At 38.8% G+C, this 72,089-nt stretch overlaps 2 protein-coding genes across 2 annotated transcripts in view; one reads left to right on the top strand and one right to left on the bottom strand.

Annotated features, from left to right (window-relative positions):
* Positions 1 to 23,357: 23,357 nt before the first annotated feature.
* Positions 23,358 to 49,292, top strand: gfra1b (gdnf family receptor alpha 1b). Its single transcript, XM_005928151.3, has 10 exons — positions 23,358 to 24,009; positions 24,436 to 24,744; positions 25,363 to 25,446; positions 36,971 to 37,149; positions 37,911 to 38,083; positions 39,251 to 39,360; positions 40,757 to 40,891; positions 41,791 to 41,987; positions 46,359 to 46,406; positions 47,122 to 49,292. Exons 1-10 carry the CDS (start codon positions 23,970 to 23,972, stop codon positions 47,272 to 47,274), a joined length of 1,428 nt encoding a protein of 475 aa, XP_005928213.1. The 5' UTR covers positions 23,358 to 23,969; the 3' UTR covers positions 47,275 to 49,292.
* A 13,759-nt stretch (positions 49,293 to 63,051) lies between these two features.
* atrnl1b (attractin-like 1b) overlaps positions 63,052 to 72,089 on the bottom strand; it is a 70,622-nt gene continuing 61,584 nt past the window's right edge. The window contains exons 28-29 of the mRNA XM_005928152.3: positions 66,515 to 66,629; positions 63,052 to 65,159 (exon numbers count right to left, since the gene is read on the bottom strand). Coding sequence (XP_005928214.1) covers positions 65,035 to 65,159; positions 66,515 to 66,629 — 240 coding nt within the window. The 3' untranslated portion in view covers positions 63,052 to 65,034. The remainder of the gene's footprint in view (positions 65,160 to 66,514; positions 66,630 to 72,089) is intronic.

Raw genomic sequence — 72,089 nt, 5'->3', positions numbered from 1 at the left:
TCAAAGTCATCATTCCTGAGACTTCGGTGTGAGGAAAGGAGGAGGGTCCAAAAAACAAAGTCTTTATTTATTTATTTATCTATTGCATTGGCTGCAAACAGCAATACAAAACTAATTTAAAAAAAAATACTAAAAACATCAATATATTATCATAAAACATGAACTGATATCAAATTTGAACATAGTGTACTGCAAGCCTACATTGAATTCTGGTTTTATATTTATTCTTCACTTGGTCTCATCAGGGCTGCAGCTGAAATAATAAAAACTAAAACTGTCTTTAAACATTAATTTAATGGAATACTTGATTATAATCCATCAGATTCTCCCATGTCTTAATGATAAGAGTTGTGCAGTTGAAAAGTCTGTTAACTCAAGCAGTCAACATTTTTGCCAGTTTTTGTTCCTGGCTTCAGATATGCTAGATTTTTATAAATATAGCCGATCTCGTCCAGTCTTACTGACCAACACGTTTAAATCGCACATGCAAACTTTTCATACTAAACCACTATTTTTCCTCTCTAACACACATACTCACACACATACCTCTGCTGTGTCTGCAGCAGTTGTGTTGCTTTCAGTCTATATTATGTGAGACCTGACACAAGACCTGAGAGATGCATCTGACCCTTTGGCTGATCCATCTGTTCACTGAAGCCTCATCAGAAATGGTCTCAGTGGGGGGGTGGGTGGCTGTAAAGAAGCCACTGTTAAGGAATGGAAACAGGGAGAAAAGGCTGAGGTATGCCAAAATAGTCAAGAATTGGACTGAAAATTAGTGGTAACAGGTTTTTTAGAGTGATAATTCCAAGTTTGAGGTTTTTGGCTCAAATTGTCAGCAATATGTACAGATGAGGTCAGGATGGAGGTCTAACACTGAGTGCTTTTGGCCACTGTGCTTCCACTGTAATAAATCTGGGCTGTATTTTAGCCGGTGGTATGAGTGATCTTGTCAAAATTAATAAAATTATCAAGGCAGAAATGTGCTGGCAGATTTTTATCCACCATGCAATACCATCTGAAAATCATCTGACTGGCTTAATTTTTAGCATGGTAATGATCCCAAACACACTGCCAAAGAAGTAAAAGGATACCTGGATGCAAAAGCACATATCAGTCATTGATTTGCCTCCCCAGAGCCTGGACCTGAAAAGTATTATAGCAGTGTGGAGTCAACTTGATAGAGAACAGAACAAAAAGTAGGAAACATCCAAAGATGCCATTTAAATGTTGTTAAAAAGCCCAGAGAAATGTGAAGGCCACTTAAAGAAATTACAAGAAAGCTTTTCTAAGAGAGCTGCAAAAAAGAGTAAAGGTGCTCATACCAAATATTGACTTTCAAGCAAATTACAAACTTTGTTGAGTTTTTGCTTCATGTTCATTCTAAACCCTACATATATGTTTGCACAAATTGCTGCACCTGTTTCCCATTTTCTTCATCATAAGCTATAAAGAATTAAGGGGTGGTTTAAGAGTTTTGTATATAATAATATAAAAGACATGTTACAGTCCACTATATTGTAACGGTGGTTGTGAACCTGTGTAAACTGGTCTGATTAGGCAAAAGGACGCAGTAAAATCGAAAAATTATCGCTGCTGAACTTTTAGCTAATTTCTAAACCCTAAGCCACTGCAGCCACCGCATTGCTCCCGCTCCAGAAAGGAACCCCGCTGTTAGAGATATAATAGAGGATGACATATTGAGACACATTTTATCAGCACCCTCACTTAGGGTTTTCTGGTATGAATACAGCACTGAGGAGATTCTGCAAAGAAGGCAAGAAAGATCTGCGTCTCTGAGTCAAGCAGCTTCCCTGAGGAAAAATTTTACCGGGGCAGATGGAGAGACGGTGATTGGTGAAGCATGCGCAGATACAGCACAAAGATAGAATAGAATAGAATAGAATAGAATAGAATAGAATAGAATAGAATAGAATAGAATAGAATAATCCTTTAATTGTCCCACAAGGGGAAATTTGGTTGTAACAGCAGCCAAAAAGACACATATACAAACAAACAGTACACAGGACACGGAACAGAAACATACACAATTTTTCTTACATATTTACATTAAGGACAATGGTTACTATAAACAGAGTACTGTACAGTTATTAAATTAAATAAAAATAACTACAGGTAAGAGGCAAACCAGGTTGTAGTGCGAATCGGTTATTTAACTTATTGCAGTTACAGCGCAGATGTAAACATCTACGTTTGTTGGGAGCAGTTCTGATTGTACAGTCTGTCAGCTGCAGGGAGGAAGGACCTGCGGAAACGCTCCTTCATGCATCTAGGATGGAGCAGTCTGTCACTGAAGGAGCTCTGCAGTTCAGCAACATTTACATGCATGGGGTGGGAGACTCTGTCCATCAGAGATGTTATTTTGGCCAGAGTCCTTCTGTCTCCCACCACCTGCACTGGGTCCAGGGTGCATCCCAGATGCTCATGGAGATTGAAATTAGAGGATAAACCTAAGGAAATCAGACTATGTTTGCGCGAATCTGTGACTCATGCTAGAGAAATGGTCAACAGGCCAATCAGATAAAGTGTACAAGAGAAATGAAAAGGGCTCTTACCTTGATTCTCTCTTATACAACCCAACGCACAACTTTACCGTGGCTTTGATAGCACAATACATATCCATCCATTTGAGTTATGAAGAATGGCAAAGATAAACAATTCATCAACATCCCTTCGTGGCTCATTTGTTTTGTCCCCATATTTGTTGCTCTCAAAGCGCTGAAAGTTGTCAGTGTTTTTCTGAAACTGTGGTATTTGCTTTGAAATAAAGAGAAACATCACTGACAGATACGCCTGCGAAGGCAAATTGCTTCAAAATTAACCAAATGTGCCATCCAAAATGAACAGGTGTGTGGAAACCACTGAGCTTTGTTTGGCAATGATCTTTGTTTAATTTAATTAGCATAATTTAAATATAATGCCAATGCTGTGAAGCAGCTTAATATCTACTCGTTATAAGAGCCAGTGTTTTGTTGTTGTTTTTTAAGTCCTACATTTTCGGTCAGAGATGAATGTGTGTTTAATGATGGAGTGGAGTGTATGCAAATAGTCCACATGCCACCTTTTAACAATATTGTATCTGGTCTATTGCAATCTAAACAAGTAGCCAGTGTCATCTGCTGAACTGGCAGCCTCTCCTATCTCCGGCATCATTTATCTGTCTCTTGATTTATGTAGCCACTACATGGCTGCACTTTGGTTCTTATCTCTGATCAAAAGCACAGCGCAGATGTCGTACTGGATGAACGTCTCCAGCTGTTCAAAACACCGCAAGCGACTCTTCGAGATACTTTGAAAAGAGATCACGCGCTCCGCTCTCGCACACACAGAATGGCTCATCTGACATTCAAATCCAAAATTATATTTTACTTTATTCCATTAGTCAGTCTTGTGTTGAAATTCTGTCGCTGCTGCTTTCGCCGATGCCGAAACAATAGAGATTATTCTAATCGAATTAATCAGGTGTGCATTTCTCGGGGATCACATAATATGTGTGAGGTGATTTTGTGTTGTCAGACTCACCGACTGGAATTTTAAACTGAGTGAACTTGATAGAAGGATTTGAATCATCAAGTATTATTCATTTTTTAAAAAGTACAAATTAAAGAACTATTCTCTAGTGACTCTAAAAGGTCATAACTTTTTAACCCTTTAAGCACCTTTTATGTTATAATTCCTATGCTGCCACTGAACCAACACACATCACATGTTTGTAGTAAATATCAAAGTAGCTACTAATTTTCAGAAAAGTTTAGCTTTGAAAAAAATTATGCCTTTGCACAAACTACTGAAAGTGTCTGGCCAAAATTCAGAGAACACACACTACTAGCTCTCAGTAATGTTTCTTTATCTTTAGAAAATAAATAAATTAAAAGTCTAATAATGAATAACCTAAATTAACTTTAAAAAAAAAAAAAAGATAACATTGAGCAGCACAACTTTTCTCGCCCCTCTTTTTTTTGGGGGACTTACTTATGCAACTCTTCGGATCCTTGTTTTGGCCAGCAATTAAAACCAAATTTGCAAATTTTCCCTTTGATGCAGAAGGAACATTATTAGTCCTGCCAAAGTTAACTGGAGTATGAACAAGGCTAAGTTCTTCGCATGCTGTTATTCCGTCCTTTAGGAATCCTTGTGAGAAATGTGCAGAAGCAGGGAAATCCTCTTTCAGTCTGATAGAGTCAGCAACTGTCTCTTCTTACAAACAGGAGCGTGAGATAGGATCACTTTTCCTTCAGCCAGTACCAAACTACTCTAATCTACAATGTGGTATCTACGTGAAGGTGGAAGTAGTTTGAAGTCAGTACCCGTGCTTTACACGTCTGCTCTTTGCGTCTGACACATCAGCACGTACAGCTCTTCTACAGCACTTGTCAATCATCTTGATGAGCCATCCATCTTGAGATGGTTTGTTGCCTGAGGCGTCTTCTGTAAAGCCAACATAGGCATATTCATTGACAATGTGCAAGACAAGCAAAAAGCTTTGCTGTGGTTCATGTGGTCCATTCGATGCAAATCTGTGACGTGATTCTCTTTATTTTAGCATCAGGGCAATGTTTACTCATTAGTCTTGAACTAATATGAATATTTTGCTTGTCCATTTTCTGCTTTGGCCTTTGTTTGTGCCACCGAGCACTCAAATTTGTCACCCAGACACTTGAAAGGCCCTTTTTGCAGAAGCCCCACTTGGTGATAATCAGTATTAAACGTACACCAGCAGATTTAACACCATTCTTAATAAAGCATGTTGGGTTTTGCTTTTTCGCAAGCAGCGATAGCAGCTGAATTGATATTTAATAAACCTCTCCAATGCAGAAGAATACAAATCAGTCAGTAGGAAGATCTGCATACTTTGTAGATTAAAAAGGCAAAACACACTCTCTTTGTGCTGTTCCAATAAAATAACATTTTAAAAAAGCAGAAAATGAAAGAAAAGCAGAAATAAAGAAATAAATAATTAACACCACCTTCCCTTCCTCTTCTGTTATCACTGTCTGTGGTGTGCAACTATTGACACCTTGATGGATCGGTCTGGTTATTTAGGACAAACGTATTATTGGAGATGTGTTAATTGCGATATAATTACAGAGGATTAGATAGATCAGCTTTTATTTGCCTGATTTATGTGCAGTTGTTTTTTTTAACAGTCCTTTCCTTTTATTTTAGTGTTAGAGAGTGTTTTTGCTGTCATTTACAGTTGCCCTAATTCCTCTCTTTTGTTTCACCATGTGTGCAGTGAAGATAATGTTACTCAAGTTGATGGCAATAGAAGCAAGCGCAATAAAAGCTACCGATGGCAGAACAGGGAAGCTAGTCCTGGACAGAGAACTAGCAGACTAACAGCTGTAAAGTTGGATGTAAAACCAAATGAAAACGTTCAACTAATTCAAAAACGTTAAAAAATGTTCCTCCTCCCGAGCCCTGCAATCTTGTAGTAATCAAACCACTTTAAACTCAGTTTTCTACCTCATTGCAAAACAAAAGGACGGCATAAAAAAGGTATATGCAGTCATTCGCTCATCCAGAGGCAAAAATAGACCGAATATCAGGGAACATGCAGCAGAAATACAGAACATATATAACACATAAAACATGAATCTGTTTCTATGACACAAGAGTAGAAAGAGATTAAAACAAAAACCTTTAATTGTTATACATTTAAATATGAGGCAGTCTTTGAAGTATCTCAGCAATATTGGATTCAGACAGAAGAGAGCCTTTAAAAGATGAGATTAAAGCCAGAGAGACGATATTTGAAAGTTGAGTGATGAATCTTATGTTGCCCTAAGCATTTACACCATGTAATCAGAGATCAGAAAATGTATTATGGAACTTAAACTTTAAAATGCCTTCGACTATTGTATCGTAGCAGCGTGATTGATGAGCAATGTATTACTTTTGAAAAGAAATTGGTCCAGCAGATTGCGTTTCATGTCTGTGTAGAGATAGTTTATGACTGACACCTTGTCACAATCTAGGTACCTTGATGACAATCAAACCACATGCGATAAATAGTGTTGTGCAAAAGTCTTGAGCCAACCCTCATTTCTTTATACTTTGCTGGGAAATAGGTTGAGCAATTTACAAAAAAACATAGGAAGGAAATACAGCATATAAGGATAAATTATATTGAGTTTAAAAGTCAATATTTGGCATGACCGCCTTTATTCTTCAATACAGCCTGAAGTCTCTTGGGGAAACGTTTTTAAGAAATGTTGTTTGACACTTTTTTCTTTATTGCATAGGGGAGCAGTGAGGATAGGAAAGTGGGAAGAGAGAAAAGAGGAGGACAGAAAGCAAAGGGCCGCGGGTCTAGGTATGCTTTTACTGCCATGACAGTGTGTGTGGACTCATTGTCAGGGGAAAAAATGAAGCCAGTCAGAAGCTTTCTAGATGTATTGTTGCACAATGGGTCGAAATCTGAATGCATTTTTTTGTTCATAATTCCATCGATTTTCACAAGATCACCCAAATACCAGCAGCTGAAATGCAGTCCCAAAACATGACCGAGCCTCCATTTTTTTATGACATAGTCTGATTCCTGGGGTGGCTAAAAACTTTTAAACAAAATATGTATCAGGCCAAATTATTACATTAAATTGAAGCCACCCTCCAAAGTCAAAAACTACCCAAAATGGAGAGAATGAACAAATTAGGCTCAAGTGCAGATGAAATATGGGATAAAAAAAATACAACTCTATGAGGTTTTTGTGTACCAGTTAAAATGTGTACTACTGTTATACTTACAGGGCATTAAATGGAAATTTTACCAAACATGTCCTGTCAAGATCACTCAGGGAGAGATGGTGCCCTTGTAGCTGTAGCCTGAAATGATGATAAAAGTTACTTTAGTATATTTAGCCTGACCCCTACACTGCCTGCTTTTAAATCAGCCTCAAACTCAAAACGAGCAGTACGTCTCCTTTCTTGATGCCATGACCGAACTCTTTTTATTTCATGTTAATGCATCCGTCTATTAAACTACTGGTTTTAAAGCAGTGTAAATGTGCTTTAAATACAAAGCTGTTTTTGCCTAATTCAATTTAAGTGTACGATAAAGACGAGCAGTGTCATGAAAAATATCGTCTGCTTTGAAACCTGTCCTAGATTTGAGTTATCTTGAATTATGCAGATGCCCGTACAGCCTTATCCAAATACATACAAGTAGAACATATTCTGTGACACAACTGTTTAATAAAAGATAGTGTTTTGAAAACACCAGATATCTCACAGAGTATATATGTCAGCTGTAATGTATAATGCGCATCATGCCTGAAGAAAAGAGCTTGTGGACAAGTGTGGTGACATGACAATGTAAAATTTATCGCTCAAAATATAATGCACATCTGTCATATTTTCAAGATACTGAGAGGAGATTTACAGCTGTACAACAGCATTACATGCAAATAGTATTCATGAAAGCCAGCTCCATTTTACCTTTAGCCTTCACTATGGCAATGGAGCTTATCATAGGGCATCAAAGTGTCTGGTTAGGTAGGCTGCAGGAAAGGGTGTACTCCAGCTCTGTTTCAACCACCGGTAGCAGGACAATATATACGTATTAATAATTACAGTACTGAGCACAAAATGGCTTTTGTAGAAACATAATGATGTCTATAATACAGAAATCCATCCATGTTCGGGTCACAGAGGCAGCAGAGTAAGCAGAGCCGCCTAGACCTTCCTCTCCCCAGCCACCTACTGTCACAGTCTGCAGGAGGCAGACTGAATGGAGAATGAGTGGAGGACTCAGCTGCGGACACTGACGAGGATGCCTGAAACACCTCACCTAAGAGGCATCCAGGAGGCAGGTTATGGTCAGGTAAAGAAATTGATTTCCAGAATACTTAATAAACACAGTGATTAAGTGTGTTAAAATTCATAAATAGACTCATAAATACTTAAACATGCTCAGATCTCAATGACAACAGCAGACGGTGAATTTCCCCCCCAAAAAAATAATAGTTGCCAGATAATTTTAGGCAGTCATGCACTCATATGCAGCTGTGTGGCAGGCAAGGTGGGACCCAAACGCAGGAATCTGAGACAAGGGAAGTTACTGGGAACAATAGAGCATGGAAACACAGAGCAAACGGGGATGACACGACAACAAGCAGAGGGAGACTAAGGACTAAAATACACACAGGATGACGAGAGGCAACAGGTGGGAACACAGGTGGAACCAATACAGACTAACAAGACAATTGAAGCAAAACTGAACACACTGTACACAGGATGAGAGACTGTCTACATAAAACAGGAAGTACAACAAACACGGAGACAAAGACTAAGCCACACAGGCTTGACACAGGGATCAAGGCGAAGCAGACATGGGAACATGACTGACTGGGAAGACAGAAAGGGAACACCGAACACAGAAACAGGAGAAAAAACTGAAAAATCCCAACGAACTGAAGGCTAACCGAAACATAATAATACATGAAGTAAAAATAACCAGAAACCTAAGAATCACACGGAATATTTAAAAATTAACATCAAAATGTCCAGAAACTTAGAAACACTGGGTCAGATTACCATGACATATGCAAAGCATGCACAGCTGCCGCTTTAAACCATCGAGATCTGAACAGTTTGCGGGATGGTCTTAAAAATGAAAAGGGCAGGTAGAGCTTTCTGCCAAATTAGTCACTAAAGGAAAAGGAAATCCATCCTGACATTTAAGGTCTCAGAGAACTTTACATAGGATTTTTTATTATTAAAAAAACAATATTATAACATAATATTCATCTAATAGGAACACCATAATTATACAGTCACATTGTGTTTAATGACGTGTGCATAAAGCTGGTATGAATCCTGCTATTAAGATCAATGAACGTCAATATATCTCTATGGGTGTTGGCATTTTGTGTATGTACACCACAACAGTGGATTTTAGTTAAAATAATCAAGATGTGACTGAAGTGCCGATGTTCAGCTTTAATTCAAGGAGTTCAAAATAAATAAAGAGCATTAATCCATCATTTTCAGAGGCCCGGAAGTAATTGAACAAGTGACTGGCGAGCAGCTTCAAGCTAAGGTAAGGTTTTCATGCTATTTTAGGGCAGATGAAATAGGCATCGTATCTAAGGTTCATTCAAAGTGTTTAATTTGTATTTTGTAGCTTTTCACTTTCATTTTTAAAGATATGCCCCAAAGACATGCTGAATTATTCAGAGAAACTGCAAAAACTTTAGGAATGGCCAAATTAAAAATCTGGTACATTTAAAAAAAAAAAAATAATAATGAATTCGCTGGCAGCTTGGCAACATCGAAAAACCTAAAGTCAACTAAAGTGACAGTGAGAGTGACAGAATTATCTTCATGGTTAAGGAAAGCAGCCTCACAACATCATTTTGAAAGTGGCAGGAGTATCACTGTCAAGGTCAGGAGAGGCCTTCAAAAATGAATGCAAATGCAGAGGGTTTATAACTAGGTGCAAACCACTGGTTACACTCAAAAACAGAAAGGCAACATAAGACACTGCCTGAAAACGTCTAAACCAAGATTAGCCTGTACCTCAAAAGCGGGAAAAGAAAGTGCTGGAGGAGAGAAACAGCTCATGATCTGAATCCTACCACATTATCTATCAAACATGGGGAGGTAGTTTTATGGCATGAGCATGTAGGGATGCCAGTGGAACCAGCCTGGCGGTGTTTATTGATGATGTGACTCCTAAAAGACGTAGCAGGATGAATTGTGAAGTGTACAGGGCTCTACTCTCTGCTCAGATTCAGCCAAATGCTGAAAAATGGATCAGGCTGCACTTCACAGTGCAAACGGATAATGACCCAAAATGTAAAGGCAGCCCAAGCGTTTTCTCAAAGCAAAGAAATGGGATATTCTTCAATGGCCAAGTCAGTCACCTAATCTCAACCCAACAGAGCATGCTTTCAGTTATTAAATTCAAAACTGAAGGCAGAAAGTCCCACAAACAAGCAACTGAGGATGGCTACAGTAAAGACCTGGCAGCATCTATAGGGTGGAAACACAACGCTTGGTTGTGTCTTTGAATCGTCACATTTAAAATTGTGTTATTTAATCTAGTAGTAGTACAAAAACTATTTTCTTAACACTTACATCACATATTTTGACAATATAACCTGTCCTGAACTTGTGTTCTGATGTTACATGGAGCGCTCATTATCCATTGGTTTTGGCACAGACTGTCATGTGACCATTGCAATTGTGCCATGACCTTTTTTTTCTTTAATCTCACAGTGATGTAGTTTGGATTAGTCATTTAAATGTCTTTAAGTGTTAAAACAATGTCAAATAATTCTACAGCACTGTCAAGAATAATTTCCTTGACCTCAGCTACAGTTGTAACAGTTGTACTATCCATTAACATGGCATTTAGCGTTATTATACTGTCAAATTCATTCATAATGAACAATTAATGAACAATAATTTAACTTTTAGAATGTAAGAGTTGAGGCTGTATTTTTCACGGCTACAGACCCAGATTTAGCGTAAGGCAACCCCACTGTAGGATGATGTCTGCAGATTTCTTTCTCTTTTTTTACTTTTTCTTGATAAAGCCATGGTGACATGCTTCACGTGCACACACCACAACTGGAAGCATTACAAAATGCGTTGCGCTATCCCTCTTTCAAAGAAAGGAAAGAAAACAACTCAGGAGACATCCAGTTCAGCCAGGTGCAACGATCCATCAAAGTGATCCAGAGGCAATGTTTTTCCAAAATTGCTTCAGAACAGTAATAGAGCATGAACTTCGGCTCCACTTCAGTCCTCCGTCCTAATTTTCTCTCTCTCTCCCTTTCTTTTTTTTGGTCTTACTTTCTCTCCATCAGTCCCTGTTGATAAATCTTTGAAATCTGATAATCCTGGTTTTGCACTCGTATTAAACACATTTTAACATAAAATGACAAATAAAAAACTTTAAAAAGCAACTGGGGCAAACCGAACTCAGCCAATCCCAAATGAGAATGTAGGAAAAGCTGTATATGAAACTGGTAAAATTGTGGCTTGTTTGTTTTTCTTTTAATGATCCATATAAAAGTGCTTGAGAAATAAGAACAGAATGTGAAAATTATTCTGTAGGATGAGAATACAAGAGTCAACAATCCTGTCTCCCGATTCAGAAAGCCCTCGGAAAACAGCCACTGCTGGCACACCTCAGTCAAAGAACCAACAGGAATTCTGCTAGACTGTTTGTTTCATTACATTTCTCCTTTGCAGCTGCTGATCCAGCTTCAGTCCACAGTATAGTTGTGATCAAAATTAGCTTCTGTGACATTTCCTGGCGGACGTGATGACATTTTATTTTGTGATGAAAGCCATGTGCTAATGAAAATGCACTCTAGTCATTGGAATTTATCAGATGGGTCGCTAGTGAAATGGATCAACTACTTTTCTGCACAAGCAACAGCTTGAAGTCACATATGTGCCGTTTTGATGCACCTGCCAAAATTTTGATCTTAATAAATTCATGTAAAACATTCTGCTAATGTGCTGCAGTCTAAAATCATAGTTAGTTTCATCCCACCTATGGATGACTAGTCAAATGAAATTTTCCCCTTTTAAACCGCCTCTTATAGCTCACGGTTTCTCCTGCTCTTTATACTTGCTGAAGCTGCACTGTTGAAAACACTACATAAGCATATAGTAGAGGAGCAAGTCTAGCTCAGCTGGCAAGAGCGTAGCATTATAACCCATTATGGTTCAGAGTTCACCTGCCTTTAATGTGTTAGGAAATTAAATACCCCATTAACATCTATTGTGGAATCCCAAAAAAAGTGCAATACGCAATTGTACCCAATTAATGTTCATTGTGAATAAGGTTACTGAACAATGCCTTCTGTAATAACTCTTTCAGCAACCAATTGCCCGCTATGCAGGGAAGAGAAAAACAACAACAACTCTATTTACAGTAAATGTGTGATTTCAATGTATTCCATCGACTGTACAACGATAAAAAGCCTTATTTAAACTTTAAATACGCCTATACACCTCCACCGTTACTGCTACGCTTTGTTGCAAAATCATTTCTACAATAATCGAATTAACACTACTCATTGAATTTTTTAATATTATTGGAAAGGCCGGGCTTAATTTAGCTCCTGTAGTCAGTTTGGGGGAAGGTCTGTTGTAGGATTTAAATTGACATTCCCACCAGAGCGGCTTGTCTGGGCTGATTTACCTCATTTTAATTGGAAAAGATGTTATTACTTCTCAGTCCAGTCAAGGTCCAGTATTGGTATTGTTCTGACTTTGAGGCCCAAATGAATCATTTCTGTTTAGTGAACTTTTCAAAGAACAAATGTGAAAAAAGCCAAGGTGTTCTTCAGATAGACAATCCTGAGCCGCATCAGTGGTACAGTTGAGCCGTAAAAGAATCTACTGTGCTGTGGAAATTGGATGCTGAAGTAGGTAGGCAGCAAAGCCAACGTAAACTCAATCAGGTGAATCAATGTGTTTGTTCAAATGTGGGTAGAGCTTAAAGCAAGCAGTAAAAGTTTGTCTAAGGTAGAAGTTAGAGCAGTGAGAGGCTGATATAGCATTACTGATACACTACACAGTGATGTGACTGGTATGATAACTGCATAGTTTAGTAGAACGTTAGTATAGTATTGATTATGAAGGGTGCACTTACTGATTTTTCAGTGGGATTCTCGAGCCCTTATTATTGCCTTGGACATATGTGTATAATGATTTTCTCCTGTAGTTTAGTAATGCTATGTTCTATAGGTTTAGCTTGCATAGGCGGTGCGTCACATCAATTTTGGATTGCTATAGTATTTTTGAGACTCGTATCAATACCAATATTTGATCATTTAAAAAAATCAAAATATATGGACATATTTCTCCTTTTTTCAGATGCAAGAAGCATAAAAAAGATTTCCCTAAAATTTGTCATTTACTCATGAGTCCTTAATAATATGATAATGTTGACTCTGCTTGGATGAGCTGCTTGTTGTGTTCGTGGCGCTCTAAACACATGTTGTCCTCTGGTGTATCACCACTCATAAAAGAGTTTAAGGGTGTTTCTCCAGTCTCTTCTTTACATTTTATAAATGTTGATACCAATACATTGCCAAATAGCTAATATCGGTGAATATATCCGCCATTATATGGTCCCAAATATATTTGAATTATATTTGAATAGTTGAATTTATATTACTCTAATGTGTTGTAAATGACACTAAATTGTTGCAAATGTTAGTTAAAGATGATTCACCGGGGCTAGACTCTGTCGACATTATAGTGTGTTATCATGTCAAGGATAATTGGAAGTGTGGGAGGGAATACCAATCACGGATACTGAGGACAGAATGGTGGTTAAAGAAAATAGTGAAAGCCCAGAACAGTAATTGAGCTGCCTGCAGAGATGTGAGAAAATATATGATATGACCATTTTAAATCCAATATAGGTATTAAAATCACATGCAGGTATAAAGATTCACTAGAGAAAACATCTGCCTCCATATCAAATTAATTTTCTACAACTACACTGCATTTTTCAAACATTACATTTACAATAGCGACAGAAAAAAATGCATACCTGATAGAAATCCTTTGATAAAGTAGGCAAGGCTAAAATGAAAGGAAGATGTGACTGTAGTTTCATTCTGTTGTAAGGTTAAACTCACAAAGTGCTGATGGGAAATTCAAATTGTTCCTACATTTAGCTGCAGGCATCCCCAAGAGCAAAATTAGTCCATCCTCAAAAATAATTTCCTCATTGTATCCTTTTTATGCATCAGGTAGCTGTATCATATGAGTATACTGTCATATAGTTGTGCAAACATAATTGTTTGTCTCCAGAAAAAGACCACTTTTATATAACCACCCTGGAAGCTTCCCAAGGAGGAGCAACTAGCAGCAGCTTGTTATAATTGCTCTACAAGAACAGAGCGAGTTTGTAACAAGCCCATCTATGTCTCCCTCTCCTCAAACATAGCTGAGGACGAAACATTCCAGACATCAGAAAGGGAGGTAAAGCAATGTTGGAAGCCCCCGTCCAACGACTTGCATCGTATGTACCGGCTTCACAAGGATGACAGTGCAGGATGAATGTGGGGAGTTAAAACAATAGCAGCATTACTATAACGCAGGAGCAACCTGGAATTGAACCAGCCACAAAAAAAGGTGAATTTGACAAAATTGGTTGGAGCTATTGAGTCTTCCTTTTATAAACACGAAGCAGGGTTGTTGCACTCCTCTCGGACTGTGATGCTGCCCACACACAGTCTGTGTGTATATGTGCACAGTTAAAACGAATCCATAAATACTGAGCTTATGGGAGGAGTGGGGGAGAATTAACTGTTCCACACGACTGGCTCTGACACCTCAGCTGTGACTTTTGTTCAATGTAACCGGAGAGAGAGAGAGAGAGAGAGAGAGAGAGAAATTGTGCTTCCAGAATGAAGCTTCCAAGATCATGGCACGATGGCTGAATCCTCCCAGAACATTTGAGGCGATGAGACAATGGCAGTGTAACACTCAGCACTATTTTAAAGATGATCTTCAGTGTGGCGTTATCACTTCAAGGCTTGCGTCGCTCCTTTGCTGTTGGAGTGGTGTAACAACACTGCCCCCTGCTGATTTTATTGTGCACAACAGCTCATATACAACGGGCACGTCCACACTCGGGTGTACACTCGCCTTCTCTCTTCGGTAAGAAACGGATTAAATGATAGAGTCTATATTGCTGTCAGGTGACACGAGGGGCAGCGCCACACAAGCAGAGCAGTGCCATAAATCTGTTTCCTTATCGTGTTGTCTTTTCTAATTGCCAGCTGGCTTTGTGCACCTCTCTGGGTGTGTATTTATCTGTGTGGTCCCATATGTTGCCTGGTCACAATTTGCAGTAAAAAAAATTTCAAAAGCAGCCATAACAGATGTAGCCATATTGGATATAATCGGTTTGATTTGACAAGTTGCTTAAAGGTACAGATACAGTAATACAGTGCTTCATTCAGTGCAAAAAAGCGAGAAGAAAAATGGAAAGACAGATGAAAATATAATAATTATTGGGATGAAATAAAAGTTTTAAAGTGGAACAATGATGCTAAACCTCACAAATAAGAGGGAAAAACAAACCTGATTTCTTTTCTTTTCTTTTTCAACAATATTCCCCCGGAAAGATGATTTTCCAAGTGGGAAAAACATCAAGGTGTCCAGCATGCATCAAGATTAAAAAAAGAAAAAAAACTCCTCTCAAAAGAGAAGAAAACCAGAGAGGATGCAGGTACAGAGGCAGACAGAAAGGGAAAGTGGATGCTGCTTTTGGGCACTACATTTTTTATATCATCAAAATGTATATGTCTGTATGTTACTAAGGAGATGGACATGAATGGATATGAATGGATATGAATATAGGCTCAAAATAAACGCACGCTGCCCTGAAACTGCCGACTTAGTTATGTGTTTTAGCTCACACTTACAAACTGGCACTATCCCTCCTTGTTTTATCACCGATGTCATATTCTCCCGTTAGTCACAGATTCGTGAGACAAGCCCATTTACGTCCTTATCCTCCATTACCACCACAGCACGAAAACACAGGAGCTAAAATCATCTTTTTTCTGGGTCAGCGAGGAAGCGAGAGATGAGTTTTGGAGCTCTAGGATACGTGTCTCATCTTGTTCAGTCCAATGTTCTGATTTCTGACTGCTGTTCCCATTGTTTTAGCTTAATCAAAGTAACCTTTCAGTGATGCTAATCACAACCAAACTGGTCATGCTCTTGCCACGGGCAAGCTGTGAGTTAAACATGAGGCATTTGAGCTGCTTAATGACCTGCATTTTTTTCTTCCCCCCCATGCGCACCTCTCATATGCAAATTAATGCAGCAAGGTACTCCCAAAATCTAATCAGATCATCAGCTCTCCAGGGGAAACCTGTGGTGAAAGTGTGTTTGTTGGTGTATTTTGAATAGTTCTTGAGTTATCGCGTTTGGAAGAGAACAACGTCTCTACAGACAGAGTGGGAGAACTGTAAGATAGGAGAGGAAATTACAGTGTAACTAACAACACAATAATATCACAATATGTTGTTCATATATCTGCAATACTTGATGCATTAGAATATCTGTGTAATGGAAGATTTTTCTGTCTCAGTACTAATGTAATATGGAAAAAAACAAACAAACAAGAAAAACAACATAGTATTTAATAGAAAATAGATGATTGACAATGTGATTCTGCTGTCCGAGGTAACACAATGTCTTCTTCTTTCTTGATCTTGGGTGATGGACATGAAAAAAATTCGAATTATGGTGTCAACAACCAAGTCGAGCTGCAACAATCCAAACTTTGGCCAAACTCTGAATTTAATAAGAAGCAATGCATGTATTATTTCTCAGCCTGTAAACCTACGTCTGATAAAACATGTAGCCATAGTGTTTCAAATATGGATGCCGCTGCTACAGACTGTAAAAAAAAAGATGGTTCGCACACTCGAGTTCATCCTGTTAACACAATACCTATACAATCACCAAAGTTTTAACTTATTGTAATTTACATATGCTAATTCACAACATACATCATCATCAAGGTTATAAAGCTAAATAGAGTAAGACTCAGCATGTCTCTTTAAGCAAGCAGTTTAAAGCCAGTATCTCATAACATGTGAAAATTTGAATTTTTAAGTATAAAACATCATCATTTCATCCTATTCTAATTGGCATTTGTGTGGAATTATTTTTTAGCATTATTAAGGTAAATTATTTACTTAAAGTCCTATACAAACAGTGTTGGTCAAGTTACTTGAAAAAAGTAATCAGTAACTAATTACCGATTACTTCCCCAAAAAAGTAATCCCGTTACTTTACTGATTACTTATTTTCAAAAGTAATTAATTACTTAGTTACTTAGTTACTTTTTAAAAACACGATTTACAACCTGAATAGGTGATAAAGCGATAGATCTTTCAGCCCAATTCTACTTTTTCTGCATAATCCATCATACAAAATGTAATCAAATGGAAAAGTCTCTTTTTAAAACTTGTTTTATTAGTTTTAACCTTTTAACTTTATGCATCAAGCAAAAATTTAATTACATGTAACATTCTCTGACTGGAAGAAATTTGTTTAACATTTAAACCTATTTTCTGCACATTCCAGCACATAAAATATATATATTTTTTGTGTTTACACTCACTCTTTCAAATAGATGCAAGTAAAACACAGCAGAAAATAAATAACATCAAATACTCAGCGGTCCTGTTGCTCTATTTTCACCTGTAATTTGATGATCTTTTTTTCCTAAATTTTACAGACAAGACAAAAAGCCGTTGCTGTTGCCACTGCGGAGGCATAAAATGAATGAGCACAGACGTAGTGCGTGCTGCAACCGATGTATTGTTAATATGTGAACAGAGGCTAGCTTTATGTTCTGTTCAGTTAAATGTTTAATATGATACAGCTACAGCAAGGGGTTTGACTGTGGACAGTGTACCCGCAGGCAATGCACTGCATGTGTAGTATATTATGTCAGACGAAGGCTTTCAAAGGGTTTTTTCATTTGCATTTATACGTTCTAAAGTGGGAAGAGCAGCATGAAAACATTCAAATGCAAATCAAGGGAACAACATGGTTAGGCCTGTTGTGTGTCTTCTACTAGAACAGATCACATACCTACTGGTGATCCAACTAATCGAGGTCTTTTATGAGACCTCAATATGAGATCAAATTAATATCGGAGTCATGCACACAGTGGATTCATGGTGACTTTTTTCAAACAGCAGACAGTGATTCAGCAGGTCAGAAAAGCTTGTGCATAGCTGTGTTTTCCACTAGATGGTATTGTTGTCTCTCCTTGATTCACTCAGGGCTCCAAAAATAGCCTAGAAATGTAATCCCTGGCTCATAAACAGCTGTTTTATCTCATAAAAACCTATTCTCCAAAAGAAAACACATGCTCCAGCTATTCACAGACACCCAGAGGTCCATTTAGAAGAAGAAATATTATAACCACAAAACAGTTTATAGGCTAGAAGGCTCTATGAATATCAACAAGAAGATTATTTCCTAGCCAATATTGAAAAAAATGAATATAACATTATTAAAAATGATATACTTTGCCATATTAAAAGTACTTAACACACTATGCTCAATTACATAGTGTTTAACTGCAATATTCAATAATGTAACTATGCCTAAAAACAACATAAATCTCGTATTAACTGTGTCGAATATACCTATTTGCATGGGCAACGGCAGCTGCTATTAGCTTAAACTCGTGCAGATTTTCATATAAATTTTAATAATATCCAGACCTCAGAATATTTATGTCAAGTTGTCAAATTACCCATAGAGTTGACATGATTAAAACATCTTACTGCCTCATTTTCATCGTCATTTTCAATGTGTTGAAACAATTTCAGGTAACAGTCTCTGGTCAAAACTAACCCAAATCATACACGGTTCCCATTTCTTCTGTTTTCATGTTCCTGACTAACACCCATGCCAAACAGACACAAGCTGTGTTTTCTGACATATTTTTGCCACAGCAGTGGGCATTTGGAGCATAGTGAGCATGCAGATGGACAGTGAAGAAGCTGATTGTGCAACAGAGCGGTTTAAGAAGTGCATACTCAAGTTGTTGTGTTTCTCTGTGTCAAAAATTCATGTCACAGCTGGAATCAACTGAAACCAGGATGGACTAAACCGGCTGCAGACCACTGACCTGGAGACAGCCTACAACCTGCTTCTAATGGCTAATATTTGAGCCTAGTGAGGATTTAATGCGTTTTGCATTTAGGATTTTTCAAACAAATGTCTGATGTAATAAAAGGTAACCACTAAAGAACCATGTGAAATACTTCAACAGCCAGTGCTCCATCAAACTCTTTGAAAGCATGCATATGTATATGAGTAATTTATTTTTATGATCAACAAAATCACTCTCTTGGGCCTTTAACGAGTCATTAATCTTTATAACATGAAGTGAGTTATGCAGAAACTGGCCTAGGGCCCCTGTAATTGGTTAGTGTTGATCTTGTGATATACATTATATCAATTCCACGCTAATAAATGTCTACCTGCAGGTATTCTCACACTGTGAAATGTTCAGTGTTCTTAGGGGACACATCACAGGAATGATGACCATATGGAGAATATCCTGAAAGTGCGCTTCTGCAAAGTAAAGCACATTCTTCCCGAGTTGTTGAGTCTGTATAAATATTTCACTTGATTAAGTATGAAAAATCATATGCAGATAACAATATTAACTCTGACTATAAAGGGCCCATTTCTAGCTGTCACTGGATCACTGTCACCTCACTACATGTTTTGGGTTAAAACCAACTGCCTGACTGGGTCTTCTCTGTGCATGTTCTCCAAATGCATGGGTTCTTCCTGGGTTCTTCACTTTCCAGCCCAAGTAGAGACAAGCATGTTAGGCTAACTGGTGATTCTAAATTGGTCAGAAGTCTGACTGTGAAGGTGAATGGTTGTCTGACTCCTTAATATACCTAAGTTAGGCTTAACCCAACAGCCCAAAGGATTAACAATGCAAATGATTATTAAATAAGCAAATGTCTTTTGCCAGTTCAGTCAGAAATCCTTTGACTTTTAACATGGGAACAAAGATTTCATTGACACCTGATACATAAACAATACTGCAGAGGGAAATATCTAGTTAATAATTAACACGTCTCAGATTAATGCAGATTATGAGGACAGATATCGACTGACACCATCCAATAATCTGCACTTTACACTTCACAGATGAGGAGAAGTTTTAAAATGAAGTCTATAGAAATTCTGTTGCCACATTGTGAAAGGAGGTCAAAGCAGTGCTTGGCAGTTTCATTAATATGTGTTCATTGCATTTGCATCATATTTGAATGAAATTTAAGCCTAAGCTGGTGATGAAAATGTTCTCTTTCCAAATAAACAGAGTGATGTCAGTACAAAATGAGCATTAAATTAAAATTAAAGTATCTGATTGAGATCAAGAACACTGTCCCAGTGTGTGGTGAAAAGGATAATTGCCTGAAATGTTATCCAAGTTTGAAACACCTTTGCCAAAAACAATTTCTGGAACTGGCTTTAACCACCAAGAGTAACAGTCGTCACATTTAAATGTTTCCATTTCCAAACACTTGCAAGCCGGCTGACTACCAATGCTTTCTTCTGTGCCAGGTGACTAACTGCCAGGCCTCAGCATCAGGGAGTGATAGAGGGGATGAAATTTCTCACCGTGACGTGACTAAAACATTTAAGGAGCATTCAAACTGAATTTAAGAACATGTTTAGGTTGCTTTATCAGCGAATGGGCATAAGTTGGGGCAAATGTATAAAATGTAAATAAAAACAGAATGCAATGATTTGTAAATTTCATAAACAGCATATTTTATTCATAGTAAGCCATATAAAAGATTTCAAATGTTTAAACTGAGGCGTTTAATTTGATGGGCGAAACACATCTCAAAACAGCTGGGACAGGGGCAACCAGGCTGAAACAGCTGGAGCAACATTTCACAACGAATTAGGTTAATTGGCAACAGGTCAATAACATGATTAGATATAAAATGAGCATATTAGAGCGATAACATGCAATAAACTGTAGAACAAATTGTGGAACAATTTCCAAATGTTTGTTAAGTTATCAAGACATCAGGTACAGTGTACTATATAAAAAATTCTGGGTGTATGGAGAAATCATTCTGTGCAAGGGATAAGGCTGAAAATCAGTGCTGGATGCTTATGATCTTTGGGCCCTCGGGCAGCACTGCATTAAAATCAGGCATGATTCTGTCATGGAAATCATTGCAAACACTCAGGAACTCTCCCAGAAATCATTATCCGTGAACAGAGTTCATGTGCCGTCCACAAGCGCAGATTAACAGTCGGACATGCAAATAAGAAGCGATATACTTTTTTTTGTCATGGTCTTCTCTGTGCTGAAGCTCTTTTAAAATGGATGAGACAACGTGGAAAACTGTTCTGGGATCAGATGAGTCAAAATTTGAAATTTGTTTGGGAAAACAAAGACGTAGCATCCTCTGGGCTAAAGAGGAGAGGGACCATGTGACTTGTTATCAGCGCTCAGTTCTAAAGTTTGCATTAGTGCCTGTGGTATTGGCACCTTGCACATCTGGAAAGGCAACATCGATGCTGAAAGGTATTTGCAGGTTTTGCTGCATATTCTCCCATCCAGGTCTTTTTCAGGAAAGCCCTTGCACATTTTAGTAAGACAATTACTTGCTACATGCTTACTGCATCTATTACAACAACATGGCTTCATAGTAGAAGAGTCCGGGTGTGAACTAGCCTGCCTGCAGTTCAGACATTTCCCCAACTGAAAACATTTGGTCCCTCATGAAATGAACGATACAGACAATCTGTCAAGTGGCCAGAGTCCCCAATAAGAAAAGAATGGGACAGCATTCCTCAATTCCCAGACTGCTTTTAAAAGAAGAGGGTAATAAGTACTAAACATGGAACTGTCCCAATTTTATTTATTTATTTAAATCATTGTAAATCATTGCCTTTACACATTTTTCCACAGCATCCAAACTTTGTTGGAATTTGCATTTGAAGTATAGTAATGCTTTTTCAGACACCCTGGCTCAATGTGTGTAGCACCAGTTGACTGATTGACTATGAGCTTGCAAGAAAATTCATCAAAGTGTTTGCCTTCACATGCGTGCTCTTGTTATTTACTTTTTCTGCTTTCGCATTACAAAACAATTACAGTAGATGCACGGAGTGATTGCTACTGTAACAGAGCATTCCTTATTTCAGGAGTGACTGGCTGGCCTTCATTACAAACCATGCAAACATTAGCAGCATCATATGTCCAAAGGGGAAAAAATGTTTATGCTGTAGACACCTTTTTTTAAATGAGTGATAAGTGTCAGATCATTTCTTCTTTAAAGTGTTATTCCAAGCTGGCAGTGTCTTGTTTTTATTGATCAGAAGGGACGAAAAACATGTTGCAAGAAAACAAAAGTTACTGTGAAATATCAAAACTCACGGCTCTCTAAGAGGCAGTGAAATGTCTCTTTGCTGTTCTGCATTTTCTACTAGATAAATAATCCTGTGAAGATGGCATAACTGCACTTCTCTTCTTATTCTTTAGCTAATGTGAACACAATTTACACATTTATTTTAATCAGGAGCAGCAGATCGACCTAATGTAAATTAAAGAGAATAAAGAGGGTAAAAACTAAATGAAGGGTGTTCTGGACTCCAAGTGATTTTTGATAAATGAATGACTTGTTATACAAATATTTTTAAGCTATCAGTATATGACTTTCACTGGGAAAATGCTGATTGCGGTGATAAGCCACCCAGAGCTTGATGCATCTTGCCTTTTGATCAGTGCAGCTTGTAGATTACACCCGCACTTGTATGGCATTTGCTCTGTAAACTCAGACTCTTAGGATTTTTTCCACCCCTTTAGGGTTAATGTTGTATTTCTTCTGATGATAGCAGAGGTGGGCATTCTTCAGGCAAGGCTGCCTAGTTCCAAGATGAGTTCTTCTTTGATTTTCTGTAGAAACGCCTTTAAGCATGGTACGATTTCAGATGTCCTATACACACCATATTTCCTACATAACATTTTAATTCAGTGTTTAATAACTGCCATTTTAGGGGCAGAATTTGTGGGAGAAAAAAAATCTGCAAGATCCCCGAGTGTTCTGCCAAGTAAACTCTTGAGCACAACCATGTTATTTTTTACCCATTCTCGAAATCTGATTGGGGGGATTTTTCAGTGCACAAAAGAAAACTTTGATAGAAAAAGTTTTGTCAGCAGTTATCACGATTTATACAGTAACGGCAATTTCAGATAAAGAAGCAATGTGATTTTCTTTTCTTTTTTCTGCTTAATTCCACTTCCACCCTTGGTGCTGTTTAAGTTGAGGGATTGAAATACTTTGAAACTTTGCTCTTAAGAGTAAAAGAATAAGACTCCTCACTCCCTCAAAACCGAAGAGCATAAACTTGGGGTTTCTAAACATACTGAAGAACTGAGGCAGGGTGGCAATGAAGACTTCCTTCATTGAGATCCAGACGCTTAAAAATCGTCACAATTTAGCCGTTTTTATTTCAATTTTAGAGATTTATGTCAAACCTATTCGGTTTTGGTGTCACGGTTTTGGTGGCCTGCGGGTTACATAAATATATAATAAGCTATTATAAATGTTGATCTTCCTCGAGGTTAATAAGTGAGCTCCATTCAGCTGGAATCGCTCTTACACGTCTTTTACACGTGTAACCTGCTCGCCGCTGGCAAACCATTTGTTGTGACTGCCTTAACAGCTTGATGTAAATGGAGGCTCTTAATGGCTTTATTAAGGTTATTGGGCGCGCAGCTGCATGACGTCACGCCCTCGCACGCTGCATCTCCAGCTTCTGCGTTTTTTTCCATTAGAGTGGAGGACAGTCCAGATCAAACCGCGTTATTTTAGGTTTTACGCTTTAAAGTCCTTTCATCTAAACGGAGTATTTTCCCCCCCTTTTTTTCGTTTAACTGGATGTAAAATAATAAATAAATTAAAAAACAAACACTTTCATTCCATTCCAGGTAGTGATGGACTGCTCAAGATAAAATAATCCATTTTTCAAGTTGGACTGATTGCTTTTAGGGTTTTGTAATGTGATTTCCAGAGGTTCTGTTTGCAAAGTTTTCCTCCTCCAACCTGCAGGACTGCGTCGGACTAAGCACCCCCGCAGACAAACAGGAGTTGACGCGAGCAGGGTGAAGTGGAGATGGCCCATCAGCGCGCTTCTTTGCGTCTCACTCGCTTTTTGTGTCGTCCTAAAGTCCGGCAGGTTCGCACGGTTTGGTTTTAGCCGCCGGACTCCGGTGGAGAGCTGGGATTCCCATTGTTGGATCTACAGGATGCTTCGTCTTTTTCTCTCGCACAATGTGCAACCAGAGGACAAGTGGATCAGTTTGACAAGTTCTCGTGACATTTTCTTTTAATCTCGGAAACACCTCGTTAAAAAAGAACATTTTCTAAAGCGCAATGATTTTAACAACTTTTGTCATTACACTGTCCTTTCTGGGTAAGTGCCACATTCATCTGTTGAATTCCTATAATTTATACATAAACATGCGTTTTGAAACGGCGCGTGCTCCTTTGCAGTTCATATGAATAAATTCAATCAACAGAAGGGTGGTGGTGAACAAGGAGCGTCCTTCGCCAAGCGGCAAAGGAGAAGTTCATTGAACTGATTTGTTCTGCTTGCTGGGACACGGTTGTGAGCCTCCGGGGTTCATAGCTTTTCTGGTGCTCGCTGCATATTTGCGTGTCAACAGTAATGTGTAGCCTATGTGCGTTGTGTAGGAAACAGCACCACAACAACAAAAGTGCTCTCCAATTAAGCAGTGTGTGCTGACAGATGTCTAAACTGTGCGTAATGCAGTGTCAGTAAAGTAGTTTACACGGACTCCACAAATCATTCTCACTCACTCTTGTTTCTTACTCCCAGATTCTGTGTTCACCCTGAAGGGTGACAGCGGCTCAGCATCCCGAGCCGTCCGACTGGACTGCGTAAAGGCCAGTGAACAATGTCTAAAGGAGTACTCCTGCAGCACCAAGTACCGGACAATGAGGCAGTGTGTGGCGGGGAGGGAGAGCAACTTCAGCGCGGTCCACGGTGCCGAGGCGCAGGGCGAGTGCCGCAGCGCTATAGATGCCATGAAGCAAAGCCCCCTTTACAACTGTCGATGCCGAAGAGGCATGAAAAAGGAGAAGAACTGCTTGCGGATATTTTGGAGCATATATCAGAGTTTACAGGGTAATTCATGTGCATTTATAGTAGAGGACTGAGCATTAATAAAGATTACTCAAGTAAAAGCATCACTACATGTTAGTCCTGAACTTATAAATGTACTCATGTAGATTTATACTTAAAGGCACAGAAATATAAAGTATTTAAAGTATGGTGATTACAAAGTAGGCTGAACGCCTCCTGTTGTTCTATGATATTACATACTGCTGGACAGTTACCACTCATGCGTTGGTAAAGGTGGAACAAATTTGCAAGGTTATATACTGCAATAATACTTCAGTTTTTACAAGTTTATCACAAATGTCAAGAACCTGCAGAGTAGAGAGAAATCTGTACCTCAGACCTGTACCTGGGTGAGCTACTTGACTTGAGGTTATGTCTGAACTCATCATCATCAAAGTTTATCAGTCTACATATCTGTTTATGACTTCAAGAAGGGAACATTTTTTGTATCTGTAATATCACAGTGAGACACACGCCAAGATAAACCTTGTTCTCACACTGCATCAAACTGGGATTAATCCCATTTGATCAATATAAATCCAAATTTATGCATCTGATATTATGCTGTTAGAGAAGACAGCATTTACACACAAACACACACGTTTGCTTTTTGCCATGCAGGTAACGATTTGCTGGAATACTCTCCATATGAACCAGTGAATAGCCGCCTCTCGGATATCTTCCGCCTGGCTCCCATCATAGCTGGTAAGAACCTGTTTTTGCATTCCTGAGGTTTCACTTTGGACGTTGTGCAGTGTTAAGTCACGGCCATTATTTCTCAGTTGTTCTTTAAACCCAGCTTAAGTCACCACATCGCTGCCACAAATCTGTCACCATTTGACAACCACTTTTTGCTATTGCTGTCTGGTTTCAGGCTGCAGCTTTCAATGCCTATTATCCATCACAAAAGCTTTTATCTGCCACTGTGACCCACCATACACAAAGCAGAGTAATTTAGTGTATTTCACCCTCAAAGCAATAATGAGGGGTCTGCATGTTATTCCACTGTCACAGTATAACGCGGGGAGTAGCGGTTATCTGCTAGTTTTGAATTAATCATCCTTTTAGCGTAGAGGAGGTTTTGTCTGAGCTGCTGGAGACCGCGAGCGCTGAATGCCTGGTTTGAAAAGCGAGAGAAAGAAAAAACAGGAAGCATTTGCGTGTTGTAAAGGTAAATACCATATGTGTCCTCAAATGTCAAAAGAGTGCAGGTGGACCAGGGAGTGTACACCTAGGCAGGCCCAAAATTAGATCTGCAGAGATCCCATAAACACATTCATAGTGAGACAATTAACCATCTGTGTGCATTCAATGGCACTGATAGAACACGTGTGTGTGTGTGTGTGTGTGTGTGTGTGTGTGTGTGTGTGTGTGTGTGTGTGTGTGTGTCAAGTGCAGAACTCTTTGGCATGCCTCAATATTGGGCTTCTGGCAGGAGGAGGGTGTCTATTGCATTGGCCAGCTACCATTTCATTGCAAAAAAAGAAAAAAGTGGTCATTTGATTCTTTCTCTCTCCATGTCTCTCGCTCTTCCTATGATTGAATCCACTTGGTATATAACAGTGGTGCTGCTTCAGAGACGAGGGCACAACCGTATTTTAACAGTGAGAAAAAGGAAACATTACTTTAATTGACATTTCTCACCTGCGCTGGAATTATGGCAAGATACTAAAGAGATACCTGCAGGTATGGCAATGAGAGGCTGGGAGGAATTGCACAAAGTGACAAAGCGTCCACAATAACCAGTTAAACCAAGTCGGATTTATTAAAAGGCCAAGAAATAAAACAAAATCAGCTTGAAATAGTCCTGCAAAACCATGTGCAAGTTCCACGACCTCCCAAAAATTCCAAGGAACCCTTTTGAATACATGGGAAAAACCTCAACAAAAAAAAACTAAAAAAAAAAAGAAATTCAAAGCTTACTCGTCAATATTAAAATATTATTTTAGGTAATAATTTAGATTACCTAGGCAGTGTGAGCAAGACAAATCAGGAAGCAGCGATGGCTCTGAGGAGCCATTATAACGTAAGCAGCTACAGCTTTTACAAATAAATAAATAAATCATTGAGTAGTCTAGATATCAGGAATCCATTTGCCATAAGTGACCTCATTCCTGCCTGCAACTAAGCCAGGCCTCGGGCAATCAAAAGGGTAAAATGATGCACATGCGAGCCAAAATCCAATGATAGGTACTGTACCCCCTGGAGTCTACTGTTAAGGCATAATACTCCCCATTCTGACTGCTATATCACCCAGATAATAAATATTTGAACAGTAACACTTTTTTCTGCTCTGTGCTTCAGGACATTTAACTAGAAGTAAAGTAAAGTACAGGCGTCTCCAGTAAATGCCATGTCTCATCATGGATTTTTTAACAACAGTATAAGAAGAAGACTGAAAGAAATTGAGCTTTTACTAATAAAAAATAAACGAATTGAATAAATCCCAGAGTTTGGGGGTTTAAAGTGATTGGGCACAAACATACAAACAAAAAAAGTAATTTTATTGGTTATTTTGTTTAAAGGACTGACGTTCACTGTAGCCAGCTTCAGCACTTGTTTGTTATGATGTCTCCTTTCCCTCAGTCAACAAGAACAGCTCAGCGAGACTGATATTGGTTGATCTTCTTGGCTTGAGTTACTCGGTCAGAGTACTCCTCTTCTTCACCCCAGCAGAGCTCTTTGAAATTTCTGTCCAATTTTTTTATGATCACTGATCTATTGAATGATAAAATGATGTCCAATGAGTTTTTATGCTCTCTAAAGCACAGAGAGTTCTCCCAGAAGCCTCTGCTGCCATCCTTTTCCTTTAGTCAGCAGTGAAATCATAAAAAACACCAGTGGATCAGTCAGTCCTTAAAGCATTGTTCCCAGACTAGTTAGAAGTAGTGATATATATATATTTTTGATGACTTTGCAAACACTTTTTATGGTAAACTATTTGATGTTTACCCTAACAAGGTGATTTCTAAACAGCCATTAGATGAAGACTTGTTATATCTTGGCATGGTGTGCATTGTATCCTGAAAAATTAAGAGACAAGTAGGTAAGGATAAAAAGATGCAGCAGGCCTAAGAAGGAAGAAAAACAGATTTGCCAAATTACGCAAGAACTTGATTCAAGGTCAGTAACAACAGGTCTTATTGAATTATTGTTATCAATACATACAGGGAGATACAACGTTGAGTGTCTACAGCCAATTGTAAACATGGTGGAGGCTCTGTCATGGTTTGGGGTTACATCTCAGCTGTGTACTACAATGTAGTACTACAATGTAGTACACAAAGGAGCACTGTATGTCATGGATTGGCCTCCCCAGAGACCTGTTGTCACCGTTATTGAAGCAGTGTGAGATCATGTTGAAAGAGAACAGAACAAAAGGCAGAAAAGCTTTGGGATGTCCTTCAGGAAGCCTGCAGAACTGTTTCTGAAGACGTCATTGCAATTAATCCAGTGTTTGTTGAGACAGGCATGTAGAATATCAAATGAACGAATAACACAGAGGGCATTCATAACGCAAAGTCAAGACAATTACTCTACCTCTTTTGATTTTTGAGTACTGCCTTTGTTACGTCATTATGGCACCAGCGAAAAGATTTTCTTATGTCATACTAATAACATTATCGATTCAATCCGAAAGGCGTGACATCGAGGCCACTAACTGGTAGAATATACCCGCGAGGAGCTACTGAAATGAAATGCTGCGTCATTTATAAATCAATGATGAAGATCAATCAGTGAGAGTGCTTTTTACAGATACTGGTGTGCAGACAAAGGGAACTGTGGGGCTACAGCACTGCCTTTAACACACTGCATTTATGTCTATTACAATCTACGAGGGTACTTCAGGGCATTCAAGGCTGGCAGCGGTGGTATGAGTGCCGAATCCATTCCAAGAGGCTCTTTTCAGTAGCACATAGTGTACATAATATTGAGCAATAACTTAAGCAAATACATTTTCATTTTTAATAAAATGCTTCCTCTTAAAATTCATGTTTGCATGTATTGCTTCTTTGAAATTTGAGATTGGATTGTGTCAGTGCAGTCTTACGCATGCTTTTTGTACTCAATTAAATTCCAGCCGCTCATGTTCATATGAAGCTACTTTATAACCACTACAAATCTGAACAAATGTTCTTCACCCCATCCTTAATTGATATCTTGCAGAAGTTTCCAAAACCTCCTCAAGCCAGATCCTCAAATTTAACACAGAAGCAGTTATTTTCTTTAAGAAAGTCTCCCTACTAGTTACTGGCCCTAGAGCTGATCCCAGTATCTTTCCCCCCTCCTCCCAGTCCATCCGCAGATCTCATCAGTAGTCCCGCTGAGGATATAGCCACTGAAAAAGAGATGAAGCTTGCCATGATGATTTTCCATTGCAGGAATCTCAAGAATAATTCAGTGGGTCTAGATGCCTGAAGCAACAGATTAATCCTCAGTAGTATTTGTCCTTTGCTGCTGGCCTCAGTGTTCCTGTGAACTATCCATATGTGAGCAAACTTCTCCAGCTGAACATCAGTGTGGCTATCAGCAGAAGAAACACTTTAAATTTGCTGACTCTTTCTGCACAAACCTGCTTTTAGCTGTATCAGCAAATCACTGGATGGCACTTCCTCTCCCCTTTGTTTTTTTCTGCCCCCTCTGAAACCGCAAAAAGCTCAGTTTATTCCAACTGAATTCAATTATGAGGTCGGAAATTCACTTATATGTTGAGTAATTACACAGCAAATATCAGATATTCGGTGCCATGAAGTAAAACCAACAAAACTTTATTGCATAGTAAGCACACAATTTAAAATATAAGAGGTTTTAGTTATATGCTACTACATCTAAATATGAAGACTGCACAAATCCACCAATATCTGTAGACTAAAATCCAATGAAGATGTTGAATAACCACCTCCAGCATGGATGTCACTGAACTGGAGATATACTGCATTACTTTCGTATTATTAAATACATGCATTTGTTAGTTTACTGTGAAAGACAGCTAAATAGTTGTGTTTGCTGGACATGCTTCGTAAAACTGAAAAACAGTTTTACGAAAAACAGCCTAATTGCTGTAACTGTGAATTATTGCTAATTATCCCTAATTCATGCAAAACAAAACTATTTGGTCAATGACATTCTTGGCATGATTGATACTATCAATAGGTATGGAAACTACAAAATACACAAAAATGCAAGTTCACAGGCTGTCATTTACAAACTTACTAACCCAATTCCAACATGTCTTGCCACTCTGACACATATGAATGTTACCGGAAGAAGTAAAATGGCCTGAAAAGCAGAAATTCCTCAACATGATGAGTGTACCTTATGGCTTACCGTGATAAGTTGTGCGCAGCAGGCAGAGTGGATATGCAACCATAAGTGATGCAGGCAATTGCTAATGATAGCTTTGAGATGAAAAAATAAAGTACTGTAGGTTGCAGGTGACACATGATAGTGTTTTCTGACAAGCGTGCTGTTATTTTATGTGAGTTTACCACACCCTACGCCCACACACAGGAATATGTACGCATACATGTTGTCACGAATGTGTGCATTACTCCTTTACAGAAAAAAACACTCTAGGCATTCATACATGCAGTTAAACTCTGAAGAACTGCAGTGATTACGGTAACGGGCAAAAATTTAATTAACTTCTATTCCTTTAATCTAATAATTGTTTTACGTTACATTATCTTTTCAGATATGAGAAATTTGCACAGATCAGTTGATCTCAGTGCGATACCTTTTGATGCATGTAATTGGAAAAATTTGCAGTAATGGTGCTATTTAGGTTGTTTTAATTTGCACATTTTTGCTGCAAGCCCTTGTGCAACCCATCCCAACCACTGCTTGTTATTCTGTGTCTGACCTAATCATTGTGATAACAGCTGTCACTGTAGACTTCTTTCTTCATGGTAAAAAGGTGAATTACACAATAAAAAGAAATAATCAATTTCAGATCTAAGCATATGATTAGAAAACTCATGTGGTTCTTAGCATGTTTTAAAATTAAGTAAATACAATGTTAGATGAACAAAAGAGCATGACATATTACACTTTCTATTGATTTACTGATTTCTATTTAACAAAAATATTCAGGTCAAATCCAGGAGTGCAGGTCCTGTGGCCTCAAGAAAGGCCCAAATATTCACCCCTCCAACATTGTGCTTAACATTTTCAGGCATTTGTGCTGATATGCCATTTGTCTTTTGCCAAACGTGCTCCTGTGTTTTATGGCCAAATATCTTGACTTTGGTCTCATCCCTTCAAAGGACATTGTTCCAGAAGTATTGTTGTTGGTCCAGATAAAGTTTTCCAAACCTAAGCTTAAGCTTTGCTTTTTAAAAATTATACAGAAGAAGATTAACCTTTAACTTGCTAATCATTTGTTTTTCTGAGATGTAGCCTTTGGTTGTTTGTGTGTTTTGGAAGATTTCCTGAGCATTGAATGGTCTGACCTTGGAGTGAATTTGCTGAGAACTGCCTTTCTGTTTTTCTCACTGTAGAATCTTGGACTTCAAATTATTTGGAAATTTCCTTAAAACCCTTCCCAGACTGAAGGGCTGCAACAATCGCTTCTCTAAGATCATTGCTGATGTATTTCCTCCATGGCATTGGGTTAGCACACACCTAAAAATGCTCCAGACCTGCAAACTGCCCAAACATGTGCTTTTATAGAGGCGTTCCTTCTTGCTGATGATCAGTTAATCAAGTGCATTTAATTAGCTGCACCTCGTTACTACCTAACTGCTTAATTTCTACGTAATAAGATTTAATGCCGTACTTACTGCACTTAGTTCTTCACCCACTGCTCCATTTTGACTAAATTGTTCTAAAATGAATAATTACATTTAATTTTAAGACTTAGTACTGATAAAATGGTACCAGTCTAAACTCGTCTGGTAAAGACTGGATTTCTAACAATGATAATGTTTTGATAAGTAAAAACTTAGGACTGAAAGACTACTTTTTTTCCATGACAGTATGTACAAGGAAAGTACAAAGTATGCACAAAAAATGCTTTAAAAACAATGTTGTTCTGTAACATTTGTCCACACAGTTCACTGTAATTTTACAGATAAACCTAACCATCAAAAAAAAAAATAGTTGTTGCTCTGGCCAGGCCTTTTTGTACATCTCTTTGAGTAACACACAAAACAAAAACCCTGTAAAGTGAGAGCAAAAACAGAAAGAAAATTACCATTTTTAACTGGCAAACAACAAAACAACAAAATAGAACAAAAGCACAAAGCAGAGGTGCACCTGGGTATCATATCTGACTCACAGCAATCAGAGCTCAGAGCTCAGCCTTTCTTTCTGCAATATCCTGCACTGATAGCGCACCAAGTCCAATCAAAAATACTCTACTTTAAGTAGAAGCTTTCTGGTAAAAGAAAATGCTCCCAACAACCTGAAATTTAAAAGGGTAGTTCAGCTTCCATAGTAACATGTTTGTCACTGGGCACATGCGTTATTATTACAGGAAAATTTGATCATGTGAGTAATGTCCGCAGGCAATCATAATCATCGGGGACTCTGTAGGGAATTTCATTCTCAGCATAACATTTCTGCAGCTACTTAAGCTTACTCTTTAAATCAATGCACGATAAACGAGCTACTAGAGGATTAAATGGAGGAAAGGAATAATGGCTGCGGTAAAAACTAAAGGGGATTTTGCTAATTGCATTGGTGCATTTAATAAATTGGTCTTGGGTCTGGTCAAGTATTAAGACACTGGTGTGGATTTAGTGATGCTGGCAGGAAACCTGACAGAAGGCCAGATGCCATGACGGAGAGGCTCTGACCAATTCAGGGCTTTCTTAAATTACAAAGACGAAACTGAATAGAGAGACGGGTTATAATAAATGAAGTGAATCACTGATACGCTATGAACGATATTAATTTGAATCATTATCTAGATGGCAAAGTTCTTGTTTTTAAGTTTAGGTGACTTTGTGAATTTTGAGTAAAGCGAAGAGAGAGTCAAATCAGGCATTGTGCCAGACTGTTATACAGCCTGAAGACATTTAACACTACTGGCCTTATTTTACTCATAAAATAAGATATCTCATTAAACGAGAGTCAAATAAATAAATAAAGAGTCCTGAAAAGTATTAAAAGATTTATAAGAGAATCTATGATTAACCAAACCTCTCAGAAAATCAGTTATAACAGACAAGCAGCTATAACAATAGCCAAGGAACCATTATGGTAGTTAAAATTCATTTTTCAATTAAACAGCAATCTTTCATAAATTCATAAATTCATAAATGCACTTGGCAGATGGCTAAAAAAGTATTATGTTAAAACATGACAAGATTAGAAATCCTGCTGCACTCTATGGGGAATGTCATAAATGGTAAATGGCCTGTACGATTTGTAAGCGCTTTACTAGTCCCTAAGGACCCCAAAGCGCTTTACAATCCAGTCATCCACCCATTCACACACTGGTGATGGCAAGCTACATTGTAGCCACAGCCACCCTGGGGCGCACTGACAGAGGCGAGGCTGCCGGACACTGGCGCCACCGGGCCCTCTGACCACCACCAGTAGGCAACGGGTGAAGTGTCTTGCCCAAGGACACAACGACCGAGACTGTCCAAGCCGGGGCTCGAACCGGCAACCTTCCGATTACAAGGCGAACTCCCAACTCTTGAGCCACGATAGTATTTTTAACTAAACCTGTTCAGTGAGTTTCACAGTAATCCACACCTTTTTAAGACTTATTGACTTGAGAGCTAACCAGGCTGTTGATGGTTAGCTTAAGGGTCACTTGAATTCTCAGTATTACTCTAATCTGTGTCTTTTGGACAAGAGAGGATTTTTATGTCATACGCAGACAAAAGTGCAATTCTACGATGTTCATATTAATATTCTTGGATTACATTCAGAGGGGGAAAAAGGGAGCAGATCGAGCAATTTCTTTGCCGAACATTGTTATCCAGGACCGCTTCAGTGAAATGGAAGGTTACAGCGAAGGGACAGCTCTACTGTTTCTGAATGGAATGTGTTTAATGGTAGCATCAATCCAGAAAATTTTGTGTGCTTCATTCCATGTGCAGTCTGCATAGAAATGAGAAATTTGTCTGAATCCATAAAGATATGCTAAAGAAAGCGAATGGCAGAGGTGCACAAAGCTTTGAGGATTTTCCTGCCAGGAAACCTGGATGCCCCAAACCCTACATGCAGGATTCTCATTTTTCTTCCCCCTTGGTTTTAGGGTCACTGTTCAGCACCGTAGTACTGCAGAGACATTTAGCATAAAATAGCAGTTAGCATTTATTGAGGAAAAAATAAACGCTCAAGTGTCTCATTAGCCATGTAACACTTATAAAAAACATCATTGTCAACAAGAAAAAGAAAACAAATAATAAACAACTTGGCTGATCCCAACTATCAGATGATTATTGGGGTTTTCTCTGTATTATTATAGGGTGCTTACCTTACAATGTAAATTGCCTTGAGGCACCTTGAACTGAAATTCAGGGGTCCTAGTTTTTTCTGACCTATGTTTACTGTATTTTGTCTTCGGTACTGTATATGCAGTGTACTCTGTATACACAGTAGACAACACTGTAGAAGACCAGGACAAACAGAAATATGTCTGGATGCTGACTTCAGTGAAAAAGCATTTGCTCCTTCCTTTCTGCGGATTAGACAGACAAAAGGCTTTAGATATCACCCTGATACCACCAACACACCTGAATCAAATGATTAGTTCACTACCAGGCCTCTGGAGAACTTCAAGACATGTTGACGAGGTGGTTGGATCAAGGACACATCTAAAACCTGCAGGACACCGGTCCCTGAGGCCTGGAGTTGGACAGCCCTGACCTAGTCCACAGTCCAGACTTTAATCCAATTGGGATGATTTGGCATGACCTCAGACAGCATGTTTACGCTGGAAACCCCTCCAATGTGGCTCAATTCTTCTAAAAGAGTGAGCCAAAATTCCTCCACAGCGATGTGAAGGACTTTTTGACAGTTGTCACAAACGGTTACATGCAGTTCTTTCTATTAGGTTTATAAGGGAATGATTTTTTCTCAGAGGGCTGGGTAGATTTGGATAAGTTTTTTTCTTAATAAATGAATCATCATTTAAGATCTGAATTTTGTATTTACTCCGGTTATCTTTGTCTAATGCTAAAATTAGTTTGATGATTGAAAGCATATAAGTGTGAAAAATATGCAAATAACTAAGAAGGGAAGGGAAAATACTTTCTCACAAATACACATATAGGTTTGTTGGAGAGGTGCAGGTGCTTTCTGATCATTACTCCCCCAAGGCTGGTATAATTATCCTCTTGTCTGAGTTTCATATGTAGGCCTACCCGGCCGACAGTCTTTCAAATGTCTTGCATCATCCCATTAGAGGTCATGGGGTCAGATCCCTCTGTTTGTCATTTACTGCAGTGGTGGTCTTGCTCGGGGGCAGAAACAGTAGAAGGCTGTGTGAGACTCATGATGTTACTCATAACTTTGATAATTCAGTGTTTATTTTACAAAGAAACACAGAAAGAATATACAACTTGAGAGTCAACTAAACAAGCAAATACATACTGGTACACAATAGAGCATTCAAATGGAATTTCCCAATCCCACTGATGCTGTATAACCCAGTGGCAATGTAAAAGTGCCTTAATGTCAACACTAAATTTGTTCAGAAATAGAATCATATTACTGTTTCATGTGATGCTGTTTTAGGACATAATGTTCTCTGAGGGAGGATGTGGGTGAGGTAATTGTTGAACTTTGCTATATCAACATCATTACTCTTTGTGATCGCAAATGACTCTAAAGTATAAATTCAAAATGAGCTTCCTAACTGCTAAAACGCTTTTTTTGTTGTTCATTTTTACCTGCTGTGGGGTATTATGTCAATATGGCTTCAGCGTATGACCTTCTTACTAACACACAACCCGAACAGTTAATTTGCACACGCAGATAACCTCATTTGAACCCAGGTCGTCAAAAGTGATAACTTTTTCAAAACAGTTTTTAAATCCAACTTAGGTCAGCATTTTCCTGCAGGTTAACAGTAATGGAGGTAAAACCGTAACACCCACGACCCAAAAGCTACAAACAGCCACTGAAGGATCACAGCCCACATCTCTAGTCACTTGTCAGATGTAAGTAATGGGTTTTGTAATATGTGATTAACCCAAAGTTCAAGAATGTATTCAGATTTAATCATAGCTCATTCTGTGGTGCATGAAAGAGTGCAGTGAGCTTCAATTCCACCTCAAAAGGCAAAATTACAGAATTCATTCTTCCATGTCGAGGCAGAGGATACAGTCTGTGTTACTGTGCAGAAAGCAGTGGAGCAGGAAAGACTTTAATGACAACAAATGAGAAGTGAGAGGCATTATTTTGGCCGCAGAATGCTTTCTTTCTGTGACGGAAGGCGAGGCACACAGGGATGGAAACGGAGATGACCTGATTTCCATAACTTAAGCCAAGGAATGTGAACCGTGCCTGAGGATGTGCCTGTATTTTTGAGGCAAAATCAGCCTCGGTTACATATGCTATGTATGAGAACACGAGAAACGGTTACAATCACAAAAATCACATAACATCTGCTTTTTTTAATACTCTCAAAGATGGGTTTTTAGCTTTTATCCAGTTGGGAATGATAAACTGTCAAGATGCTCCAACTATTGATTTCTGCTGCTAAAAGTATAAATGGAAGGCCTGATCAGAGAGACCTGAGATGTTCTGATGGAGCTATATGATAAATACATAAAGCACCTCATGCATTAAATGAAGCAAAAAATTGCTCGAATGTTTTGTGCTAAATTGCTAGAAAAGACTTCTCTATCTGAACAGTTGTTCTGATATATTTTGCAGTTTCAAACAATTTAACGGTAAATGATCCAAATGCATTCAAAATAATCAATAATAAATCGTTTTTATTGTTTTCAATTATATAACACTGTAGTTTTACTTTAAAAATAGATGCAAACTAATAAAAACAGGTACTTTTAGAAGAAAGGGGGCTTTATGACAAAGTGAAAATAATGTTGGGAAAGAATAAAAGTTGCACTGATGATCCTGTTTTCTTCGTCTGATTTGAAAATATTTCTACTCTTATTTTATGGATTTCTTACTATTCACTCATGTAACTTACCTACCATGTTAATTTTGATTGGCTTGGCTTAAACAACAGCGCACAAAAATCAGTAAGTCTCACGTTAGAAAATATTAAATAACTGCGTGACTCTCTCCTCTCTCTTAGTCGAGCCTGCCTCCACAAAGGAGAACAACTGTCTGAATGCTGCCAAGGCCTGTAACTTGAATGACACGTGTAAGAAGTATCGCTCGGCTTACATCAACCCCTGCACTAGCAGGGTGTCCACTTCTGAGGTTTGCAACAAGCGCAAATGCCACAAGGCTCTAAGACAGTTCTTTGACAAGGTAATTATCCTCGTATTTTCCTAAACATTTTCTATTTCAAAAATCTCTGCTTTTGCAGACACAAATTTCGAGGCTCCTCTGTAGATTTTTTTCAGACCATATTTGACACCGGAGGTTTATTTTGAAGATAAACAGTTTTAAAATCCTGCTTATTACTTTCTGACTACTGGCTGCTGTTATGTTGCCAGATTATAGCTCTTGATACTGTAGTTCATATACGTCAAACACAACATTTTACTGAGGATGAATGCTTAAACAGCAGCAACGAAGCTAGCCTATGTCAGTATTTTAAACATGTTTAATGACTATTATAGAAATGTTGTATTGCTGTAAATAAGAAGAACAGCTCGGTTAAAATAGTTAAACTATTTACATTTCACAGCAGCAGTGCAACATTGTTTATTCACTGCATTCACACAAAATCTATATGAAGAGAAAAGCGTTGCCACATAATCTTCTTTTTGGTTATTTGTGATGCTAAGTACAAAACATATGAAATTTAAAGTGTTTTTCAGTCTAATTTCTATCTCAGTCTTTCACATAGCTGCAGTATAGCTGCATATCCACACCATACTTTCTGCCCAGCTTTATGATATTCAGTTTACACATCGGCTTGCGAGGGGTCAAAGGGTGGCTATATTTATTTTGGCTGTGCTGGATGCATGCCATGCCATCAAAACAATGCAGAAATTTATACAGAACACAGATGTTTGAGAAAGCAAGCATTAAATGTCAAATGCCGTTTCCTTTCCAAAACCAAGGTTCCCACGAAATACAGCTACGGGATGCTGTTTTGCTCCTGTCCAACGGGGGATCAGACAGCATGTGCAGAACGCAGACGTCAAACCATTGTACCAGTGTGCTCCTACGAGGATAAGGACAAAACCAACTGTTTATCTCTTCAAAACACATGTAAGACCAACTACATATGCAGGTAAGGCACCTCGAGATACTTGGTAGACTTTTTTTTACATGATGTTTTTCTATGGTAGTAAATATGACCATAAATTAACCACTAAGATTTTTCCTCCATTCTGTCCATCTTGAGCAAAGTACAGATTGAAAACTAAATATTCAAAATGTAATTTATCGTAAATTGCAGCCACTTTAAGTCTGTAATCGAACTGCTAAAAATATGTGCAAATTAGACTGGGTTGTCATGTACTGTCAGTTATAAACATTGCATAAATTAGGTAAGTTTTTATTCACTCGTGGAGTTTTGCTGTAATATGTCTTAAATCTACAGTAAAAGCAAAGTAACTAGGAAGTGAGTAGATAAAGACCCGTGAAGATAGTGGCTAAGAAGGAAGTAATCCTACAATTATTATTATAATAATAATAATAATAATAATAATAATAATAATAATAATAATAATAATAATAATAATAATAATAATAATAATAATAATAGTAACAATAATCTAGTTTCCCCCTCTTGTCCGTAGTCATCCATGTATTCCCTCTTTGTAGATGTCATGTGTTGCAAGTGTTCCCATTTGTCACCTTTCGGCTGAGGTCGGCGCTGCGGGTTGCTCCGTGTATTTGATTTGGCAGACTTTTGCCCTTCCTGATGCAACCCCCAAGGCATTCAGGGATCTTCACTTGTTAGGCCGATGTGTGAAGTGGCCACTATCCTCTCAGAGTAGTTTGCATCAAGTGCTCTCCTTCAGACACCTCAGGACATTAAAATTGACAGTCAGACCCTGGGGTGGAAATTTATAGAAACCAAAAAAAAAGAGTGCCGTGCTCCTGACTCCTGACCTGATGCTAAACCTTTAAGCATGAAAACTCTGGACTCTTTGCGCTGAAGACCACATTTTAGTCTTGGGTGCCAAAGACCTACACTGTCACGAGTAACTATCATCAACATGACAGTCAGGCCATTTTGACACAAAAGCTGATGTTCGCACTTATCAAACAACATGTGCTTGTGGTGTGAACGGGAAATCCAGGGAATGATCAAACATAGCAGGAAGTGATATAATGCTTTTAAAAGTGACAACCTTGAAGAAATGACTTGAAATTACTGATCAGTTACTCAAAAATATGTCAAAACCGCAAAGCAGCGACTTCTTCAACCTCTTTTAACTCTTGTTCATAGGTCAAGACTGGCAGACTTCATCAGCAACTGTCAGCCAGAGGTTCACTCCATATCCGGCTGTCTTAGAGAGAACTATGCTGACTGTCTGCTTTCTTACTCAGGTCTTATTGGTAAGTTAATCAGTTGTAAAGCTGGATTACTTTTAAAATTTTAGCAAAACTGCTGCTATTAGGACAAACTAGATTAAGAAATTAAACCAAACTCATTCTATTTTTGTATTTTCTTTTTTACAAATTCTTTATTTACTTTGGTGTGGGGGGATTTTTGGTCGCCGTTTTCGGTAATTTGCAGATTTTTGTCACCTCAATTAGAAGTAAAATGCAGTTTTAAACACATTTGCTTTTTCTTAAAGTACAAGCCAACAGAAACCCATTAAAAGTAGGGAAAAAAAGCGATGTGAATATATTCCATGGCATTATAATTTACATTTTATATAAGCCCCGCTTCTTTGCTTCTCTGCAGCTAGCATGCTGACCTGCAAACTGCAAGTTTGGCATGCATTTTCAAAGCAGAGCTTAAGATACGAGGTTAAAGACGCAAGACACCCAAGTTCACAGTCAATAAATTTCAAATTTGTAGCGTGTACAAGGCATCGCACTTCATAAGCCAAAACACTGTGCAGAAAAGTACTTAATTCAGGATTTTTTTCCATCAGCAGGTTTAATTATGTAGAAAGGAAAAATGATGTCCCACTGAGTTTTTGTAATGAGATTTGAACGCAGGGCAACAGTGACCAATTGCAAACTCAACAGGCAGACATTTTAATCTGCACCATTCATATCATGCTTCACACAGTTTACACCCTCTAATGGGCCCCCCCGAGTTTAACCGCTCATTTCTGCCTTCACACACAAAAATCTGCATGTACTTGCGGAGCTAATAACTATGAGCCTACTCAACCCCAATGATCCCTAAACAAATCAGCATTTTATTCAGTTTCATTAAGATGGGAAAAAAAATAGCCAAGAATAGTTTCATTTGGCTATTTCGTCCATAAAGTACAATGTGCCCCGGTTTAGTCGTAACTGTGGACTCACAATGGGTGTTAAGCGTCAGCAGCCCCGAAAACACTTGTCACAAGTCTCTTCAGAGCTGCTATGTGTCACCTGCAGTGACATTAGCACTTGTTTGAATAATGTGGATGCTCTTGAAAAGAAAAGAAAAAGCCATTGGCCACATAATGAGGATACTTTACCAGGCAATGAGTGTCATAATCGTGATGCAGCAAGTTGTCAATGCCAAGTGTCAATGTCGAGACAGAGTTTCACTCTAATGTAGCATCTTTTAATTCAGTGCAAGTTCTGTAAAACTTATAAACAGGTTAAAGTTTGCCTGCAGTGGAGAATCTGCTTACACACACAGACTGACCTGAATATTTCTATTTAAGCATGCAGAGCCTCGAGCCTACCCGATAAACCAAAGACGTCCTGGTAGAAGGTTTCCACTGGAATAATGGGACGACAGTCATATTCACTAACAGTGGTCTACTTGTGTTTTATGCTGCAGGTACAGTGATGACACCCAATTATGTGCGATCCTTTGGAATTAGCCTGTCACCGTGGTGCGACTGCAGTGGCAGTGGGAACAGCAAGCCAGACTGTGATAAATTTGTTGAGCTGTTCACCAACAACCGATGTCTACGTAAGTGCCCATATTCACCCATCCTGCAGAAATAACTTGTCTCCCATCTTTGCATTATTCTTTTCTGCTTGGGGTCAGACTCACCAGGTGTGTTAGACTTAAAAATATCGCTATAAATTGTATCAGACCTGAGATGCCAGAATTTAACTCCAGTGATTCAACAATACTGGTCATAAAACTCAATATGCATATATTGCGGTTTGTCTGCATATGTTATATTATGCAGATATTATATACGTACGTTAACATTTAACATTACTTTGGACAGTATCACTCTAATAGAGAAATAACTGTTGAAGTGAGCCTGAGGAGCAGCAGTAATTTGCTACATCAATACACTCACTGAACGAAGCTTGAGTATGCTTTGCTACCCTAATGACAAACAACCGACAAGAGTCCAGAGAGAACCAGGCTCAGGGAGGGACAGCCATCTGTCACATCTGGTTTTCACTGTAGCTTACTGGACAGTTTTATAACCCCATGTAAGGGACTGAGATGTTACTCTAAATCATCTATTGGTGGCTTTGTGATCACCGCAGTTGCCACTTTTGCAAACCTTACAATAAACCTTACGATGAATGTCAACTTAATCTTGCCAAAATTAGATTATAGAAATTATCTTTAAGGTTTTGGTGTTTCCTTTGTGGAGCCAATTTTGGACTGTTTTGCAAATCACAGATATTACACGCAGCCACTGCTTTTAAAGAGGCTCTTAAGAAAGGTCACGTCATTTCTTTTCCTCCTCAATTACTGAAAGTATCAATTAGTAGCAGCTTTTAGTTGGACGTTATTAAAACAGTTGGTGTCATGGTACTTGCACTTATTTCTGAAGCAAATACAGACAGCTAAGACTAAACCTTGCAGAAAAGATCAATACTTTTTTACTTCTTTTCTTGTAGGTAACGCCATCCAGGCTTTTGGGAATGGTACAGACGTTGGGGTCTGGCAACCCCAGCCCCCGATTCAGCCCACAGTAGACCTTAGCATCACTCGGAAGGGTAAAGCACAAACCAATAATGCTCTGGATGCGCTGACGGACATGACCAAACTGGATCTTGATGGCAACTCACTATATCAGATCTGCGGGACCCTGCAGGTGAAGTTTTTGTTTGAGTATGACCTGTATCTTTTGTCTCCCCATCAACACAGCTGCTATATTTGAAACTAAAGGGGTTAGGAATACAATTATAGAGAAATATGACGCTTAAACCCCAATAAACAGACACTATTGTGATGATACTCATTTTAGTTCAGTTCGATGTGATTGATGGTCCCAAAGGGAGTACCTTGGCTTGTAGTCAAGGAGGCCAGATAATGACCACATAAGTACAAAAACTACACCAAACATTCAAAAATTAAATGTAAGAAATATTTGCTACAGATATATAAAAACCCAAGAAAAGCCAGTCTGTAAAAAATGGTAAATGGTAAATGGCCTGTATTTATATAGCGCTTTACTAGTCCCTAAGGACCCCAAAGCGCTTTACATATCCAGTCATCCACCCATTCACACACTGGTGATGGCAAGCTACATTGTAGCCACAGCCACCCTGGGGCGCACTGACAGAGGCGAGGCTGCCGGACACTGGCGCCACCGGGCCCTCTGACCACCACCAGTAGGCAACAGGTAAAGTGTCTTGCCCAAGGACACAACGACCGAGACTGTCCAAGCCGGGGCTCGAACCTGCAACCTTCCGATTACAAGGCGAACTCCCAACTCTTGAGCCACGATCGCAAAATAACAAAAGAGGTTTTTCTCCTCTTGCAGTTTTATTCGACTCTGTAGTTTTTAAACTGTACCAAAAGCCAATATAGGCTACCAGTGTCACAAATCTTAAATTACAGAGTGAACAAATTAAATTCTATTAAGCTCACAGGGATGATGTCAATCAGTGTACACCTCCACTGATCTCATTAACTAGGAAATTTTTAATTGCCTTCTAAGGAGCTACTCGCTTAAGCAAAAGGGCACTGTGCTGCAAGGTAATGGTCCATCAGAGTGGCTTCTACTTCATTGTTTAGAGTAATCACAGCACTGCCTGCAGCACATAAAGAGGAGTACACATCCCAGCTGAACAGACAGTGGCCAGCAATATGATATGCGCATATGAAACACATAGGTTTCAAAATGGGGTGAATGTAATCGCCATGACCCCAAAAATTATGCTTCAAATTGCACAAAAAAAATCATAATTTTTTTTTTTACATATCGACATTTACACTGAGCTCACATAAGCACATGAATTTCTAGATATGTACATTCTCATGAATTAGAAGCATTAGAGCTCACATAATCAGCCATGCTACTCTAGAATACCCAAATAAATAAAAATAAAAATACAGGGCTGAAAAAGAGCGTAATAGGTCTCCATTCAGGGAAAATGAATATAATTTAAAGGTCTTCCAGAAAATATTCAGATAACTGTCCAGGCTTCTTTTCCACCTTTGGAGGATTCACAAAGCTCTCCAAACTTGTAAAAGAATGCGGCTGAATCCAAATTGAGACCTAAACATCAGATAGAGATCTATTCAGAGCTGCTGCCTGAGTGTCAGACGTCTGGCTCTGTCACCTTGATGGATCAGGGATGGTTTTATGATGGCATGCACAGAATCCCCCCTCCTGGGCAGAAAGATGAGATGTCAGTGTGGAGTCAGAGTTTCCTAAGCTGTCATGTCAAAGCTAATTGGTTGCCACTGTAACATCAGAAATGGCCCACAGGGGTAGTGTGTATGTGACTGTGTGTGTTTGCAGAGCAGGGACAAAGTATCATCGCATGGATGAACCAAATGTGTTTTCCCCCCTAATGTTAAATGGTGAAATAGAATGAGATTACAGCTACGCAGTTAACTTTGTTACAACTGTAGCAGCTCGTAGTTCAGTGATAAAGTGGAATCACCTCCTGGTTGATTACCAACCCCAGTCAACTGAGTTTACATCAATGTCAGCCCAGACTTGACTTTTTACTGTAGATATAAAATGTCATCACTTATTTTTTGTTGTTTGTTTGTTAGAGATTTGTGTGGAATGGAGTTGTAATTAACACATTCTTGTGTTTTTGAAGGTCACAGCAACCACTGACTGCCACACCCTAATCAGTCCAAGTGAATATTTGTTCCTACCCTCACCTAACCCCAATTGGTCATGAGCCTGGTTCTGCTGTTAAAAGGGAGTTTTTCCTTCCCACTCTCGCCAAAGCGCTTGCTCATAGGGTCATATGAAAGTTGGTGTTTAATCTGTTTTCTTTGTAAAATTGTAGGGTCTTTATCTTACAACTACGGAGCCCCGCAGGGGACATGGGAGAAAAAAAATTATGATGAACTTTTGCGATATCTCGCAAAACTAACTAGGGATCTTGCAAAAGTTGAATTCCAACAATGGCGGCAGCTACTTAGTTGTAATATTACTCTTTCTGGGTCACAAAATAAACTTTTAAGATATTTTGAGGCGTGAATGTAGTTGTGTAAACGTCAGATATCTGCTAGGTTTACAAGACATCACATATTTGCAAAAGTGCTCCGACGTTTTCGGAGATCTGACACCCACCATCTCGAAGCTAACGGGAGGTCGAGACCTACTACAGCCGGGAGGAACACCGCTTTCCCGGCACATCGTGCCTCGACCTCCTGGTCGGCTTCGAGCTGGCGGCCTCAGAAGAATGCGGCAAAAGTTTGTTTTGCGGGATCGAGATCCCGAGTTTGTTTTGCGGGATCTCGCAAAACTTTTGCGAGATTTTGCGAGATCCTGAGTTCGTTTTTGCGAGATCTCGCAAAAGTCCGTCTTAATTTTTTTTTCTCCCATGTCCCCTGCGGGGCTCCGTATACAACATAAACTGCCTTGAGGCCACTGTTCTTGTGATTTAGCGCTATATAGCTGATCGATTCCATTTACATGTGAGACACTAATTCGTCTGCAAACACTTGCCAACTACTTGCCAAACAGTAAACCGGAAATGGAGAAGATTCACCTTCAAAGTTAAAGGCTCACTGTTTACTTTGAAGCGGAACAATCTCCATTTACAATTTGCATCACAGTTTCACTTCTGCTCCTTGAGTGGTTGATGAGTGTTCGTAGATAAGTTGGTATCTTGCTCTACAAAAGCAATGGCTGGATGTGTTTGGTGCAACACCTTATACCTCTTTTCAACCATAATCACCTTGCAACACCAACAACCACTCACCAACTGGTCAGAGAATACACAGCAAGTGATGTTTGTCAGGAGATCACTGACTAGTCTCTAGGCCTGTGTTACTGGCTCTATAACTACAGTTAAAAGCATCTCACTACAGTTTTTTTAATTACGCAAACTACTATGGCACTTTTTGGACACCATTTTTATATTTTTCTAATTTTGTAGTGGTATAATTAAAGATAAAACTAAAAATAAGAATAAAAGGAAATGTACCAAAACTGATCCAATCAGATCATTAAAAGCTTGAAAAGCTTGAAAAGAACACTAAACTGACCTTGTGTTAATATTGTATTTCAGACTATTTCAAATAGCTCAAACTTATTTTAATTCAACAGGTATCGAACTGTATGTATGAGTACGCAATTCTAAACCATCTTATTTGCAATAATGTCTGCTAAGTGACACTTTAAAAAAAACTGCTGCAGGGAATTTTCATAGCAGTGGCAGATAATGACATGCAAATGGATATTTCAAATATCAAATGCAATAGTAGGAAATCGATTTAGTGTGCTGATTCTGACATTTAACATCATAAATGGCATGTTTTGCTTGATTGTGCTTATAGCAGCTCTAGCTCCTGAAATTTTTGGCCCCACCAACACACACTCAGATATCTGCTATTCTCCTCTGATAAATACCATGGGGCTATATTTTTAAATGAGATGATATCACATACTTTAAGCGAGACAATCTATCATATTGGCTTTTAATAGCGATAATATGATTTATCACCAGTAAAACATCCTCTAGGAGAAAAGACCTCCGATAGAGCAATTAATCATTCTTCTCCCCAATCCTGGTTCATAGAATTTTTTTCTACTTAAGAACCAACACATGGGGTGTTTATTGTGTTTCCAAACTGCTATAGAGTCACTTTATCATTTATGTTCTCCATCTGTATCTGTGAGTTTGCCTTTTGTTTGTGTGTATAGCTGTGTTTGTGCAAATGCATGTGGGTATTTTTATGTTTGGCTGAAAAGGTTTTGAGCCATCTGAGAAAACTTCTAATGCATTAGACTGTCATAACCTTGAGCTTGAACAAAGCAGGGACACACTTTTTCACAAACACGCACTTGAATCCTATACATCTTGCACAAGGGGGAAGATTATTCCAAGAGTTAAGACCTCTAATATATGGGCATTGCAAAATAAAGCAGTCTGCTATTTTCATTTTTGCACCTCTCCAAGTCTGGGTGTAATCTGAAATACTTACAAACCCATTAAAAAAATAAATAAATGAAAGCTAATGTCTCTATTTTTTCTTGTTTTCCTCACAGGCTCAAAAGCTAGTGTCAAATCAAACAGTGGACTCCGCTCTGTGTGTGGTAAGAACTGTTTTATTCTGTGAAGTCAAATAATAGTGGACTTGTAGGAGATGTGAAATACAATAATTCTTTAGTTCTATATAATTATGCAGCATTGAAAAAGAAAGCATTCAGAGGAGTCTATGGCCATAGGCATTCAGGTGTGTCTTATAGTCTCTCGGCAAATTTCACCCCAAGGTCAAACGATGAGAGTTTGCAGCTCAGAAGAGTTGCGAAAGAAAAAAACACTCAAGCGCTCAAGACTGTGTAGACCTCAGTTAGGATGTTAAATGTTAAAGTTTACAACAGTGCAATTCAAAAAAGATTGAACAAGTATGGTTTGTTTAGAGGGAAAGCTTTTTCTCTCCTAAAACCCCCCAAAAAACAAAAACGACATGAGGCAGCAGTGCTTAGGTTTGCAAAGCTGCACTTGAACAAACCCAAAGATGTCTCGAGCAATTTCCTTATGGACAGATCAGACCAGAGTGAACAGCTCATACCAACTGCCAAGCATGATGGTGGAGAGTTGATAATTTGACAAGACTGATGGAAGGTCACCAAAATACGAGCATATTGATATATTATTAAGACAGCCACAAAGCTCTACATAGCTAAATGTAACCTGAGGTGAATGACATATATATACACATATATATCTGAACTTTGATGCATCGGTATCAACAAATCTTTCATGAACTTTCCACTTCGATTCTTACATCTTAATCTTTTCTCTTAGAACCATCAACTGGATGAGTCCAACGACTCAAACGCCATTGCTAGAAGTTCGCCAGCTGAAATCACCTGCTCACACCCCTCAGTGATGCTCCTCGCGCTGGCCTTTGTTCTCACATCAACACTACTGCAGCTTGAAGGTTTCCTGCTTTTGTAGACTTCGCTCAACATTTTTATCTGGAGAACTGATTGGACCCTTTTTAATTTAGGCATCTGCCCAACTGCAGCAGCTACATTTTTCTTTAATTAGAAGCGACCAAACAGCACGGTAAGAACAGTGAAATCAGGCAGCAGTGGATTATATCTAAGGATGACATGTTGGCTGCTGTGTGGAAAACAGACTTGCTGAATCTGTTGCTGAGATATCAGCTCATTTGCCTTCCTTGCCTCATGGGGGCAATTTGGTGACTTCAAGAATCTGATTCATGCTTAGGAGCATTCTTTTTTTTAAGGGGTGGAAATAAACTCTGTGATCTGATGTGAATAAATGCATTTCTTTGGCAGCCGCTGCATATTTGACTGAATAGACTGCCAACATGCTGAAGAGTGTTTTAAGCATAAAATGCATCATTCTTTGCACAACTGTGCTATGATTTGCCCGTCAATAACCTTGATTTAGGTCACGAAAAGCAGAAATGGAAAAGCGTTAAACTAAAAGCGGACAAAATTGACAAGTAACATTTACTGGTATGACATTTGATTCATCAAACACTGAAACTCATTCCAATTTGTCAAGATATCCTCAAAGGACAAAAAAGACACATCTGCCAGAAGAAAGTAACACATTTTTCTTCTACACATTCAGTACTTGGTATAGACTAGTTTTGTATATTTGATTGTCATGGTGCTTTGTGGCTTTATCCCATCGCCTTTGTAAAAATGACACACGAGTGCACACTCTATTACTGTATGCTGCTGTTAGCTTGTAACATATTGTCTGTAATATTTTGGGATTCTATGTTAGTATCTGGTGACTGAGGCGCCTCAGCTTTATCCAGCTTAGCTGTGATCTATGAAATGTGATGAGGTGTGGTTCTTTTCCTCACGTGATTACAGATGTGACTATATTTCGATGGTAAAGTGCATAATGTTAGCTTAAACGGTATTTTTCTCTAACGTCAAACTCTCTGTAACAGTACCAAGAACATAAAGAATTCACAAAAGTGACTCTAATGGCTAAAAAGTCAAATATGCTTTGTTTTGTTTGATCCCGGCTCTTCAGTCTGCCAGTATTCTCATTTCTTTCTGGGGTTTGATGAATAAAGGATGTGAACATACCCACAACTAGTGCAAACGCCAAAAGACAAAAGACAAAAGACATTAATTGCTGGCAATTACTGCTGATGCAAATGGAGGAAAAGATTAAAAAAAAACATTATGTACTTAATGGCACCGCAATTATCAAAGACATTCAAAGAGTATACAAAATAATGAAGACTTGTTTTAAAACATCCCTATCATTACCAAAAATGTGTAAAGTGTGTCTCTTATTATAATCCTGTCATATAGGAGCCTTGTTGATATCTAAGCTAAAGCCTGTAATGATGCACTTCTTGGCTGTTGTGCATCAGCCAGGGTTTAGGTTAAACACTCAGACACTTTATGTACAAGTTACAATTTGGTCATTTGGTGTTTGGCAATCTGCTGAAATAAAAATGATGAACATTGACCTATTCTGGTTTCCACGATAGCGGATCATGGATCGTATCATTTCTTTTCCCTAATGCTTGTCTTTTTCTATATATAAGGGACACCTGTAAAGCAGGATTATAAGATAGCACCTGGCAGACAGGCTGCTGTTGTCAGTCAGATTGCATCAGCGCCGGCACAAAGTGACACAAGTGGACAAGGACGCAGGCAACAGAGGACAGATTTCTCAGTGGACTGAAGAGGGGCATGCATTGCCAAGAATATGGCCCACCTGCTTTGGCACAGTGATGGAGTGCTTGACCTAGACAGAGAGCTAAAGATTTATTAGACATGTCACCAGAAAACAAAAAGGGCCAAAACATCCTCTTCATGTTATGTATGAGATGGAAATGACAGCTGTGCATGACAATGCAGAAGGAAAGTGTGGGATTTTAACAGAATTAACTAGCAACTCTAGCTTTGTGCAGCAGTGGCAGAAACTCAGCCAATCAACACATCCAAACCTCACTAATTAACATATAATGTTTGCTGATGTAAAAAAAAAAAGTGTAAATGTGACATTTTAAGAAAGGTTATAGACCTGAATTATTTCTTTTCTATAGTGAAGATCTCTTACTGGTGCCCATTGGTGAGTTTTAGGTACTTGTATATATATTTTCTTTATTCTGTGTCTAGATGGTTTCTGATTTCTTATTTTGAGGTGGGTATCAATGGTTTTTTTTTAAGTCTTTAAAAAAAACAACTAAAAATTACACTTTACAAAATGTAAAATTAACCTTCATATAACCACTGAAAACCAAAACTGCTCCACAAACATCTACAGTATCTTATCACAGCTTCATCTTAACCCAACTAGTCATGTGATTGCCTGGACTGGGCCACAGAAGAGCTTCAAATCCAGCAGAAGGACCGATATTTTCTCGTCTGTGTTCAGAGGAGGAACAAGAAGGTCAATGCCACTACAAAATTATTCACGTGCATGTTTCTAAGCAAACTGTCTGAAATCGACTTCATCATGACAGCATGAGGTCTCAGTGTCCTTTAGTCTGGAACTGTACACACAGACCAGTGCTGTGTAACTCAACTGGCATTTGCCAAAGAACACCAGAACCGGCATGTCTGCCGCTGGGGTCCTGCTCTCTCTTCGGACGAGAGCAGGTTCACAATGAGCACATGTGAGAGATGCGAGTCTGGAGACATCTTGGCAAATGTTATACTGCCAGCAACATTATGCATTAGATGTTGTTTTTGATTCAGGTTGGCGTCGGATTCATGCATGACTGCAGCGCACTGAAGTGTATTGTAGAGCTGTGACAATCTTCCTCCCTGCTGTGCTGTGCAAAGGAGCAGCAACCAGTCCTGCTCCTCGGTTCATGCCTTCCTTTGGCCCTGTCCAGCTCTCCTCATGTAACGGCACAGCTCCTGGTATCCTCTTCACTCTTCTGAAACTGGAACAGCAAACTTTCTTGCAACAGCATATAAGGATGTACAATCTTCCTAACTGGACAGATTGATATCCCTGAAGTTTAGCTGGCTTTGTGTTATAGTGTGATTATCAAGTGTTCTATTAATTTGTGTGGCAGTGTATTTTCAGACACATTTAACCCATTCACTCAGTGAGTGCCCAAGGAGCAGTGTGTACGGTACCTCAGGGTAGCCATTCAGTGGATTTGAACCCCCGACCTTCTGATCATGGGCCACCACTCTACCTGAGCCATCCCTGCCCCAATGCTTAAAATAACAAATATACTATGGTCATGAAATTTAAAATTAACTGATTTTGAGCAGGCATTGGCAAAGTATTTTATGTTTCTTTATGGAAAAAAATGTTTTGTTTTGTTTTTGTTTTTTAAAAAGAAGGAAACTCTCCTGAACTACCACAGCACTATATACACATTAACATACATTACATTTAAAGATACCATTTAGAGCAATGAATGACAGTGCAGTTTAAAAGTTCAACTTTTAAGAAAGAAGTTGACTGAAGCCTTAACTCATAGCTATCATTTAAACCTGTGATTAATACTATTGCTCCCAGGTTTACTGTTCTCCTGCTGTAAAGCTCCAAGGACTGGAAGATAGACTCGCCACCCCAACCCTTCTACAATTTATAAACCCACTCCATGGTCTATTCAGTCCCAGTGTTCACCCTTGGTATAGATTAAAGTGGACACTGATAAAATAGTTCAATCATGGCAGTGTTGCCTGGTAGGGATCACATCTAATTACTCTAACTCTGACCTCTGCAGCACCATTGTTTGACCACCTCAGAACTACTCTTTGGATTTCACCTTTGCTATTAACCAACAGAGTGGCAGCAATTTCACTTTATTACTTCAGTTTTGTTTTTTGTTGTTGTTTTTGTTGTGCTCAAATGTCAGGGTGAGCCTGACTTTTTACAGTAAACACTCCTTGGTATCGGTTATTTTGTGATGCTTCTCTTCACATCTTTGTGCAGGGGCGAAGATAAGCACTAGTCATCCAGACTCTTGATTGAACACTTAAGTCAAAACCTTAAGCTCTACTAAGATACTGATAAAGAAAATGGAGTGGAGATAATATAGTACAGATGGTTATGACCTTTGAATGTCCAGGCTAGAGGACAGGCCCATCGCTCTGTTTTATTCTTGGTATGATTTTGCTTAAATCATAATCGGGATTAGCTTTAGCATGTGATATATTTAACACTTGAAACAGCCAGCAAACTACAGGCTATACTAACTTTAGATAAGAAAATGGATGCTACTGCAAAAATAATAGTCACACCTGATCCAAATGTGCAAATTTACTCCAACCTCACACTAAGAAAAAGTCAACGTGAGGTCACTCAGCTCCTATGAAGTTCTCCATTTTCCATAAAGCTCGATAAAAGGTTCACTTCAGCATGGTTAAAGATTGGACTTATCATGTGATATATTGGTGTGTAGATCGTATAACTAATAAAATGCAATAGTTGCTTAGCAGAGCGTGGTGGAGCACTACATTGGCTCTTTCCTTCTTTTATCTCTTTGATGCCGAGATGAAATCTATAGCCAGTAAGATGAGAGATGATTCTGTGATTAAACTATGATTTTATGTTGCTTATGTTGGGAGAAAGATGTTTAGAGGATTCAGTATTAAATCTCTTAGTGATGAAATTGTCTCACTGTTTGAGCAACAGTAAGTGTAAAACTGTGGAAAGTCATGCTGCCTGACCAGGAGTTCAGCACCACGGAGAGCACCGTCTCCACAGAGGGCAGCCTGGGGTGAAAACTGGAGAGTATGAGACCAGCTGTTCTCAATCAAAGTAATGAGTCTCCCACATCAGAGTTTGACCCGGACTAATTTTAAATTACTAAAAGTCCATCCATTTTCCCATGACCAATTCAGAATCTGTAGGCCGTCATCCTATTCGGACATTTTCTAAGGTAATGTATCTCCAACTTCTTAAAAAACCTTAATATTGCATAGTGGCTTTGCAGTTGTTCCTTATTCCGGCAGGTTCTGTTAAAAAGAAAGATTTGAATGATATTCTCTGAAAGTTCATTCCTGACAATAATTATTATACGTGTTTCAAAAGGGAGACATATTGTACTTTGAATGCAGTATTGCATATAGCAGCTACCTCAGAGACCTTGACTCCGTCCTTCATGATAAGGGGTATCCAGCCAGCTGGTGGCTCATCATTACAGACACATGATACCTCAAATGATTGTAGCTCAGTGGAGCGTGTGCTCTGAAGCTCTCTGGTACAAGGCAGCCAAGTCACAGCTGATATATCTATCACAGCAGACTTTGGGGAGTAGTTGTATTAACATCCTCCTCAAAGCAAACGTGAGATACAAACATAGCTACCACCCATATTACTCTTTAGCAGAACAGAAAATAGGTTACAGTTTAGAAAATAAATTGACAAATTTACACCTAGAAAGCCATTTCTGTCTATTTCTGTATGTTTGGACTATAATAGAAATTATTTTTAGAAGATAAAAAAAAAACAAAAAAAACATCACAGTTATAAATGAGACTGCAATTTTATTGATTCAAGTTGAGTTATTGTTTGATTTAAATGTTATATAGCACTGTATGGAAGCAGATCACTAGAAATACATCAATAAAGCTTAAGCTGACAATGAGTGCCACCTGAGTGTAGTAGCAACATCAATTAAAGCTTAAGGAGCCACTGAGATGTACACCCAATGACTCGGTTGAAATGTTTTAAAGCCTGATAGATGTGAGTGTGTGTACAGAAAGATGAACATGTTACTGTTTGCCAATAATACACATAAATAACTTGTATGTGCTGTGTGGAACACATTTATTGGCTTTCTTCATTAAAACCAACATACATTAACCTCTTGAAGTTTCCAGTCACCCCACAATTCAAAGTTGAGTCAAAACCTTTAGCTCTGCTAAGATACTGATAAAGAACAAACAGTTCCAATATTTTATTTAAATTTTTCCAGCATAGAAAACCCCCATCAACGAACAATAGGACAAGAAATAGCACAATAATAATAATCAATAGAGAAAGACAAAAAAAGAAAGAAAACATTAAAATTAGAAACTACCAGTATCCATAATAAATTAATGTCATGAATATGTAATAAACAGGGAAATTGTAGTGCCCGGTACATGTTTATACAACGTGAGCTTTCTCAAGGTGAAAAATGGAGTCCAGGATTTTGAGAAAACATTTGCTGCAGGTGTTTGCAGGTATCGAACTTTTTCCAATTGAATGACTGATAACATGTCATTGAGCCAGACACTGAAGGAGGGAGGAACAGCGGACTTCCATTCCTTTAGAATAAGTCTTTTCACAATCATCATTCCGAGATCAATTGGCACCCGCACAGTGATAAAGAACAAATAGTTGAGATAATATAGTGCAGATGGTTACAACCTTGTGTCCAGGCTGAGGACAGACCTATCCCTCTGTTTTATTCTTGGTATGATTTCATGGCTTAAATCATAATCAGGATTTGCTCTGGTATGTGACATTAACTCTTGAAATGACCGGCAAACTCTAGGTTTTAGTTTAACTTGGTGACATGTTTTATTGTTTTAGTGAAATCCTATCACAGCTGATCAGGGTCTAAGATGACATCTTGAAATGTCATGTTTTGTGTCATCCAAACAAAAGACAATTTTCAGTGTTTGAAAACTGAGAAAATCATTAAACCCTCACATTAGAACCAGACAATGGATGTTATTTCAAAAGTAATCAACTCAATACTATATTGTCAAAGCTGTCTCACACCTCAAATGCATCACAGAGAAAGCATTCATCATCAACAAAACAACAACAACTTTTATAAAGGAATTAATCATGTTTTCATTTAAGACTGATGTAGCACATAGCTCACCCTAATGCAATTTTGCCAGACAACTAAACAATTAGCTCAGCCACTAAAAGAAATTAATAACTGATACATGCAAAGCCAATATAAAAGTATAAAGTGCAATATCAAATTCAAATAAGACAACTACAAGCAAGACTTGGATACATGGCAACTGTTCAAATCAGAGCCTAGTCAATACATTTTGTATTATTTACATATTTTACATTGGTATCAGTATTGACATCTGTATTTATAACAACCAAGAAATGAAAATTAAAAAGAGAAATTACCTTCAACCTTGTTTAAGTGTTGCTATTGCATAGATTGTTGTGTAATCCACAACTTGGGGGATCTGTGTCTGAAAGGGGGAAAGAGAAAAAATAAATAAATAAAAATAGGCTGATATGTAGGATTTTGAAATCACCAAATTGGTATCCGTTTTAGCAATCCTATATCAATGAGGCCGCAGTTCATAACCTCACATTTATATACCCATAAACAGCAAAGTTTTACTTATCCATGGTCCGAAAGTTTGCCACAGTCCCAAATGAGAAAGTTTTAACATATTTATCCAATATTTTGTCCCGAAGCAACATAAGAGTGTCTTTGGCAGTGAAAAAATACCTGCAAATGCTGCACAGCCAGCAGCAGGCTGTTTTCCGTTTGTACACTAGCAAATTAGCGGCTAACAGCTACTAACATGATAACAGTTTAATTAGCCTCTGTGCTGCAGGTGTGTTAGTCATGTGACATTCTTGCATAACTAAAAGTCAGTCAACATGACCAACAGACTGGGAAAAATGCCCACCTAAGTGCAGAAGAAGATGAAGTATTTCTGACAGCAAACATATCTTCCAGCTGGCAAACAAAGTTGGCAAGCTAACACTGCCCACTTCCTTGTGCCAAAGTGGCTGATGCTAAAGCGAACTTGGAAAGGTCCTGTGGATAGTTATGAGGAGCTAAGCTTCACCACAAAGTGGGCTATTAGTTGTATTATTAAGAAAATGTTAACTGAACAGCTAACTACATGACATGTAAAAAAAAAAATCAACCCTGTAACTCAACAAATTTCCTGTTTATTTGTTTACATGTATTCGGTCACCACTGCTGCCTAAATAAAATTTAACTTGTGTGTGATAAGATATTCTTTGAACAAAAGGAAAGAGGAAATTAAGAGAAGTGTAAATCTTTGAGTGAATGATGAATTGTGTGACATAATCACGAGTTTATGTCATTAGTAGGCTAAATATAATGCAGTCAACTTCATACGTGAGAATGGACAGCAAATTATTATTTACACTGTACCAGGGCAAATGCCTGAAGACCTCTATATTGCTTCATTAACTGGACAAATTGTTGCAATAAATAATAGCATGCCTCTGTGCTGTGGAGAAGCTTTGAATAAGTTTTATTTTGCATATTAAATAAAAACGTTAAAATATGTGCGTCTCAGCAGTGTAAATGATATATAGCCCAGGGCTTTCCTGGTGATTTCTATTACTTTAATACTCATTACCCTCCTTTATCCATTATATTTAAAGCACACTTACATTAATATCTCCTGAGGTTTAAGCCTTGTCAGTTTGATTTACACTGGCACTGGTATCCAAAAGGGGGAGGGAAAAAAGAAAAAAGAACAGGATTATACTGGTACATTTTTTGGCAGATTTGTCTCCTGACACACCCCCATGAATTAGATTGCTGAAAGTGACAGATTAAGTACTCTCTCTTGTTAAGACCGGAGATGAACCGAGAAAAACACAAATAAAAATATATACTTTTCAATCATATGTGGATCAGGAAACTCACAAGTCTTAATTTCTGCAGTGACCAACATTCGGCCCTGGGGAAGTCAGGGGAGTCGTGTGTCTGCAAAACTAGCAGAGGATAGCTTCAAATGATATCATGCACAACCGCGATGACTTATTCAACTATAATGGAGTCGGTAAGCACGCAGCTAATACTATTTAACAGCAACAAAACAGGTTAAATTCTAACCAATGTGAGAGAATATATAAGTCACACGTACACGTGACAGAGATGAAATGAGAGAGCAGCAGGCATAAACTCAAGGATACAGGGTTTCAGTCATTTCAGTGTCAAAATAAGCAGACAACGGATTTCAGAACCAGGTGAGAAATTTGAGATTTTTCAATGTCTAAATTTTTTGAGGATTTTCTTCTCATAATACAAAAGCTGGGGTGTGCTTTGTGTTAGTAAGTGAACGACAAAAATGCAAAGCAGTTCACAGCTACACAAAAAAACTCCTGTTCAACAAGTAGTATTAAAATAAAGGCATCTAGCAGCACAAAATCTTGTAAGCCTGTTTTGACAGTGGCTTGCGAGACTGGGTTACTAAAAAGCTCTGGATGAAAACCAAACGAGCCGTGTCTTGGCCATGAGGATTGCCACTCCTTGTAGAAGAGTCAGTACAACATCCTGGAAGCTGATACAGAAAGTCTTAATGCAGTGACTATATATATATTATAATTCAGTAAACCTAGGCCAAAAAGCTAATGCAATTTAATGAAGGCATAACTTCAACTTCATAATAACAAATTTAGTGGTTCAAAAATACAATTTTATATTGGTAAAAGTCAGACAACACGGCCATCAAGTTTGGACCAGAATGGATGCCAGTTTGCCAACACTGACTGAGGTTCAGCACAGCAGTCACTCTGAGTATTTTCAGCACATTCCTCTCTGGTACTTAGCAGCGACCTCTGTTCACTTAACTGTCATTTTGAAAAATAACAGCCAGTCACACGCTGTACATCTGCCAGACTGTTTGGTCAAAAGCCCTTCGATTTTAGTGCCTTTCTGGATCTTTTTCAGACACTTAGCCAAATAGCTGGCAGTGGTAATCACATGCGGATATTAGCACTTTCAGCAAGTCATGGAATCTGGAAATAGCTTGTTTGGCCTGTGAAAGCACAAAGACCTGCTCAGTAAGTGTGTGCTGTGTGTGTATGTATATATAATTCCCAAAAGGTATTCACTCACCCATCCAAATCATTGATTTTCAGGTGTTATACACCTTCTTTGGTTACAAATGTATAAAAATAACACACTTCTACAAACATCTGTGGAAGAATGAGTCTCGGGAGTTCAGTTGTGAAATTTCTCTCTAGCAAATATTCCACAGTCAACTGTTAGTGGTATTATAACAAAAGTGGAAGCGATTGGGAATGAGAGCAACTCAGCCAAAAAGTGGTAGGTCACACGAAATCAGAGTGGGGTCAGCTGATGCTGAGGTGTATAGTAAATGGACTAATTCTTGTAAAGCACTTTCCTACTCTACCTGGGCACTCAAAGCACATACAACATGCCTCATTCACCCATTCACACCCAATCATTCAAGCAGTTTTTTCTTTGCTTAAGTGCTTTCTATCTAAAACTCACACACATTACCATTCCACTGGATGCATCCGAAAGCAACTTAAGCTTCAGAATCTTCAGAACCTTACATGCAGAGGTGTAAAGCACCAACAGACTCTAAAGCAATGGAGACGTGCTCTCTGGAGTGGCGAATCACACTCCTCCGTCTGGCAATACTCCAACGTGGAAGAACCTGACTGGCCTGGCAACGTGGAAGTCCTGACCTCAACCTGACAGAACACCTTTGGGGTGAATTATAGCAGAAACTGCAAGCTAAGCCTTCTCATCCAACATCGGTGTCTGACCTCATAAATGCACTTCTGTAGGAATGGTCGAAATTCCCATGAACGCACTCCTAAACCTTGAGGAAAGTCTTTCCAGAAGGGCGGAAGACATTGCTGCAAAGGGTTAGCTGACATCATATTAAACTGGAGAATGCATTTCCTGAAGAAACTGCAGTGTGAATGCTGACAGATGGATGTTTTGAGCTGAAATGTAATAGCTATAATGCTGTCCATTTAAATGGTATTACCCGTACATGCAACCAATATGTTAGCTTACCAAAGAACAACTGAAACAATATCTGTAACAAAAGAGGACAATTTATTGAGAGTCTGACAGCAGCTTACTATCCATGTCCAATATCTCATACAGTTTTCTGGACTGGAGGACGTACATCCTAAAGAACTTCATCACAACCTCTCTCACATCCACTTTACACGTGTAGTTTAAAGGAAACTTAACTAACATTTGGTGGATATGTTTGCAGTCAGAATAAACTTACGGCCCCTATATGAATGGAATTTAAACAGTGTGACAGAAGAAAAAACATGTTTTTTAAATATTTGCATCAGTTACCAACACTTCTCTTATGGGACGTGTGTGTGAGTACTTTGGTCCAAATACTCGAGGTCTAGAAGAATATGTAGCAGCCGCTGATCCCTCAATGGCACCAGTAAGACAGCAGGACAGCAGGGCCTCTTCCTCAACAGAAAACTCTCCTCCACCGCTAGCAAGAGAATGAACACGTGTGTGTGATTTACATTGCTGTGCTTGAGAGCCACCATCTACCAGAACCAAATTCCTTGTATGTGTCTGCACATATACTTGGCCAATAAACACGATTCTGATTTAAGGCTACTGCGATATCACCGCTAGCTCATACAAGCTTGCTCTCCGACAGCTACAGGCCACGTGAGCTCAAAGCCCCTCCCGCCAGAGTTTACTCCCCAGTCAACTGTCGGAAAACAGTCGTAAGTCTACGGAAGAGGATTAGGGCCACCGGGGGGAAAAGTGGGCTTTTCTTTTCCAGATTTCAAGTCAGAATTCTAACCCTAAACGCAGAAATGCAACAGGCGAAAACAAAACAAGTGCAAGGTTACGAAGAACTGGCAAAAAAAAGCTCAAACAACTGGAGGCCAAAAATGATGAAATAGTCAAAGAAAATATGGAATGGGAGGAAAAGTATGTACAACTGGAAAAGGACCAGAAAGAAGTGGAGAGCAGAAAGTCCGAAGCGCTCCAGGAAAAAAGCCCAATCTGAGCAAAAACACAAAGAACTGGTGCACATGTACGAGGAACAGGTGAAGCAAAATGGAGACATTCAAAAGGACAAACTAGAGCAGCTGCAAAATAATGCAGCGTTGATGACAAAGAATAAAGAACTGCAGACCAAAAACTTGCAGTTGGAGCACAAAGAGCAAATTCAGACAGGCAACAACCTTAAAGGAAATCTCCAAGCATCAGTGGAAGAGTTCGACAAACTCCAGCAAAAGTGTAACAAAATACAAGATGAGAATGTAACACTTGCTTAAGAAGTGGAAAAATTGGAGGAGAAAAACACAGACCTCGTCGAGCAACAGAAGAAGAAGTAAAAATGTTTCTGGCTCTTCAGGTCAAAGTCAGGTGAGGATAAGGCCGAAAAGAAAAAGAAGAAAAAATGGAACAAAAACAGCTGAAGAAGAAAAATGCTGCTGGTCCTCGATGACGACAAACAGGAAACATTCTCCTGACAAGAGTGTGGATGAGGCTGCTGGGGGTTCAGCTTAGGCTAGAGAACAGTAGCTTCCACTGCCCTCCTTTCTTCACCCCATCTCCATCTCGTTTCCCCTATCCACCCTTCCTCTGTCGGCCATTTATGGTTCTGCTTTGATTCAACAGAAACTGGTAGGGAAGCCTTTCAGTGGCTCCCGCCTCCTCTGAAAGACACAGACATAAACACACAAACATTTATTAACATGTTCCACAGTCTTCCAGTTTGATCATTTTGATTTTCTCATCTTGTGGACAACAGCGTACACGGATGGAGATATATTGTTAACTTTCGTAATGTTTATTTATTTAACATATCCAGCTCCAGCCCCACTGCCATCCTGACAAGGATAAGCATTTAAGAAACTATGTGAAAAAATGGACAACTAACTGAATTTATGCAAACACACTGGATTTCCAATTATGTTTCACTGAATTAGAGACTCTAACAGTCTCTTCTATGTAAGAATGTCTCACGCTGATACACCTGCAAACTTGACAAAATCCAAACATGAGCTCTTTTAGATGCTTTTTGAATTTTTTCGCTCTCTGACCTCAGTGTAAGACGGCTTGGCCCTCACTGCCACTGCTTGTTGAAAGTTCTCCTGCTTCTTGTCTTCCCCCAGTGTTGACCGCCTGCCTTTAATATCACTTATAAAGATTAGGATAAGAGTACTGTGAATGCTTAATCAGCATACACACTAACAATATGTCCTAAAAATGGGATGTTACCCAAGTTCATTTGCATGTGAAAGCAGAGAGCGAATAATTTTGGCAATTTAAAGTATGCGGATACGCGCTCCTCGGCACTGGCACAGCAGCTCTAAAGTGCTGGGAAACTTGTGCTCGCTCTGCAGTGGAGATCAATATGTCATCCAGTTCCCACTTTGGGTTTTCTGTCACATAATCTGAAATGGAACAAGGACATTACTACTTTAAGTAATTGATATGGAGCAAAAATTGCACGTTTGTCATGTGGATCGTCTTAGTATATCCACTAGCCTTTGCTCATGTACATGAATTGGGAATCTTGCCTCACAATCCTTAGACTGGCAGAAGAAGACAACATGAATAAACACGAATAAAAAGAAGCATATTCCAATAAACATAATGCACATCTACTATCCCAACAGAGTGAGCATACAGTAATCAAACTAATGTCTGCTTTAAAATTAATTGAGTTTGTTATAGTCATCAGTGTTCATTGGAAATATATAAGCCTGCATTAAAAATATGATTGTCATTGGCTTAAAGCCTAGTTCTGAAGATTTTAGATCCATTTACATAAAATTAGAGTCAGAGCTTCATTTATCTATTCTAAAATGTGATTACTTGGAAATCTTTCACTTTTAGCAAAGGGGCCTTGGGGAGACATACAGCACATCTCATGTACAGCTGGCAGCCACAAATAACACAGTGACAGTGGCACCACCTGTCACCTCCAGAGCTTTACACCTCGCTTTAATGAGCTGGAAGGGAATGTGACACGTGTAGATTCACTTTTGGCAGAAAAAAAGAGTTCACTTCATTCAAAGTACATTCTCGGCACTTCAAAGAGCTAAAGGCATTTTACAGAAGATGCAGAAATGCACCACTAAATATACTACTGCTCCAAAAGTGAGCTTCTGTTGCGTTCGAAACATGAATAGAAAATATTTGTAATATTTGAAAAGTGCTCTTTTATAGCAGCACTAAATGGGTTAGTCTTCTTCTTGCTGTTCGGAGCATTAAAAAATATCAACACGGTGAGCGCTTCTTCGAGGGGCTCGTGGCTTTTTTCCAGGAGCGCCAGCAGCTAATAAGTACACTGAGTATAAGTGAGGATTATCCAGAGCAGCACTTTGGCAGGCTGCATCTCTTTTCTTTGCCTCCTTTTTCAAATGCACATCATTGACATTGAGGAGGCACACTGAGAGGTGTTAGCACATTGAAGGACAAACCTAATATCAGGCTGAACTTTAAAGGAAACCACCCACTGTGTTCTTTATCTTCACGTTTACACCTCGTAGGCACTTTTTCACATTACTGGTAATTTCCTGTATTTTGGAGTGGCACCTTGTTTCACTAAAAGTGCTATTTTTGAGTGAGTATTGTTTTTCTATTTAAGTGATTTGCTTTGCGTTTGGTTGATCTCACAGCATGCTCTCTGAATAATTAAACATAAAACGAGAGTTATTTGCATTTAGATGTTTTTTTTGTCTGCTTTGTCATTTTTTCAGAAAATATATGTGAGGAAAAATGTTAATGAGAGTGAATAATTAACAAAAAACCATGTTTTAACTACATATTTGTCTTTTAAGGCCTTAAACTATTACCGGGTATTTAAATACAACCTCAGATGAACGACACATGACAGTAACAGAAAAGAAGCCAAAATGGAAAAGCAATATGGAAAAACAAAGTATACCCCAGGAGTTTTTAACTTGTAGAACTTAAGGTTTTCTGTGCACTTTCAGTCTCCCACACACTCTTCTTTCCATTTATTTAATTAATTGACGTTTGAGGGCATTTATTGTTCTTATTCTTTTGTTTTTCTTTTTTTTTCTCAGAAATCCTGTTGGTGTGCTCAGGACTGTCCTGTTGCAGGAGTCAAATTCAGCTTTAGCTGTCAAAAAATATGACTTCAGATCCAGAGGAATTTGTCTCAATCAACTCAAGTTACCCACCTCCTGTGGCTGCAAAACAAGCCCAAATCATCACCCCTCTGCCACCGTGCTTGACAGTTGTCTTCAGGTGTTTGGTTTTTGTTGAACGTCTCACTGTCTTGTTTGTCTAAAGCAGGGGTGGGGGAACTCCAGGCCTCAAGGGTCGGTGTCCTGCAGGTTTTAGATCTGCACTTGAGCCAACACAGCTGTTTTAAATGACTAAATTATTTCCTCAACATGTATTAAAGTTACCAGAGGCCTGGTAATGAACTAATTATTTGATTCAGGTGTGGTGACCCAGGGTGATATCTAAAACCTGCATTACACTGGCCCTTGAGGCCTGGAGATATAAATGTTGAACTTAAGATATTAAAGTTAAACAGCTTGACCTCTGAGGAGAATTTGCTGGCATAGTCGACTTCCAGGAAGATTGTCAACTGAATGAATTCTGTTCTTAATGTAGATTGATGGACTTCAAATTGTTTGGAAATGGCCTTCTGATCCTTCCCAGATTGATGAACAGTTCACTGCTGATGACTTTCTTCCTTGGCATTGTATTACCACAGACACACCTGCAAAGTGCCAAAACGTGTGCTTTGATCGAGGTGTTCACACTTGTTGATGATCAGTTAATTAACGTGCATTTGATTAGCAGCACCTGGCTCCTATTTACCCTCTTAATTCACACGGAAGAAATCAGTGCGTACTTAGTTTGTCCACACCCTGCTTCTGGAGTGCTTAGACTTATTTTTTGTGAAATAAATAATGACACACACTAATGTGTCACGTTGTTATACATCTGTGTCATATTTACCGAATTTTACAACCTGCTGAGGACCAGATGATATGTAAAACCTAAGAATTTTAAAAAAGGCTTAAAAAAGTTAAAAGACTTTACCACACAAAAGATTTCAAGGTCTGTTTTTATTATTTATTTATTTTCTGGCATGTTGTCCATCCTTAAAATACACTGAAGAATACTGATATGCAGTTTCTCATCTTTTCTTTTTTCATTTTTTCCTCCTTCACGGTACAGTGAGACCCTGATTCCTGTGTAATGACACCAGTATAGGAATACTCTACAAACACAAAATTAAAACACAATAGCTGGCATACCACCATAACGTAATGCATCGTCGTAACCACTTTGTAACAAAAAGCAAGAGAATGCCCGTACAGTCTTCAAAGATGCACAATTCAAAAAGGGTTGACATTAAAACAACTGATTTAAGTCAACAATGAAAATCGAGTTAAATGCGCTATTACACAGGAATCTGTTAAATATCAAAACAAATTATTAACGGAAATGCTCTTTACACAAGTGTAGCAAAAGACAATTTATCATAGATATAATATTATCAGGTGACAAGGCCTAAAATAAATGATAACCGCTCTGTCGTTCAGTCATAAAAAACTTGACAAAAACACACAAACTGTCAAGGGATAAGAGTGACAAAGACTCACATTTGTTCCAACAAGACACTGTACAGCTCAGGGTGGATTTGGGGCTAAAAACACTCGACAGCTTTGAAAACTCTGCAGATCAACATTTCCCCGCCGGTTCGTGGAAAGCCAAGGCATTATAAAAAGGTAACATAAGCCATTGCACTGAAGGACTGAAATAAAGTCATAGCTTTAGAGGACTACTTAGAAATAAGACAAACAAACTAGTAAAAACAGCCAGAGGAGCTTAATGTCCCTGGTCCAAGTTTATAAAGTAGGCATCTTTCTCCAACAGTACATGACATCCACCCACCTCATCGGTCGAGGACGAGCTCAGGATCCAAGTTGCACAGCAAAACAATACAGTTACAAACTGTAGTAAAGAATGAGTCAAGATCTCAGTTTTCTTCTGCGTTATCGTACTTCTTCAAAAGAGACTACACCGAAGAAGAAGAAAAAATATATATATTACAAATGAAACAAAAAGTTTTGGAGATTTCCATGTTTTAGTTAGATGGTGGGTGATTCGTCCGTGCCTCCTCCAGTATGTGGTCACCTACATGCTGGTGGTGGTGGTAGTTGCAGTGATATCTCGGCAGTATCTGTACGTGTATTCCACTAAAAATACAGACTTTAGCCTAGCTGCGTGGATGACACTTATGTACAGGAGATGCTAAAGATCATTAATGGTGAGCGATGAAGTGGTATGACAAAATGCTCTAGTTGTTAAAACGCTATCACGTGGTTGAAGGATGGTAAATCGCACAAAGCTTTCCCCAGAAAAAGGCATAATGAGTTCAGTCCATAGCAAAGGCTGAGTTAAGAGCTATGTCATACAAACTAAATGCTTTAGCACCGTTTAATACCACTTGTTGGCAAGCAAAAAAGAAAAGAAAGAAAGAAAAAATAGGGCGAGACAAACATCGCATAATATACTGGATCCCTAACCAGCCATTTTCAATCATTTGTTGCATTTCCTAAGTGGTGTCAGAGAAATCTGTTTACTTTGATACAACCTAACATATAGACACCTTTGCTTTTTCCTTCATGCTGAGCAAATTTGTGGTCTCCCAAAGTCTTTAAGCCTAAAGCTTCAACTGTTTCACAATCTCCTCATTCATTTGTCTGTCATGCTCTGTAGTAGCCGCTGAGCCGTCAGGTGTCTGCTTAATGCACGCCACTGGCTGCCAAAGCTAAAGGGAGAGTCCAGGATCCAGGAGAAGGATTTCTGAGTTTGGCGTATGCAGGATAGAGCAAAAAGGGCAAAAAAAGGTAACACAGGTTGTGCTCTTGGAACGTGGAAACTTCTGTGGTAGCAGCTAAGTGAAATCTCGTACATGTAGTCATGCCGTGTCTCTGCAAAGGCTTCCAACTGGGATCTGTGACATGTTGGAACAATATAATGTCAGATGGTGTAAATCGGGGCCCAGCAGATAAAGTTGTTGCGACTCAGACGCAGGTCCCTTGGTGTGCTGGAGGAAGGGCTTTTCGGTTCTTTATGGCCAAAGACTTCTCCTTAAAATCTGACGCTTTCTGCTGTGAAACGTCTATCAGTGCACTCGCTACAATGAGTCCTGAGGAGGAGAAAGAAAAAGAACAACATGAGGGTGAGAACTCCCACAAATTCATTTGTTCGGTTAAACAATTTCATAGATATTTTTATGGATATGTGGCATTTCAACCAGTAAATGCAGGATTTCTTTACTTTGGTTGACAGTGAGACAATTTCACTTGTTATGGCAATGAAGGAGCAAGTTCTAGGATTTTTCTCCTAAAGATTGAAGAACTAAAGATGACTTAATTTTAACTACTTTCCCCTTCAAACTGACCTTTTTTTTTTTAGATTGATCCTGATCCTGACCACATGCACTTTCACATTTGAGGCAGTGTGGTCTACATTGTTTTGTTTTTAGGTTGCTTTTAAGATTTTGCCATGGCTTACTTTAGTGCCATGTAGATCGACGCTCAATATCAAAGCTGGACCCTGAAGTTGATGTTTACTCTCTGCACAGGCTTATGGTCTATGATAAATTGTGCAAGTGGCCACAACAGGTCTACTGCTTTACAGACCATTGAGGAGGACATTTGAGGACATGTCACCTGACCAGATAATATGTTCATAAACTTAAATGATTAAAATAGACATAGTTGTGTGTAACCAACGGGCCCCAAATCGCATAAGTTCAAACTCACCAAGCATCAGAATGGGGAAGCAAGGTTTAAGTGACTGTGAATGTGGTGTGGCTGTTAGTGCTAGATGGCAGACATAAACCCACACAACCATCTCTAGGATTTTACAGAGAATGGCCCAAAAAAAGAGAAGATAACCAGTGAGCGGCAGTTCTCTTGGCAAAAATCTATTGTTGATGTCAGAGGTCAGCTTTGAAATAACAGGAAGGCAGGGTAATTCAAATAACCCCACATTACAACAAAGGTATACAGAAAAGCATCTCTAAACCCACTGATCCTTAAAGCCAGTGGGCTACAGCAGCAGAAGACCACACCAGGTGCCGCTCCTGTTAGCTAAGAACAGAAAGCTGAGGCTACATTTTGTAAGGACCAAAATTTAACAACAGAATATTGAGAACAAATTATTTATTCTGGTGAGTCTTGATTTCTGCTGCAAAATTTACATTGTAGGGTCTGAGTTCGGCATAAACAACATGAAAGCATGGAGCCACCCTGCTCTCTATCAAAGTTCAGGCTGGTAGCTGCGATGTTAAGGTAGAAAGCAGAAGGCCATCCAACTCTGTCCTAGTGAGGTGTGCCTCAAAAAATGAAATAAAATGAAAAACAAAATGTAAACTTTCATTACTCAGAGAACCTTGTAAATGTAGTCTTTCCCACATAACCCTCATGACCCTTATACCACAGCAGGGTTAATACATTTAACCATAAGACAAAAAGATGGTTACAGTTTTGTAGTTACCTGACTGTCCCGGTGGAGGTAAGCCTGAAGGCCCAGAGGGCAGGCGCATGAGGACAGTCAACACAGCTGCTTTTCCTCCTGAACACGGTTCCATTGCAACAGGTTTAGGTGCACCCTGATGAAAAGCGACGGTAAAATAGAAAAGATTTTATGACTTGCTCTGGAAATAAAGTTGTTTATATTTATGTGAAAAATACTGCAGTGTGAAAAGCACACAGTAAATACTGCCTTAAGAAAAGAAAGCAGGACAAAAGTACTTCACTGCTTTTGACAATAACCCAGCACCTGTGGATTGGTATAGCCCTGCTTTATCAACTAACCCGATATCAATGTGTCTTACTAGTCCTTCTTTCCCTGCAGTTACACATGTGATGTTGAATTTTCTTTGTTGGGAGCAGCAGACCAAAAATCACTCATATCAGCTGCTGGAGTTGCCCCACTTAAGACAACACACCCTCCCTTCCCTCCTCCTGAGACAAATGCTTTGATTGGTCACACAACAAAAAACACTTGTGTCTCCGTCAGACAGTCAAAGTGTGGAGGCAATGACCTACGCTCGGACTTAATGGCCAAAAACTGCCCGTCTCGAGTGTGAAAAACATGTCATCCTGATAATGAATGTCAAGGGTTTCACAGCATGTTTTGGATGAGAGGATAGAAATTGTGGAATAATAACATGTCTGAATGGAATTGACTTTTTTTCTTTTTATTTCTGTGTTGGCTGAATTTAAAATGGAGATGAGAGAGGCAGCAGAGGCAGGATTAAAAAAAAACAGGTCTGCATAAGCACACCCATTAAAACGTGAAAATCACGAGGCAGACTCGGTAATTTGTTTAAATGTATTCCACTGCAATCTGCCGTATATTTCACCCTGCGAAAACAAAAACACAAACACAAACACTGACGCTTTGGGTATTTTTAAAGCCGCATTGACTCCAAATACCTAATATACACAGTGAGTTAAGAGCAATAGATTCAGGAAGCACATATCTTATTAGTTTTAGCTGCCAAATGGTAAAAGATATATGTTTCAGCATATTTGAGTGTAATTCAGGGCCACACAGTCTTGTTTCCTATGAAGCCTGCAGTGTAATTTTTAAATGCAGTAATTAAGCTTGCCATTTGAAATGCCATGATTCACAACTGCTCTTGTGTAATGGCGCAGCTATATCCATGTTAGGCACAACTTCCTAGTCTCAAATTGGCCCCTCTTTTGTGACATGCTATCCTGCTGTTAGCAGCTTGTAGTCATAAATGGATGGTCAATGCCATACATAGGTAAGCTGTGTTGCTGAAACAATGCTCAATGCACACTAAGGTGCACAAAGCCAAGAAAATATACACTACACCACTGCACCACCAAAACCAGGAATAGTCTGTGACACAAACTGTAATGGAGCCATATGTGGAGCCCTACCATTTGAACATTGTGTCAAAACTAAGAAAGAAAAACTCCTGGTTTCCTACTCAATGTTGATTTAAAGCGACACTAATCTTTTCCTTACTAAAAAAAATAATATAATCTTTCATTTTTAAAGCCAATTTGCTTGCAAAGGCGACTCCCTGGAAGAACGACCCAGGATCAGTCCAGCTAGCCTCAAGTATCATCAATATCTAGTACTCTGAATAAGCTGCACCCTTCAAGAGCACAACATGAAAGAGTCGTGCTACATATACTCGAAACATTTTTCCGTATTGTAGGCTGACTTACGGTTCGTTTACGTGCATTGTTACACAATCCAATTAGGCTACATGGTCGGAACACAATATTCTCATGCATCTGCTCAGGCACATTCACCATCAAGAGGGTAATATTAAAACTACGACTGACATTAGAGGGTAATTAAATTGCCAGCCATTTCATGACCATTCAAGTGATCCTGCTAATGAATAGCTGCATAAGCTGCATTCATATAAAGGAGTTCATTTATGTTGATTTTTGACGATTTGTGAGATACACATGTATGGACCGCTGGGTGACACATCAGCTAAAATTGAGACTCGGAATCATCAGCACTGCTCAGCAGCAAAAGCAGAAGGACTAAAGATGAATTTGTCAAATTTAAAAGGAATGATCAACTACGTTTAGGCACGTATGGCTTTGATGACAGATCGCTAAAATACTGCAATGGCAACTAAACCAGTGGAGATGCTTTTATCTTCACAACTTTGGTCAGCTGCTGGTTAGATTGTTAAAACTCTTAATGGCCTCAACATCATTTGGGATTAACAGTTTATATGAAATCCCCTTAGGAGGTCCCCCCTATCTTTTAATTATTGATCCAGAATCTAATGCCACCCTTAGGTAAACTCCAAATCTAAGCTCTTGTTTGTGTTTAGTGCAGATTACCATTAGAAAGTAAACTATTTTACTTTTACAGAAATTTCCATTTGGTAGATGTGCCACTTGCTTATGCGCCCAGTTTGCTTTGCTGACATCGTTACCATGTACATCAATAATTTGATGGCTTCAGTTTGGTAAGCAAATATTTGTAGCCATCTGTAACTCTCCCCCGAACTGCAACACCAGCTCTGTTACAAGTGAACCATAAATTACACATTTTGGTTCGTGTAAGGCAGCAGGAAAGTTAAACCACTTTCTTTTGGCTCTCCCTCACTTCATTTAAATGCTTACGTTGCTCTGAGAAAAACCGACACATTCCTCCAGTGAAGAGGAAAATCAAATAAAGCTATTAATAAGTCATTTCCTTCAAGCTTAGTCGTAGGGTTGCCTTTTTAAATGGTCTAAAACTTGACAACTTTTAGATCTTCCAAAGATCTGAAAATAACACTTTTAGAATAAGTAGTGTATTCTAGTCATTCACAACCATCCACAAGCACATAAACATCCATACACAAATGCAAAACACGAAAACAACACACAATGTATCTCCTTTCCTTTCGCCACTGACAGGTGTCATCCATCATACTAGCTGTTCGTTAGTGGCTCCATATGTTGACTGCCCGGCCATAGTGAATATAGAGGCTGTGGTCTGCAGTGTTTGGGCACGAATCGCTCTGTCTAACAGCTGCTGACATCTTGGTCGCTAAAAGCCATGTCCATCTCGGGAGTTTAAACTAACCAAATGGAATAAAATGGCACAAAGGCTGTTATAATTTTCGCTCTCAGACCAGCTGGAGGGTCTGTAAGTAGTGACTGAGACATGCTACTAACTAATTCAGTGAGATCAATGCAGACGGTGCAGTTAAAGGATAAGGTCTTTTGTGTTCATGTTTCTTTCCCCCTTTGTAAACTGCATTGGCTTCAGTGTGGATATGATATCAAAAACCTGTTCTATGCTTTACTGCGTTAAAGCAGCGGGTCTGGGCTGGTGAAACAAATACAAAGCACAGCAACTGTGTCCTCTCTGACATCAAAAAATATTTCCAATAGCTAAGTGGCTCCAGATGCTGACCAATTAACCTTTAGAAAAGAGAAATAGGCTGGTTTGATATGTTTCACCTTCAGTTGGTGCCAAGTCATGTAATTGAGCTGTAAGTGGTCCACCGTAAGTATTTAGACACTTGGAACCACAGAGATTTAATTTTGTAAACATTTTTTCAACACAATACTTCCATGTACACAGATAAGATGCAGACATAGTGGCTTAACACAAATCATTTCAATAAATGGACGCTTAAAATTTTTAAAATTATTATTGTATTAACAAATGAATAAGAAATGTTATGTTTTAGCAAGCTTTTTAATGCAAAATACACCAACTTAGTCAATAAATAAATAACCGCTGGTTGACCAGTGCATTTGTCTGCATTCATTAAAAGATTACATATAGTTGCGGTGACCAACTGGTGTCCAGTAGCTGACCACTTTCGATCGTTGGCTGGTGGAAGACAACCTCTTAAACGGACTTCAGCTAGGTCTGACTGCAATCACTCTCAGACAAATTGGTGAAGCTATAATTTATTAGACCTTTTGTCAACACATTGCATTCAATCCGAGTCCGTCTGCACTGATGAGCACAAGTCAATTGTAACATGCATCTTTGGGAACTCCACTCAACTAGTTATAGTCTTAAATATACTTGTATATCTATATGTATATGTATACTTGTATAAAAGGTTGGCAAATACTAAGTCTACATCACTATCTGTGGAAGAATTTCTACATTTCTGCTGCAGTTCTGACTGGACTCTGAATGTAAGTAGTTATCATGAAGTTCTGTGGAATCTGAATTTTATATAAAGACGATTTATCACTATTAATCACCGCATTACAAGAAAAAGATTGCATGTAATTGCTAACTTGACCCCATTCAATCTCAAACTGAGAGCACTGCCAACTTGACGCAGCAGAATCGATTTGAAGATGGCAGCTGACTGAGCGTGTGCAGACCCGACCGCTGTCTTCAAAGCAACCATTTCAAAGACTGAAAATTCATTGCACGCAGTCGCAATAACTTTGGTTGTGGTGCAATCCCAAACTACTCTTTTATCTCTTGTGACTGTAGAATAAGGAAATGTGACCACAACAGCACTGCATTCTTTATTCCAGCTGTTGCCTTTACTGGCAAATAAACAGATGCAGGAAAGAGAAGGGAGTATAACCCGGTCAGCTCAAGGTTAGTTGGGGTTACACCAAGAATATCAAAATGTGGTAAATTTAGACCCTTTATATAAGTAAAGTAAATGAAAGATCAGTTTTATGTGCACAAGTATGTGGTTATAAAAGTATAACAGGGAACAAAGCCAACTTCAATAAAGGCCATATGGACATCTAGGTGAATGATTCAAAGTCCCATATTTAAAGGTCAATTCTGCATCTTGACAGGGTTGAGAAACAGGAGACTGACGATCTATTTTTTTTTCCAGTTATCATTTTCAAAACAGCTTGCAATATTTTTTACAGCAATATTCTCCAGTGGCTCCTCTTTACTGTGCCGCATAACAAGAACATCATCTTTGATTTTTTTTGCGCAGGAGTGGGAGGAACAGCACTGCAATAAATTACTGAACGACAGATGGACACGTGTCCCACTGTCAAGTACGTAATTAACATTTTACCTGAATCAAGGCAGAGCACCGGCTTCCAACGCCACTCAAATTTAGGGTGTACCGTACCTCTTTACAAGTGCAACAATATAGTGCACTCAGACAGCTAAGAAGCATTGTTTTCCTCCTGTTTTGCTCTTTACATTGCCCTTCACAATACCATAATGCACAGTGAGCACCACTCAGCGGTACACTAATAGCTAATGTAGTGCCTCTTCGCCGGTTGCCACAGTGATTTTATTTCTCTCAGCTCCGAGTGACACAGGGCTTGTTCCTAGATGAGGAATCGGCCCTTTGTTGCTATGATGACGACGTAGCTCTGCGTAGAACTTTAAACGATGCTTTTACTCCACATGGCATAGAGCCCCGCACTGTACTCAGTGCCAGCCTACCCCTCTACTTTCTATCTGTATGGGAGGAATAGATAAGAGTGGAGCAACTGGGGGCTACAGAATAATTCACACCAAAGGTATATGAGCATCCAAGCTAAACAAATTATCAATCACATTTCGAATGCAGAGGCACCATGTGGCATATTTCCAGTAAACAACCAAAGAGGATAAA

Source organism: Haplochromis burtoni, unplaced genomic scaffold (assembly GCF_018398535.1).
Source record: "Haplochromis burtoni strain Fernald_Lab_line unplaced genomic scaffold, NCSU_Asbu1 Contig_108, whole genome shotgun sequence".
Taxonomy (NCBI): domain Eukaryota; kingdom Metazoa; phylum Chordata; class Actinopteri; order Cichliformes; family Cichlidae; genus Haplochromis; species Haplochromis burtoni.
This window is presented reverse-complemented; position numbering and strand designations above follow the sequence as displayed.

Coding starts and splice junctions, on each gene's coding strand:
- gfra1b (XM_005928151.3), top strand. CDS start 23,970: ATGATTTTAACAACTTTTGTCATTACACTGTCCTTTCTGG. Junction 24,010..24,435: donor CATTACACTGTCCTTTCTGG/GTAAGTGCCACA, acceptor TCTTACTCCCAG/ATTCTGTGTTCACCCTGAAG. Junction 40,892..41,790: donor CACCAACAACCGATGTCTAC/GTAAGTGCCCAT, acceptor CTTTTCTTGTAG/GTAACGCCATCCAGGCTTTT.